Below are 72089 nucleotides of genomic sequence, written 5' to 3'. Positions count from 1 at the left end.
AAGTGGAGATTAAGAGGAGAAAAAGTGGAGAAAAAGTGGAGAAAAAGTGGAGCATAAGAGGAGAAAAAGTGGAGAAAAAAGTGGAGAAAACGTGGAGAAAACGTGGAGAAAAAGTGGAGAAAAAGTGGAGAAAAAGTGGAGAAAAAGTGGAGCATAAGAGGAGAAAAAGTGGAGAAAAAAGTGGAGAAAACGTGGAGAAAAAGTGGAGAAAAAGTGGAGCATAAGAGGAGAAAAAGTGGAGATTAAGAGGAGAAAAAGTGGAGAAAAAGTGGAGAAAAAGTGGAGAAAAAGTGGAGAAAAAGTGGAGAAAAAGTGGAGCATAAGAGGAGAAAAAGTGGAGAAAAAAGTGGAGAAAAAGTGGAGAAAAAGTGGAGAAAAAGTGGAGATTAAGAGGAGAAAAAGTGGAGCATAAGAGGAGAAAAAGTGGAGAAAAAAGTGGAGAAAAAGTGGAGAAAGTGGAGAAAAAAATGGAGAAAAAGTGGAGAATAAGTGGAGAAAAAGTGGAGAATAAGAGGAGAAAAAGTGGAGAAAAAGTGGAGAATAAGAGGAGAAAAAGTGGAGAATAAGTGGAGAAAAAAATGGAGAAAAAGTGGAGAAAAAGTGGAGAGAAAGTGGAGAAAAAAATGGAGAAAAAGTGGAACACCCTTTGGTACCTTTCATGTGGCACTAAGGGGTGCTTAGCTTTGTATTTAGCCAAAAAAATGAAAAAAAAATGACATAGGGTTCCCCCTAGTTTTGTAGCCAGCTAGGGTAAAGCAGACGGCTGCAGCCTGCAGACCACAGCTGGCAACCTCACCTTGGCTGGTAATCCAAAACTGAGGGCACCCCACGCTGTTATTTTAAATTAAATAAATAATTAAAAAAAAAAACACGTAGGGGTCCCCCAAAATTGGATCACCAGCCAAGGTAAAGCAGACAGCTGGGGCCTGATATTCTCAGACTAGGGAGGTCCATGGTTATTGGAATCTCCCCAGCCTAAAAATAGCAGGCCGCAGCCGCCCCAGAAGTGGCGCATCCATTAGATGCGCCAATCCTGGTGCTTCGCCCCAGCTCATCCCGCGCCCTGGTGCGGTGGCAAACGGGGTAATATTTGGGGTTAATACCAGATGTGTAATGTCACCTGGCATCAAGCCCTTGGGTTGGTGAGGTCAGGCGTCTATCAGATACCCGACATCACCAACCCAGTCAGTAATAAAAAAAAAATACACGACAAACACATTTTTATTTGAAAAAACACTCCCCAAAACATTCCCTCTTTAACCAATTTATTAGATTGAAAAACAAATCCAGGTCTGGTGTAATCCAAGGGGTTGCCATGACGATGCACACTGTCCCAGTCAATGAAGAGCAGGATGTTCCCCATTGGCTGGGAGAGCAGTGCAGTGACCTGAGCTAACATCAATGGGTCAGCCCAGGTCACTGCAGGGCATGACAAGTGCTGCTGTCAGCGAGGTACATTACCTGCGCTGATCTCCAGCACACTGACAGCCCCTGTCACTGAGGTCAATGACCGGCGCCTTCACATCAAGTATCGCGAGAGGTCCGTGACGTCACCGCTAGTCAGTCTCGGGTCGGAAGCGATAGGTGATGTGACAAGCGGCGGCCATGGAGGACAGTGACAGCGCTGAGGTCGGGATGGCGGGACTTCATCACCGCAGGTAAGCCGAGCGAGCGAGCGGGCGGGCGGGCGGGGGGGGGGGGGAGTGGATGTGTGTGTGTGTGTGTGTGTGTTTGTGTATGTGTATGTATGTGTACATGCCGCGGGCAGGAGGGGGTGGAGCGAGCTGAGCGGGAAAGTGTGGGCTTCCTGCACGTAACTAAGATAAACATCGGGTTACTAACCAAAGCGCTTTGCTTGGATACCCGATGTTTATCTTGGTTACCAGCTTGTGGCAGGCTGCCAGCGATGGCTCCTGCACACTGTAGCTGTAAAAAGCCCTGCTTTTTGCTGCTAGAACCGTTCTCGAACGTATCTAGAACTATCGAGCTTTTAGCAAAAAGCTCGAGTTCTAGTTCGATCTCGAACAGCCCAAAAATCACTCGAGCCGCGAACTGGAGAACCACGAACCACGAACCGCGCTCAACTCTACTAATGAGTCCCTATTAGTCCCTATTGTGAGATAAAGTAATTAACAATCTAGGATCAAATAACAGATGTACATACAGTATAACAGATGTAACAGCAGTTTTACAATTTGTACATTTTATCAGATTTACAGACAATGAAATAATAAATTTAGACTATAAATGCGATAATCTGGATGTGGGGGAGATCTGGCTGCGATATCTGTCACCCCAAGAATTGCTACAACCAATTTGGTTGACCTGATTGAACAATTTCTCCCTCACAGATCCAGGTTCAGCTCTCCAGAAGTTGGACACTTGGTTACAGGGGTTGTTCATTTCGGATAACCTCTAATTGGTTGAATATCCCTCCCAAGTTATCACCCATTAAAGGCATAGCCAGGAATTTCTAAATGTGAGCTGCTCTATGAAGAGGGTAACAGAAGGGGATCCTGTGCTGGGGACCCCCCTCTGTTACCTTCATATACCCTGGGGGTGTCTAAAGCAGACAACCCCTTTACCTACTAGAACCTCCAAATTACACCAAGGTGGGCACATTATGTGGGGTGGTCAAGCTCAACATCCTCAGGCGCATCAGTAATGGCACTGATCATGGCAGCACAACCTTCTTTTATGGAATCTTCTTTATGACATGTGTTTATGAGCTGATAACAGTTGTCATGGTTACTACAGGGGCCTACTACATGAAGGACCAAAACTTTAACCCTTTCACCATTGGCAATTCTTTTCACTTTAGAAGTCAATCATTGCACTTGTTATCAAGTAGGCGCCCTATTATTATGGCCTCCCATAAATACCAAAATAAATCAAGGTCGTGGATTAAATGTTGTGTTTTTCATGAATATTGTGCATTTCTTGCATGGAAAGATTGGGCTTATAAATATTAATTTGCACATAAAAAGTTAAGGGCAAATTACTTGTAAAACAATTGCATTTTAAGCAATTTCCTAAGATACATCCTACATAGTTACAGGATGAATAAAGATATGGGTCCATCAAGTTCAACCTATCTTCAAAGTTATATATTTTCTGTCTCTTGATTATTTATATCCCACATTGCCTTGTGTAGTGAGATATGCATCCAGCCATTTTTTAAATGTTATTACTATAGTGTCTGCCATTACTACCTCTTGTGCTAGAATATTTCACAGTCTGACTGCTCTAACTGTGAAGATCCCTTTCCTATTTAGTTGCCAATATAACCGTTCCTCTAAATTTGTTCCTGGTCTCTTTTGAAAGGTACTTAGAGGAAGGTGCAAGTCATTTGTATTAATCACACATGTTTTTTTTACATATACAGTGTGTGAAATATATTTATAAAGGTACTATTGACATGAATTTCTCACCAGATGTCAGTATAACCAATCCACACAGTCAAAAACCATAAAAACCATAGATGTCCACCAGATATCAAATTATGTGTAATTCTAAGGCTAGAGTTACCCTGGTATATGACTCGCACATGTGCACTGTGAGAAAATGTCGTATTGCACTCGGCTCCATGTAAGCTCAGATCTGCGAGTTTTTCCTCAACTCTAACCGGACTGAGGAAAGAGTGCAGCATGCTGCAATTGTCTATGAGTCTGTCATCACTCACACTCACACTCACACACTGGTAACCATGGTAAACATCGGGTAACCAAGACGTCCTTACTTTGGTTACCCGATATTTACCTTCGTTACCAGCATCCGTCGCTCTCACGCTGTCAGTGCCGGCTCCCTGCTCTCTGCACACGTAGCCACAGTACACATCGGGTAATTAACCCGATGTGTACTGTGGCTAGGAGTGCGGGGAACAGGGAGCCGCCGCTGGCAGTGTGAGAGCGGCGGACGCTGGTAACGAAGGTAAATATCGGGTAACCAAAGGAAGGGCTTCTTGGTTACCCGATGTTTACCGTGGTTACCAGCGTCCGCAGAAGCCGGCTCCCTGCTGCCTGCACACGTAGCAGAGTACACATTGGGTAATTAACCCGATGTGTACTGTGGCTAAGTGTGCAGGGAGCCAGCGCTAAGCGGTGTGCGCTGGTAACCAAGGTAAATATCGGGTTGGTTACCCGATATTTACCTTAGTTACCAAGCGCAGCATGCTTCCACGTGGAGCGACGCTCCAGTGATCCCTGCCAGGTCAGGTTGCTGGTGGGATCGCTGGAGCGTCGCTTAAGGTCCAGTCACACTAAGCAACTTACCAGCGATCCCAACAACGATAGGGATCGCTGGTAAGTTGCTAGGAGGTTGCTGTGAGATGTCACACTGCGACGCTCCAGCGATCCCACCAGCAACCTGACCTGGCAGGGATCGCTGGAGTGTCACTACACGAGTTGCTGGTGAGCTCACCAGCAACCAGTGACCAGCCCCCAGCGCCGCGTGGAAGATGCTGCGCTTGGTAACTAAGGTAAATATCGGGTAACCAACCCGATATTTACCTTGGTTACCAGCGCACGGAGCTACACGTGCAGAGAGCAGGGAGCAGCGCACACTGAGCGCTGGCTCCCTGCTCTCCTAGTTACAGCACACATCGGGTTAATTACCAGATGTGTACTGCAGCTTCATGTGCACAGAGCAGGGAGCAGCGCACACTGCTTAGCGCTGGCTCCCTGCTCTCCTAGTTACAGCACACATCGGGTTAATTACCCGATGTGTGCTGCAGCTAAATGTGCACAGAGCAGGGAGCAGCGCACAATGCTTAGCGCTGGCTCCTTGCTCTCCTAGCTACAGCACACATCGGGTTAATTAACCCGATGTGTCCTGCAGCTACATGTGCACAGAGCAGGAGCCGGCACTGACAGTGAGAGCGGCGGAGGCTGGTAACAAAGGTAAACATCGGGTAACCAAGGACAGGGCTTCTTGGTTACCCGATGTTTACTGTGGTTACCAGCCTCCGCAGAAGCCGGCTCCTGCTCCTGCACATTTAGTTGTTGCTGTCTCGCTGTCACACACAGCGATCTGTGCTTCACAGCGGGACCGCAACAACTAAAAAATGGCCCAGGACATTCAGCAACAACCAACGACCTCACAGCAGGGGCCAGGTTGTTGCTGGATGTCATACACAGCAACATCGCTAGCAACGTCACAAAAGTTGTTCGTTAGCAGCGATGTTGCTAGCGATGTTGCTTAGTGTGACGGGGACTTTAGTGTGACATCTCACCAGCAACCTCCTAGCAACTTACCAGCGATCTCTATCAGGTTGTATCGTTGTTGGGATTGCTGGTAAGTTGTTTAGTGTGACTGGGCCTTTTGTATGTTCTCCCTGTGTTTGTGTGGGTTTCCTTCTGGTTCTCCAGTTTACTCTCACACTCCAAAGACATACAGAAAGGGAATTTAGATTGTGTGCCGTAATGGGGACATGCTGTTGTATGTAAAGCACTGCAAAATATGTTAGCGCAATATAAAAATAAAGATTTATTATTTTTTTATCACAGTTGGATGATACTCGGCTGACGCTTGTAGTAGAGTGGGACCCGAGGGTCATTAGCATATCACATCCAATGCCATACACTAATATACTCCAGCCTAATAATCAGAAATGTCACAAGAAAAAAGTATTGAACACGCCTACTGAAATTTAACTAATACTCGTACAAAAGCCTTTGTTGGTGATGACAGCTTCAAGATGCCTCTTGTATAGAGAAACTAGTGGCATTCATTGCTCAAATCAATTGGCATGGGCATCTGAATGAGGCTTAGAATCCTATGGATCAGAAAGCTAAACTAAACAATCTATTAGCAGATATGTTTTTAAGGGTTCACACCCATCTGAGTGTGAAATCTAGCCCCATTGTTTCTTCTGAATGGTCTTGGAGTGGAGATGTGAGGGACATGCAAGTTTAATTCCGTATGTCATGCAAATGCTATGCAAGTGTGTTTTTCCCAATCGCCAGGTCTCCGTGTGATATTCGTGTGATATCTATGTGATATCCATGTGTCATTTGTGTGTCGTCCGTGTCATCCATGGGATGTCCGTGTGACATACATGTAAAGTCTGTATTTAACATGGACTTTTACGTACTGTCAAAAGCTAGATAGATAGATGAATGGATAGATATAGATAGATGTGCAACACAAAAATAATGTCCTACCCCCTGTATATTGTAAGTGCCTTTAATTTGGCACTATCAGGTGTTCAGCCTTGTCTTTAGCTCCAAATTCAATAATTAAAAAAAAAAAAACGTCGTAGGGTCCCCCTTATTTTTTGTAAAGCAGACAGCTGCAGCCTGCACACAGCAGCTGGCAGCTTCACCTTGACTGGTAAACCAAAACAGAGGTCACCCCACGCTGTAATTTTAAATTATTTATTTAAAATTAAATAAATAATAATTGAAAAACATGGGATCTCCCCAAAATTGGACCACCAGCCAAGGTGAAGCTGACAGCTGGGCTCTAGTATTCTAAGGCTGGGAAGGCCCATGGTTATTGGACCCTCCCCAGCCTAAAAATACCAGGCTGCAGCCACCCCAGAAGTGGCGAATCCATTAGATGCGCCAATCCTGGCACATTGCTTCTGCTCATCCCTTTCACCTCATGCAGTGGCAAGTGGGGTAATATATGGGGCTGATGCCAGTTGTGAATTTCCAGTCTCTTTTTATCTAAAATGTTCTCTTGTTATGTGCAGCTCTGACAATTATTATTTTCTCTTGTTATCTATAATACTGTCCCATTATTTTATATTATCATCTCTTTATATCACTGTCCCTCACATGGTGAGATCTTTTGCTATTTTTGTTATTCACAGTGCCCTTTCTTTATTACATCCAGTCATCTCTTATTAGATATAGAATAAAATGGCTATTGATAGAGCAGCATCTGACAAGAAGACCAGTCCATCAGCCTCCTCTAGTAAAAACAATACTTCTTTATTTCATGAAAGTTTCTTTTTCTTGTTGAATCCTGAATAAAAAAAGTCTGAAAGACAAGAAAAAAGTAACTCCAAAACATTTCAGACTTCAATAAATAACAAAGTCAGTTAGCTTGAAGCATACAAACTTTTGAAGTTTATCTTATATAAATGGTTTATTTTTTTTTGTTAAGCTGTTTTTACAAGATTTTCCCTCATAAACGGTACACAAACATTCAAAGCATGTGCAGAAGGCAGCATCGTAAGAATCCTAAAGTTCTAAAAACCTATAAAACTCTTTCAATTTTCTTCCTCAACACATTGTTTATTCCTCTGTCTCCATTTTTTTATTGCACAAAGTCACTTTGCTTCTGCTGACAGATTGATGCTGTTTCAAGCTCAATTTTTCATGAGAGATTTATTACTCTTGGAAACTTGCCATGGAGAAAGGGCATTATTTTTATTTTTTTGTTTTATCCCTCCCTTAATGGACAATATATAGGTAGAAGATCATTTTTCTTGTATTCATTGGTCACAATATACCAGACTAGCCTATAACACAGCATTTTCTTATAGTTTTTTTCTTGACTTTTCCATCAAAAGTTTCTGAAAATCAGCAATAAATGTCAACTGTAGCTTGCCTTTTGTTGATTTCTAAAATGGATCTGTCAAGTTGTAGTCATCATGAATATGGAGTATTCTGTTGGTCAAATTCTCTACATAAATTAAAGTAAAAATGTAAATAGTGAAAGTTCAAAGTGGGATCAAAGTTATATTCTGCAGTCAGCTTGTCACTACACATAGCAGGGTCTAGGGTCTCCCTGGTCTTCACACTTTAAACCTTGTTCAGGGCCTGGAATTCCCTACTGGGTCTCTTAGGCCTGCAACACACATCCGTGCCTCCGGTACGTGTTTGGTACATTTTTGCACGTACCGGAGATACGGATAGAGTTCAGCGATGTTCGAGGTTTGCCAATTTCATGTTCGAGTGATTTTGGGGGGTACTCGAGATCGAACTCGAACTCGAGCTTTTTGCTAAAAGCTCGACAGTTCGAGTTACGTTCGAGAACGGTTCGATCACCAAAAGCAGGGCTTTTTGCAGCTACCGTGGGCAGGGAGCCATCGCTGGCAGCCTGCATAAGCTGGTAACCAATGTAAATATCGGGTATCCAAGCAAAGCGCTTTGCTTGGTAACCCGATATTTACCCTGGTTAAGTTTGCAGGGAGCCAACATTTCCCCGCTCGGCTCCGCACCCTCCTGCACTCGGCATGTACACACACACACACACACACACACACTCACACTCACCTGTCCCCAGTCATGCAGTCCCCGGCACTGACGTCCTCAGCGCCACATGGCCCCGCTAGGCTCCACTCACCTCGCACTCCACCGCCTGCACACATGGCCCGCAAGGCTCCACCCACCTCGCACTCCGCACACATGGCCCCGCTTGGCTCCACCCACCTCGCACTCCGCACACATTACCCCGCTCGGCTTACCTGCGGTGATGAAGTCCTGCCCTCCCAACCTCAGCGCTGTCACTGTCCTCCATGGCCGCTACTTGTCACATCTCCTCTCGCTGCCGACCCGAGACTGTGACTAGCGGTAACGTCACAGGCTCCCGCGATACTTGGCTGAGAAGGCGGCGGTCAGTGAAGTAAGTGACAGCTCTGCTGTCAGCAGTGCAGGAGATCGTCACCACAGGTAATGTACCTCGCTCCTGACAGCAGCACTTGTCATGCCCTGCAGTGACCTGGGCTGACCTATTGATGTTAGCTCAGGTCACTGCATTGCTCTCCCAGCCAATGGGGAACAATCTGTTCTTCATTGACTGGGACAGTGACTATGGTATGGATCGTCATGGGAACCCCTTGGATTACAGCAGACGTGGATTTGTTTTTCTTTCTAATAAATGGGTGAAAGACTGAATGTTTAGGGAAGTGTTTTTTCAAGTAAAAATGTGTTTGTCGTATATTTATTTTTTATTACTGACCGGGTTGGGGATGTCAGGTATCTGATAGACGCCTGACCTCATGATCCCCAGGGCTTTATGCCAGGTGACATTACACATCTGGTTTTAACCCCATATATTACCCTGTTTGCCACCGCACCAGGGCAACGGGATGAGCTGGAGCGAAGCACCAGGATTGGCGCATCTAATGGATGCTCCACTTCTGGGGCGGCTGCGGCCTGCAATTTTTAGGCTGGGGAGAGTCCAATAACCATGGACCACCCTAGTCTGAGGATATCAGACCCCAGCTGTCCGCTTTAACTTGGCTGGTGATCCAATTTTGGGGGGGCCCCCACGTGTTTTTTTTTAATTATTTATTTAATTTAAAATAACAGCATGGGGTGCCCTCAGTTTTGGATTACCAGCCAAGGTGAAACTGCCAGCTGTGGTCTGCAGGCTGCAGCCGTCTGCTTTACCCTAGCTGGCTATCAAAAATAGGGGGAACCCTACATCATTTTTTTAATTTTTTTTTTTTTGGCTAAATACAAGGCTAAGCACCCCTTAGTGCCACATGAAAGGCACCAAAGGGTGCAAAATTACAAAATGCAGGAGAGTGGGACATGATGTTTCTTTCTGCCATTATAATGACAGAAAAGACTGATATGAAGTGTACAAGCACAAGAAAATCACCAGAGTGCTCTACGCTGTGAAAAGCAGTAGAAAAAGACCCTGGAGTGAACATGTAACCGCCTCATGTAGGTTGAAGCTATGGATCCTGGGTAAATTTATGTATTTTCCCTCCTTCAGTTTTTTTGCAGTACGCAAAAAAAACGTAAGGCACACGGATGACAAATAGATGACATATGGACTGTATACGGAATGGAAATGGATGCCACATGGATGCACCCGTGAAAAAAAGGACCGTTTTTTGCGGACTGCAAAAACGGATCGGTTGTGTGAATGTAGCCTTATTCTGATCTTCCCTTTATAAACAGCAGGCTGAAATAAGTGAATAGCGCCCCCCAGCGTCAGAAAATCTCCGGGGTTACAGGGGTAGCTGAGACCCTGGAGATCATGATTCAGGCCGGTTTTTCCGGTACCCGCTCACGTGATAACAGGAGATAATCTCCTCCCCGGTCCCCCGGTGTCGCCAAAGTGCCCCCCTCCTGACTTTTCCCGGAAATCCAAGATGGCCCCGCGCACAGCAGCGTGCTGGCCGCATTCACCCTACTCCTCTGATTTCTGTCGCATGTGTCATGACACATGTGACAGAAAACTCCTCCCCAGGCCCTGCCAGATCACCCTCTATAACCCCACCGGTGTTCCCCGGTGTCCCACGGTACCTGTGCAGCGTTGATCCCCCGCGGCTTCCTCCTTCTGCTGTTATCTCAGCTTCCTGTGTTCAGACACAGTGATTGACGGTAACCATGCATGTGTAAGCAACTGCAATGCCCTGCTCATGAGGTAAGGAACATAGTTGATCAGGAGAGTTATACTATTCCAAATGGAGGTATTTGATTTTATAGTTGCACTGCTGAACGACTACCAAACATGAGAGTCCGTTATACGCCACAAGAAAACACATCTAAATAGCGAGCTCTGTTGTTTAGTATTCATTCAGCTGGATAACTGGACTTAAAGGGGTATTCCATCTCCAAGATCCTATCCCCAATATATAGTAGGTGGAATAGCAATAATATCAGCAAATACCAATATTTGGAAATGTAGAATAGTTCTCCTGATTAGGCATGCCCTTACCTCATGAACAGGGCATTGCTGCTTTGGTAGCAACAGTTATGACATTGATTCTGCTGCTGTGGACCCGGGGAGAGTGGGTGCAGATTCATTGCACCCACACTCCTCACATGGAGGGTCTGCACTCCTAGAAAATGGGGGATATGTTCCCTGAGTGTGTCCCCCCATATTCTAGATGGTCCAGAGTCGTCGTGGGACCCCCTTATTGTTTTTTTTCCTTACAATAAATTGGTTAAAGAGGGAATGTTTTGGGAAGTGTTTTTTCAAATACATTTTTTTTGTCTATTTGTTTTGTTAGTACTGACAGTTTTTGATGTTGGGTATCTGATAGATGCCATGCCATCACAAACTGCTGGGGTTGATGTCAGGTGACTTTACAGCTAGTATCAACCCCATTTATTACCCTGTTTGCCACTGCACCAGGGCACGGGATGAGCTGGGGTGAAGCACCAGGATTGGCGCATCTAGTGGATGCGCCACTTCTGGGGTGCCTGCAGCCTGCTATTATAAGGCTGTGAAGGGCCAATAACTATGGACCTTCCCACCCTGAGAATACCAGACCACAGCTGTCCGCTTTACCTTGGCTGGTGATCCAATTTGGGGGGGACCTTACTTTTTTTTGTAATTATTATTTATAAAATAATTATAAAAAAAGAGCCTGGGGTGACCCCCACATTGGATCACCAACCACGGTAAAGCTGCCAGCCATGGTTTTCAGGCTACAGATGTCTGCTTTACCCTAGCTGGCTATCAAAAATGGAGGGACCCCACGTCATTTTTTTTTTTAAACTATTTTTTTAAATAAAAAAATTAATGGACTTCCCTGTATTTTGATTGCCAGCCAAGGTAACGCCAGGCAGATGGGGGTGGCAACCCGTAGCTGTCTGCTTTATCTGTGCTGAAAATCAAAAATACCGCAGAGCGCTACGCCATTTTTTTTTAATGTTTTATTTTTACAGTACTGTGATGTCAGGCAATCAAAATACAGGGAAGCCTTTTTTGTTTTAGTTATTTAAATAAATAATTAAAAAAAATATATATGGGCTCCCGCTGCATTTTTTGTATTGCTAGCTAAGGGTAATCCAAGCAGCTACTGGCTGCCAACCCCCATTGCTTAATGTTACCTTCACTGTCAATGGAAAAGGGAAGTATTTTTTATTTTTTTTCCTGATTTTTTTGTATGCTAGCCAGGTACAGCAGGCAGGCACGGGCTGCCCCCAACCCCCAGCTGCCTATTTGTACCCGGCTGGGAACTAAAAATATAGGGAAGCCCTTTTTTTAATTATTTAATGAATTTCATGAAATAATTAAAAAAACAAAAAACGACGTAGGCTTCACCCGATTTTTGTGTCCAGCCGGGTACAACTAGGCAGCTGAGGATTGGAATCCGCAACACAGGTTAGCCCGAGGTTTCTGGGCGCCTCTGCTGCGATCTGCAGTCCGCAGCCGCCCCAGAAAATGGCGCTCATCTGGTGCTGTATCCAACTCTTCCAACAGCCCTGGATCCAGGTGGCTTGTTGAGTAATCATGAGTTAATACTGGCTTTGTTTTACTAGCCAGTATTAAGCCAGAGATTCTTAATGTCAGGCACGTTTGACCCGGCCATTAAGAATCTCCAATAAAGGGTTAAAAAACACACCACACAGAGAAAAAACATTTTAATAGAAATAAATACACAGACACATTAGAGACTCCATCTTTATTTCCCCCTGTCAGCCCTCCACGATCCGGCTCTACTGTCTTCTTTCTCCGTCAACACATGCAGCTCTGTCTGCTCCATCAGACAGCACAGCTGCATGGGGGAAGACGCTGTGCTCCGTGCAGAAATCACTCTGTGAGAGTGACCAAAGGCTCCCGGCTGTAAGCGGTGGCACGGGTTGCCATAGCAACGCTGCTCCGATCACGTGATTCCAGTGCCGATGCGTGCTGGTGGCATGACGTCCCCGTCACCGCTACACAAGCACGTTGCTGTGTCAGCCGGTCAGGAGCCAGCTTCTGCGCACGCTGGTAACTACGGTAAACATCGGGTAACCCAGAAGCCCTTTCCTTGGTTACCCGATGTTTACCGTAGTTACCAGTGTCCGCCGCTCTCACGCTGCCAGTGCCAGCTCCCTGCACACATAGCCAGACTACACATAGGGTTAAATTAACCCGATGTGTACTCTGGCTAGGAGTGCAGGGAGCCAGCGGTGTGCGCTGTGTAAGCGGTGTGCGCTGGTAACCAAGGTAAATATCGGGTTGGTTACCCAATATTTACCTTAGTTACCAAGCGCAGCATCGCTTCCACGCGTGCTGCTGGCTGGGGGCTGTGGTCACTGGTTGCTGGTGAGATCTGCCTGCGTGACAGCTCACCAGCAACCCGTGTAGCGACGCTCCAGCGATCCCTGGCAGGTCAGGTTGCTGGTGGAATCGCTGGAGCGTCGCTTAGTGTGACGGTACCTTAAGGGAATGGGGAAGCAGAGCAAGGAGTCGAGCTAGAGCATGTCGCCGGTACACGGCGATACACAAACGTGCACCGTGTAACAGAGAGATGCAATGACAGTTCCTACATGACGCGTCATAGTCATGTGACCAGTCTGTAGCCAATGAGATAACAGGCACGTGACTGGTCACATGGCTATTTTTCATGTCACAATAGGTCCTGCATCACTGCTGGCAGTGCAGGTCACCGGGAGGATTCAGCGATCATCGGATGGAATAGCGGCAGGAGACAGAGTGCAGGAGGGATCGCGGGGACCGGTAAGTGTTATGGCAATGTTTATTAACTGTATGTGTACATTTATAATGTGTTTTTATGTGTTTGTGATTGCTTCCTATTGTTTCCTATGCGGTTTGAGTGGTTCGCCGAACCGGTTCGCCGAACCGAACTCGAACGAGACCTCCGTTCGGCGAAACGAACTCGAGCCGAACCACGGCCGGTTCGCTGATCTCTAATAATGACGCCTCCATTTTGCCCCACTCATGCAAAGACCACCACACTAGAGCTTATGCTGAGACACCCCCCCCACACACAGTACCCCACTCTTGATATTGACTCCTCTACATTGCTCCACTCCATACTGAGCCCACACATGCTGCCCCTTCTCCATAATGAGCTCCCAATGCTGCCACCCTCTGATTCTGAGTCCTTACACTTCCCCCACCCAATCGATTTTGTCATTGCACTATCCCTCAACCCTTGTCCCCTGTCTCTAGCATTAGCCCCTATCTCCCACTCCCCAGCAGCAGCCTCTCTCCCCCAGCCTTCAGCAGCGTCTCCCCAGCATCAGCCTCTCTCCCACCAGCCTCCCCCAGCCTCAGCCTCTCTTCCCTCAGCATCAGCTTCTCTCCCCCAGCTTCAGCCTCTCTCCCCCTAGCCTCCCCCAGCATCAGCCTCACTCCCCAGTCTCGGCCAACATCAGACTCACTCCCCAGTCTCCGCCAGAATCAGCCTCACCCCCCCATACTCCTCCCGCACCAGCCTCTCTCCAGCCAGATTCCCCCAGCATCAGCCTCTCTCCCCCCAGCCTCCGCCAGCATCAGCCTCTCTCCCCCCAGCCTCCGCCAGCATCAGCCTCTCTCCCCCCAGCCTCCGCCAGCATCAGCCTCTGCCTCCCCAAGCATCAGCCTCTGCCTCCCCCCAGACTCCGCCAGCATCAGCCTCTGCCTCCCCCCAGCCTCCGCCAGCATCAGCCTCTGCCTCCCCCCAGCCTCCCCCCAGTCTCAGCCTCTGCCTGCCCCCAGCCTCCTCCCAGTCTCAGCCTCTGCCTCCTACCCAGCCTCCCCCCAGTCTCAGCTTCCCTCCAGCCTCCCCCCAGTCTCAGCCTCTGCCTCCCCCCAGCTTCCCCCCAGTCTCAGCCTCCCCCCAGCCATCCCCCAGTCTCAGCCTCTGCCTCCCCCCAGCCTCCCCCCAGTCTCAGCCTCTGCCTCCCCTCAGCCTCTCCCCAGTCTCAGCCTCTGCCTCCCTCCAGCCTCCCCCCAGTCTCAGCCTCTGCCTCCCTCCAGCCTCCCCCCAGTCTCAGCCTCTGCCTCCCTCCAGCCTCCCCCCAGTCTCAACTTCTGCCTCCCTCCAGCCTCACCCCAGTCTCAGCCTCTGCCTCCCTCCAGCCTCCCCCCAGTCTCAGCCTCTGCCTCCCTCCAGCCTCCCCCCAGTCTCAGCCTCTGCCTGCCCTTCGTCCACTATCCTCATATTGCAGCCTCTGCCTTGTCCCTCATCCACTATCCTCACATTGCAGCCTCTGCCTGTCCCTCGTCCACTATACTCACATTGCAGCCTCTGCCTGTCCCTCGTCCACTATACTCACATTGTAGCCTCTGCCTGTCATTCGTCCACTATACTCACATTGTAGCCTCTGCCTGTCCCTCGTCCACTATACTCACATTGTAGCCTGCCTGCCCCTCTCCCAGAATCCTCACTTCACAGCACTGGAACTCTGCCAGCGGTTACCTGCTCTTGTGCCTCCCGCCTCTTCTCGCTGCTGCTGCTCCTCCTACGGTGTCCGTCATCCTCCTGCTGCTGCTGGCTCCGGTGAGTATTCTGTCTTGCGCGGCATCTGCAGCATTGGATGCCACAGCACGGAGCTGATTGGCGCGCCTCTGACCCCGGAAGTGCAGGCACTTCCAGGGTCAATCAGTTCTCTGTGCCCGGCGGCGCCCACAGTTTATTTGTATTCGCATCTTAAAGACGCAGATACAGATAAAAGGAAGTGCGTCTCTCACCCCCGCCCCCCTCTCCCCCAGGCCCCCTTCCCCTCCCCCTCCGAAAACACAGCAGATTTAATAGACTGCCCGGAGGGGGAGAAGATGTAAAAAAAAATAAAAATTAATTTATTTTTTTTTGCAGCCAGAAAGTGCCGCCCCCCCGAAGCGTGGCGCCCCAGGCATGGGACCACGGGTGCCTAATGGTAAATACGGCCCTGACTGGCACCTCCTCTTTCGGCCATCTTTGTCCTTCTTCTTCTGAAGCGTGGCTGCATGACGTGTTCTACGTCATCCACACTAGCCAACATTGAGGTCCTGCACAGGTGCACTACAATGCATTCAGGGCAGATCAAAGTGCGACTGCACAGGACCATAATGCCGGCAAGTGTGGATGACGTAGGACGCGTCATGCACCCAGGCTTTGCTTTGGTACACCGTTGGGGTGGTCTTTGTGTCGGTGCACCATTGGGGTGGTCTTTGTGTTGGTGCACCGTTGGGGTGAACTTTGCTTTGGTGCACCGTTGGGGTGGGCTTTGTCTCGGTGCACCGTTACGCTCCCATATTTGTATTTTAAAGTCTTTTGTATTTATTGACAGCGCTCCAATAGTAAAAGTGAGTGCTGTCTAATATCAGCTTGTATGTCTGATTTTTATTGCTCTTACTAAGTGAGCGCTGTCAATCAACACAAGGGACTGGCTTTCATATGCAAATATAAGAGTGCACCAAGGCATAGTCCACGCCAAGGGTGCACCGAAGCCCCTCATTTGCATTTTAAAAAATAGATTTTGAAGCAAATATTAAAAGGGTTGTCCAGTCTAGAATGACAAGTCTGCAGTCCCTCTGTGTGTCACTCTGTATGACTGCAGATTTGTGAGTCCTCCGAGTGCACTCACTGTGCACTATGAGGATTCTCCAGTGTCTGCGACGAGAACGAAAGTCAAGTATGCGATATGCAGAGTCCCAGCTAGAATCCGTCTAGGGGACACCACCTCGCTCAATACAAGTGCATTATGCGAGGCCGTACCCACTAGACGAGTTCTCTCTAGGAGTATGCATATCGCATACTTGACCATCGTGAGTGCGCTGGAGGATTCACAAGTCTGCAGTCATAGAGTAACACATAGACGCACTGCAGACTTATCATTCTAGATCGGACAACCCCTTTTAAGCTAAACTGTGTGTGGTTCTTGTAGAGGAATCGTCCCTTATATCAATCTTTATTTATGTAAATGGGTAAATCACTTCACCAAACAAACCTTTTGCTTGTGCATCGGGTGATCTGACAGCCGGTTTAGATACATCAATCGGTTTCTGATAATTGGCAGCAGTGTAAATGCACCTCAAAGAGTAACTGAACTTTTTGGTTTTTTTATATTTTATGCCCAATAATTCTGAGCAGATTGGTGAGAAATCTGGTCCGGAGACTCTCAACTACAACTGAAAAGCTCTTTTAGAAGAGGACACACAGCACAGAGCGGATCCTGTAGCAAATCATTGTCCTGTCTCCTGAGCTGTGCACTTCTAAGGGGTCTTTTGAACAATTTACGGGGGTCTCCGGACCCAGACCCACACCAATGTGCTCAGAATTAATGGACCTAAAACATAGAAGATATCTCCCAAAAAATAAGGTATTTTTTAAATGTTTAATATCCGCAGGTACAAAGTCCCGTGGGCACATAGCCTAAAAGACCCGTTACACACTACAATATATTTAACGATATGTCGTCGGGGTCACGTCGTTAGTGACGCACATCCGGCACCGTTTGACATATCGTAGAGTGTGATACCTACGAACGACTGTGATCGTGCAAAAATACCTTATCGTTGCTCGTTGACACGTCGTTCATTTTCTAAAAATCGAACGTCCTTCTGCGCGCTGTTTGTTCATTGTTCCTGAGGCAGCACACATCTCTCCGTGTGACATCCCGGGGACGATGAACTGCAGCTTACCTGCGTCTCGCCGGCAATGTGTAAAGAAGGAGTTGGGCGGGAGGTTACGTCCCGCTCATCTCCGCCCCTCCGCTTCTATTGGGCGGCCGCTCTGTGACGTCGCGGTGACGCAGAATGTCCCTCCCCCTTCAGAAAGTGGATGTTCGCCACCCACAGCAAGGTGATTTGGGAGTTAACTACGTGTGACGGGGGTTATCGACTTTGTGCGACACGGGCAACAAATTGCCCGTGCCGCACAAACGATGGGGGCAGGTACGATCGCACATGTGATCCCACGAGAAATCGTAGCATGTAAAGCAGCCTTTAGTGTCTTTGAAAATCTGAAGCTGTTACAATAAGCTAAATAAAACTGAACATGTGTGCAGCAATTGCAGATCTTCATTCTTATAGTGTTTAGCACTTTTTCAAGTGTGTTACAGAGCAGATCCACCTTAAATTGATGTTGTGTGCCCAAAATCATACTTTTACATTGTCGGTAAGGGGTGCGACCAGTTCAAGTGCCTAGGGCAGCACGAAGGCCAAATACAACCCTGACGACATTAGAAATCCATCACACAGGCCGCAATATATAACTCTCACACAAGAAAAGACTCAGACCAAGTAAAGAAAGTTAAACTAAGTGATATTTATTATAGTTTAGTATGTGCTATATGTATATGTTTGCTACCTCTCATCACTCACGAAGAGCGTACACCGACACTCAGGTCAGGAAAAACCCCCAGTGGAGGAAACCTGCAGGGAATCCATGGCCGCTGTACTGCCCTTCCTCCGGGCATACTAAGGGAGGTTAACACTATAAATCATTCAGTGTGTGTTTGTATGTATGTGCGGTATGTTAGTATTTGTGTATGTATTATGATGTATTATGTGTGTTTTTTATGTGCATGCGTGCATTATACATTACCCACTCCTTTTGTTGGTCATCTATCATGGTCTTTAACTCTCGGGCAGCAGTATCTCCTAGTGAGAAATTAATGTACAAAAGATTTAAGAACCATAACTGTATTTTGTATTTACCTGACATACAGAATACTATTTCACAGTTTAGTTATATCTTTGATTTCCTACTTCTCTATGGCATTAATGATTACTTACCATTGGTGATATTAGTCAAGGATCTCAAGTGATGTCCCAGGGTCCACTGTTGTGTCTTTCCGGCTAATGATGTTTCCATTCACTTCCCACTTGCATGGATGCAAAATGATGTTTCTGCAACGGGCACAGGACGGCGGCCTCCTCCATGGGCCATGGACTTCGAGCTCCCATGCATGCCTCTTCTCGTACCCAATAGCCCAGCTGTGATGGATTCGCCGGTTTCTCATCCACACCCAATGGGAAGGGTCTTGTGCCATGATCTGGAATGACATCTTATATAATGAAACTTGTCTTCACTTGACAGATATATATATATATATATATATATATATATACATACTGTATTTTTCAGATTATAATACGCACTTTTCCTCCAAAAATTTGGGAGGAAAATGAGAGTGGGTGCTGTGCTGGCTGCTGGGCGCTGTTCTGGCTGCAGCGGGGACTGTGCTGGCTGCAGCGGGGACTGTGCTGGCTGCGGTGAGTGCTGTGCTGGCTGCGGTGAGCACTCTGCTGGCTGCTGTGGGGGCTGTGTGGAGCAGGGCGGTGTGGTGGGTGAGATGCTCTGTCAGCGGCGCGGGCTTTAAATAATGGCACCCGTAGTCGGCGCGTGCACATATGGAGCTCTTGGCTCAGATCTGATCTGCACATGCGCGTCTTCAGTCCATTGATCTCTCAGCAGTGGACTTAAGGAAAATAGTGCACGGAGGTGGCGCATGCACAGATGAGATCTGGGCTTGTCATTGAGCCGAGAGCTCAATCTGTGCACGAGAAAATGCTGGGCGCCATTTCTTGGAAACCCTCCAACAGAGCATCTGTGACATCCACCGCACTGTCCTGCTCCACACAGCCAGAACACCCTCCGCAGCCAGCCCAGCCCCCACCGCAGCCAGCACTGTGCTCACCGCAGCCAGCACAGCCCCCACCACAGCCAGCACAGTCTCCACCGCAGCGCCTGCAGCATCGCCCTACTCCAGCACCACCCCTGCCTCCTGTGACACTGCTGCGGCCCCCCGTCCGGTATGACACCACTGGAGTATAAGACAGATCCCATTTTTTATTACCTTTTTTATTTTTAAATTTGGGGTTTGTCTTATAATCTGGTGCGTCTTATAAAACAAAAAATACGGTATACTTACCAGATCACATGTGGCCCGGTCCACCCATGCTCTGAAGTCCATCCGGAGGAGCAGCTGGTTGCGTTGGTAATGCAGCTCTTCTTTCCGCTGTTCCCAGGTTCTTCCTAACGCCCACGCGTAGATTTCTTCACGGAAGTCAACGTCCTCTTCAAATTGGTTGGCTAAGAAGCTGAAAAAAAGACAAACGTTATGACCCATATATATTGTAAGTGCAAAAGGAAGGGGTGAATATAAATGATACAATGATATAGGCTTTCTATTTTCTCTTTGCAGATACAATGATAAAATATTTTTTACTTTCCAATCAGATAATGACCATAATTGCGTTTCCGTCTATAATTGATAAATCTAATATAAAATACCGGATCCACAATTATTGAGAGTTTTGCTAAAAATATGTTTTCATGAAAACACTTACAGGGATGGAAAGAAGTTCTCTCTATATTCCTCGGTGCTCAGTCCGGCTCTCTTGAAGTACACGAGGACCATGGCCAGGAGATACTAGAGGAAGAAGACAAAAAGTTATATTTTGGAAATGTTTTTACACAGTAGATAACTGTATGTCGCTGTATTTTATGATGAATAATGAACAGAAAAGTCACAGATTATTGTGCACCTGTAATACCGCTCTACAAGTATGTGGATGTAAAATGTAAATTCCGGTAAAGGGAACCCGTCATCAGGAAACTAGACCTTAGAAAAGGCCTTTCACTGATGATTGCATCAATACTTTGCTTGTAGTGTTTCCTCACTCTTCTCTCAGTGACCGGCCTTCCCTAGCTGAGATTCTGCACCAGGTGCCATCATTGCCCACAGCTGTCTCCTCAGAGGCGGTGGCGCATGCGCAGTAAGCTCCTGATGACGTTAGCTAATCTACACATGCGTCTCCCCATCGGATGAGATGACCGTGGGCAATGATGGCACCTAAGGGGTATAACATCTTGATGACAGGTTCCATGTAAAGACATTGCCTGGCTTATTGTTCTTGTATTTATACAGGTACCTTGTCAGAAATCCTTAAACAGATGTCTTTTGCCAAAAATAGCTGGATATCCTCATCTCCTGGGAGAAAAGTTAAAATAAGATTATTTAGATTTAAAATATTTAATAAATTACACGTCATTAAATCTGATTTCTGTAATGTTAACCCCTTCCTGATATACAATGCAATAGTATGTCAGGTCCCAGTTTGTGATACATTGTTGTGAATAAATACGGCTCTTCTGCTCAAGTAGGATCCAGTCCCGTAAGTAGCAAAGAGCAAATACTTGGCACTCAAATAGGTGGATAAACTGGTATTTTATTGAGTGATCTTGACCAGATACAGCACAGACGTTTCGGTATAACACAGACCTTCATGAGTGTACGGTGCAGACGATCTGCTCCGCTGGTGAGTGATAGTAGCGCTGGTGTAGATTACGGTGTCCACCGCTGTGTGGCAAAATCGCCTGTGCTGTATCTGGTCAAGATTACTCAATACAATACCAGTTTCTTCAACTATTTGAGAGCCAAATATTTGCTCTTTTCCAGTTTGTGATACAAAAGTAAAGAGAAAAAAGTAATGTTATTTGTATCACTGTGTCCGATCTATCAAAGTATAACGTTAATTAAACTTATCAGCAAATGTCCAAAGGAGAAAATATCCAAATGCCAGAATTGTGTATTTCAGTCACTGTAACACCACAAAAAGGGATCAAAATGTTGCATCTATCCCAAATCTTATCTACAAAAATGTCATCTTGCTAAATGGCGACATAGGCAGTTTTTTTTTATTTTTTTTTTATGAATTTCCAATGTTTTTTATTAGATAAAAGAAACCTGTCATGTGACTCATGGTGTCCAATCCGTGGGCAGAATGAATCAGAGCCCGGCTACACAAATGCAGCTAAGTATGTTATTCTCTAAAATGACGTTTCAGAAGGGATAAAGTTAGAGGATTCGGCTGAGGACTATAACTGGACTAGTCTCGTCTCCAGCTATGGTCTCTGGCCGGATGAGGAAACTTTACTGTCTCTGAAATGTTGCGTTTCAGACAACATAACTGGAGCAAACGTATAGTCAGCCCTGATTCCTGCTGCCCGTAGTTTGGTATCGCGGTAATTTTACTGACCTGGCAAATCATACTTTTACAATGCAAAGAATAAAAAAGAATAAAACACCCAAAAAAAACTCAAAAAGCAAAAAACCAATATCAGAATTACGTGTTATTGTGTAATTTCACCTCACTTGGAATTTTGATCCTGTTTTCCAGTACATTTAATGATAAAGTGAATGGTGTTATTCAAAAGTACAATCCATCCCTCAAAAAATCAAGTCCTCATATGGCTATGGGGATGGAAAAATTACAAAGTTATGGCTGTTGGAAGAAGGAAACATGAAAAGCCCAAAAACATAAAATAAATCACCATGTTATGAAGAGGTTAATGTTGATGGACTATCCATAGCAGCGTCCACTTCAATGGTTACCCAGACAGAACACTACATATACAGGTGTGGCCATATCCGTCCTGTACTGCTGCTCACTCCTATTCACTTCAATGGGACTCAGATGTAGTGACATGCAATATCAGCCACGGCACAACCGTATGGTGCAAAACCAAGGTAATCAGCGAAGAGGATATTCCTCTCACTAGATTACTGAATTATCAGCACCAAGCTGATAGATGGGGCTGCAGAAGTCAGATCCCTACTAAACACGATAACCCAACAGTCAGGAAATGTTACCGAGCAGATTAAAGAAAGCAGCCCGTTCTTCTGGACGCAGGTTAAGCTCCTTCATCTTCTTTTGGCAATTTTCTATAATGGTGGTCTGTGAACTGTGATATTACAGTAGATATTTCAATCAGATATTCCATTGTTATAATATACAAATACAGATCGGTACTAATTAATACATTTACAATTAACCCCTTCATGACATCTGCCATATACACATGAGGGGCATGTTGGGTCCATAAGGGGAGTTAAAAATTATATAAAATTATTAAATAAAGAGAGCATTCGAATCACTCCCATTTATGCTATTAACTAAAATTATATATATATATAGTAGGTGAAATAAGTATTGAACGCACCAAAAAATTTCAGTGTTTGTGTGAAAGAATTGGCCAAAATCACACTTGAGCAGTGCATGTTACTAGTTTCATCATGCAGGAGGCATTTTGAAGCTGCTTTAGTATTAAATTTCAATGAGCGTGTTCAATACTTTTTCCCTGTGTGACTTCCCATTATTACACATTACTAAGTTTATGGACATCTATCGTCTCTTTGCCTGTGTGGGTTGGATGGCTTGTTACCTACATCTGGTGACAAATTTTATTTTTACAAAAAAATATTTTTTCTGTATGGACTTCAGGTCTATTGCTTAGTGCAGTGTGAGTCACACGGCTTTGACACATGAGGAGCTGCTGTTCAGGTGTGATTTGAAAATCTACTTATACCATTGCATTGAGACTGATGTAGCTATTCTACTCTGACATTTGGTCACTTCTGGTTATCTCTTATCGTTTTTGACACCTTAATGTACAGTATAAACCCAAGCTGTAGCCTTGTAAATATACTGCCAATTGTTGTATGCAAATTGTATATCATTATTGCATGGCATTATATATTTTACCCTCGATGGCCATTATTGATGGTGATTTACGTATTTTTTTGAGTAGTGCAATTCATATTGTCTCTGTTGGTATCATTGAATTTTTTGTATTTTTCAAGTGGAATAATTTCCTGTTTCTATGTATCAGCAGCTATTTGTAAAAATGCTTTTTATCCTGAATTTAAAATATTTGTAATAAAAATATATTTTCAGGCTCAATATACTCAATGTTTTTTTGCTTCTTCTATGGATTTATACATATTAGAAAAATAGAAATCTGAAAATGGTGGCGTGCATTTGTAGTTCACTCCCATGTCACTACCTTGTAAGACCACCTTTCACAACAATTATTGCTGTGAGGATTTTGGGGTATGTCTCTTCCACTTTTACAAATCTAGAGGCTGACATTTTTGCCCATTCTTCTTTTGTAAACTAGCTCTTGCTCAGTGAGATTGGATGGAGAGTGTCTGTGAACACAATTTTTTAAGTCTTGCCACAGATTCTCAGTGGGATTTAGGTTTGGTGTTTAGGATCATTTTCCTGCTGGAAGGTGAACTCTTCTCCCCAGTCTCAAGTATTTTTCAACCTGCAAAAGGTTTTCCTGTATTTAGCTCCATCCATCTTTCCATCAACTCTGACTAGCTTCCCTGTGCCTACTGAAGTTGCTGAAGATGATGCTGCCTTCACCATGTTTGACGGTGAGGATGGTGTTTTCAGGATGATATGCAGTTTCAGTTTTCCACCACACATAGCATTTAGCATTTATCCCAAAAGGTTCTACTTTGGTGTCATCTGACCAGAGCATCCACTTCCACATAATGAGGCCAAGAAGCAAGAAGAAAGGGCAATAGTTTCAGCCTCTAGATGTGCAAAGCTGGCAGAGACATACCTCACAAGACTGGCAGCAGTAATTGCAGTGATAGGTGGTCCTGCAAAGTATCAAACCACAAGGGGCTGAATACAAATGCACCTCACAATTTTCAGATTCCTAATTTTAAAATATTTAGAAAAACATATTTCATTTCCTTTACATGTCACAAATACTTGGTAGATTGTGTTGGTAAATCACAAAAAATCCCAATAAATCACATTAGTGTAACGTGAAAAAAATGTGGAAAGGTTCAAAGGGTATGAATAGTTTTTAAAGGCACTGTAGATATAAAAATAAATATGTGGTATTGCTGCATCCTTAAAAGTTAAATTCATCAAAATATAAAATATGTCATATATAAAGTGAAATCATTAAATCAAAAAATTTAAACATTGGAAATGTCATTTTAGGTTGTTGCATCTCTGCAAAAAAATGCAATAAAAACTGATCAAAATATCATAAATAAACAAAACTAGTGTAATTAAAAAATCCATCAGCTCGGATGCAAATAAGGAAAGAAACAAAACAGACCTCACAAGGCTCCATCCATGGAAAAATGGCAAAGAAAATGGCAGCAGAAAAAAAAATGTTTACAACTTATTGAAAAATTTTTCACCAATTAAATAATAAAAAAATAATTGACCCTATTCTCTGTAATTGTGCTAAACTGGAGACTCATGTTGCCAGGACATTTTCACTATACAGATAACCATAACACAAACCCATAAATAATAGCAGAACTGTGATTACTTGTGTAATTTCCCCGCACTTGGATTTTGATTATACTGATTCTCCAGTACGTTGTAGGGTAAAATGAACAAGGTCAATAAAATTATCTATGTTCCTGGAAAAAAATACCGGACAGCGTATTTTCACCTATGTGGATGGACGGGGAGAAAAACAAAAATGGCTGAATAAAAATTGTCTGCAGTGTGAAAGGGTTTATAAGAAATGACACATTGCAATGTAAGTAAGCTACATGACTCGACCTTAGCGCTGTCATCTTGGAAGAACGGGAAACGGCAATAAAACTTTTGAGTGTTGTGCCATAAATATCAGATAACCTGGAATGAATAGGTTTGGACTCTATATGGGGGGATTATAACATTAATAAATCTCACGTCTCTTCTTCATAAAGAGCGATCAGCTCTCTCTTCCTCTTCTTGCTCATCTTTTCTTCCTGGGAGTCTTAGAGAGAAAAGAATATGACCATGAACATCTTCCAGAGACTTTACAGAGACCTATATTACCATGAGCTTGTAATATAAGAGCTGGACTTCTATTATATCATGGGCACACCTATAGGCAATACACAGGGTTGGTCTCACACCCCGCCCCGATGTCGGAGGGAGCCCAATAGCCACATGAAATGGCTAATGGTGTATGAGGGCCCTGCTACACTTGGTATTGAGGCCCTTGGGCTTCATACCTCAGCATTATAAAGGTATACATTATATTGGCTCATGGTGTATGAGGGCCCTGTTACACATGGTATTGAGGCCCATGGGCTTCATACCTTAGCATTATATAGGCATATATCGGTCTTTTTTGTGGCCTAGTCACTAAGACTGACATTGTGTTCTTAATTCCAGTGTACAGTCGTAGTGAAGGGATCCCTGAATGTTGCCCTAAAATCAATAATCATTACACCTGATGTATTCGGCGCATTTCCTAAGTTGTGCACTCCTCCCTAAAAATGCTCCTCCAATCAGAAACGGGAGTAGCATTCCTGGAGTATGAAACGCAATTTTGCTTAATTTGATAAGCGGGCACTGCATGCCCAGTTTTGCCCTGCCTTCTACCAGCTCTTCCCAGTTTGGCAGAGCTTCTTTAAATGTGCATAAAAATGCGTAAATTCACAACATTATTGTGTGACTTTGTGTTTTTAATGATTTACGCCTGATTTCTGGTGAACACACTAATAAATCTTATCCTTTGTGTTTCCCTATTAAGTATAAATACATATTCAGTAATTACATGATATAATAAAAGTGCTATAATTGTATTTGTTCTGGAAGATCACAGTTCGGCCACGCTGGACCCTGTCATTTCACATAACCTCTATATATGTTCTGCCTTTCTCTAGTCCAATCCCCCCCCAAAATGCTAATAACCATGAAATAATAATGAAGACTAACACCAAATTACTGGGTGATTCCCTATTGTCCTACATCTTGGATCCATTCATCAGACAAAATTGGGGAATGTTAATAACCAAAGGGGCGTACATCTTTGAACCTTTTTACATGATCAGCTGTGGTTGGTTTTCTGAAAATAGTTGCAATATGGGCACATGCACTTTATGGATTAATGAGATATAGGAGAGAAATGTTTACATTTAACCAACACCCCGCCATCACAGTTCTGATAACCCCACTTTACGCCCATCCCTATCCCAGCAGTTGATACATCCGTGCCTTGAAATAGGATATATGTATCCATTGTTTTCCTATCCAGTGTTGTTATTATTATTTTTTTGGGGGGGATAGGGATATTTAATCCTTACCACTTGGAGATATATTTAACATAAACATTCCTTTTGCATGTTATACTCCTTGTTACTTTGCTTTTAGAATTGGGGAATGGAAGTGATAAGTCTTGGGTATTTCTCAGGTCACCACCATTTATCTACTTTCTGGAGAATTTAGGTGAAAATCTTTGAGTTTATTAATAAAGTCCTTTCTCCTTCTTTGGTAAACAGCTAACTGACATTGGCTCTGGATGACATGGAGCGGTAATTCAAGGTAATAAATGATGGTAATTTACCACTGATGACTTGAAGACAGTTGGTGTTATCTTCCAGAAGATGTTGATGTGCAGTAGGGTGTCTTCCTCCTCCAAAAATGTAACAATGTTCGCTAAATCACTTCTGAGAACAAAGTGAAGCCTGTGCTATCTCTATAAAAGCAATAGCAGACTGGCACCAACTGACGTTTTTTTGTAGTCTTTTAAAGAAATTCTGTGATTTTATTGGTTGAAGCTTGTGGCACCTGCCATGATGGTTTATTCTCTAGCAAATTTAAAGAGAAAGTACGCTCAGATAATGTACAGTAATGTTGGATTTGAAATATGAGGTGTCCAATTACGTAAATAAAGAATCTGAAGTTATCTTTATATTTTCAATCCTTCTTTTCATTGCCATTGGTGAGTGCCATGTTGTTATACAGTGGAAACCAGAAGTTTACATACACGATCTAAAAAGACACATCGGCATGTTTATCTCACTATCTGACATGAAATCAGAATAAACCTTTCCTGCTTTAGGTGAATTGGGAACAAAAATTATTGATATTTAGTAAATGCCAGAATAATGAGAGAAAGTGGTAATGTTACAATTTCATTAGTATTTGGTACCATTACCCTACAACAGTATGACTTGGGTCAAACGTTTTGGATCTCCTTCCACAAGCTTCTTATTCCACAAGCTTCTTCTTCTTACCAACAATAGTTGGTAGGAATTTGGGCCCATTCCTTCTGACAGAACTGGTGTAACTGAGCCATGTTTGTAGGTCGCCTTGCTCGCGTCTGCCTTTTCAGCTTTGTCCATACATTTTAATACGATTGAGATCAGGGCTTAATGATTGTAACTCTAAAACATTGACTTTATTATCCTTAGCCACTCTGTAATCAGTTTGACAGTATGCTTTGGGTCATTGTCCATTTGGAAAACCCATTTCCACCCAAGTGTTAAGTTCCTGGCTGATGTCATGAGATGTTGCTTCAGTATTGCCACATAATCTTTTTCCTTCATGATGCCATTTATTTTGTGAAGTGTACTTGTCCATCTTGCAGCAAAACAACCCCACAACATGATGCTGCCACTCCTGTGTTTCACAGTTGGGATGGTGTTTTTAGGCTTCAAAGCTTCTCTGTTTTTCCTCCAAATGTAACTATGGTCATTATGGCCAATCAGTTAATTTTAGTTTTGTCAGACCACAGGACATGTCTCAAAAAGGTCTTTCTTCCTGTGTGCTTTTGCCAATATTAATCTAACTTTTTTATGTTTATTGGGGAGTAATGGCTTCTTCCTGGCAGAGTGGCCTTTCAGCCCATGTTGATAAAGTACATGCTTCACTGTGGATAATGATGACACAATCTTACCAGCTTCCACCAGCATCTTCACAAGGTCTTTTGCTTTTGTTCTTGAGTTGATATGCACATGTCTGACCAAAGCACGTTCATCTCTGGTACACAGAGCCAGTCTCCTCTCTGAGCGTTATGATGGCTCAACATTCACATCTTGTTTGTACTTGCATACAATTGTTTGTACAGATCAGCGACACTCCTTAAAGTATCTGGAAATTGCCCCCCAAGGATGAACCAGACTTGTGCAGGTCAAAAGCCTCTAAAGACATGACATCATTTTATGGGGTTTCCCATATTTATTTTTTTTAGTGTATGTAAACTTTCTACTTATACGTTTGGCAAACATAAATAACTTTGGCAATCCAAATTGACCTAAATTGGGAAAGATTAATACTGATTTAATTTCAGATAGTGAGAAACATGCAGATATGTCTTTTCAGATAGTGTATGTAAACTTCTGGTTTCAACTGTATGTCATTTCTTTGGCTAATGTTCAATCAGCATTTTTATTAAAAGTGTTTGTGCCAAGTTTACCTAATTTGTGCCAGATTCTCAAAGTTGATGTAAGGAAATATTTAACTTGGTATGAATTAGTTTAGGAGGCCTTACCTGACGTTTGGAGTTCGATTACCAATCCTACATTTTCCACTTATGTGGCTGATAATTTGTTTGCAACCTCTGTGTTTTTCCACCTCCTCTTAGAATATTTTTTTTTAAACAACCTCTATGAGCGGTATGTCACATTGACTGACAATGAGCAGGGTCTGAAGAGAAGAGCACTCAAGCATGAACGACTGTATGCAGAAAGCCTGAAAGAGAGACGGCTAATGAGCAGAGTCTGATGAGCATCCCAGTATGGACGACTGTATACAAAAAGCCTGAAAAAAGTGATGGCTAATGAGCAGGGTCTGAAGAAAAAACCCCAGTATGGACGACTGTATGCAGAGAGCCTGAGAAAAATGACGGCCAAAAAACAGGGTCTGAAAAGAGCACTCCACCATGGATGACTGTATACAGAGCGCCTGAGAAGAATGACGGCCAATAGAGCAGGGTCTGAAGAGAAGAGCACTCCAGTATGGACGACTGTATGCAGAGAGCCAGAAAAGAATGACGGACATTGAGAAGGATCTGTAGAAAAAAGCACCCCAGTATGGACAACTGTATGCAGAGAGCCTGAGAAAAATGACGACCAAATAGCAGTGTCTGAAAAGAACAGCACTCCAGCATGGATGACTGTATGCAGAGAGCCTGAGAAAAATGACGGCCAAGGAGCTGGGTCTGAAGAGAAGAGCACTCCAGTATGGACGACTGTATGCAGAGAGCCAGAGAAGAATGACGGACAATGAGCAGGATCTGAAAAGAAGAGTACCCTAGTATGGACGACTGTATGGAGAGAGCCTGAGAAAAAATAGTTTGGCTGGCTTTGCTTTTATAAAACATATTTTGTTAAAGTATATCTGTTTTATTAAACACTTGTAGTCCATACTAAACTCCTCAACATTGAAATTGCAGCACAAAGAAGAAAAAGTAATTGAATTATGGACATCTCTGGATTTATAGACATGTTGGTGATATGGAAATAGAAAAAATAGAAACAAAATATTGAAAATATTTTGTCTCACTATCGAGTATGAGCACCATACGCAAAAACAAATGCACTTGCACACCTTACCATGCTGTCAATGAGAGTTTTAATGGTCATCTAAGAATGGTTCTACCATGCTGAATGCTCTAGGGCACACAATTCATCAAGATCTGCTGCTGAAACGCCCTTTGCAATTGCTGGCCAATGATATCTCAGATGTGCTTGAAAATAGACATATCCAGAGATGCTACAGGCCATGGTAGCACGTTTAAGCCATGCAAGTATGATGCCCCTGGACTATCAGGTCGTCACAGGGTATTGTGCAATCTGCCCTTCTGTGCAATATCCACCTCCTCCTTGGTTATGGGTCCCCAACTACATGGTGTTGCCTACATCAACCAATTAAAGTCCTAAGTACACTCTGGTACACATCCAACAGGCACACCAGTGGACGGCCTGAGTGGAATAGGGTCGCCTACTTGGGGGGGTTAGTAAGGGGAGGTCAGGAGTGTCAGGAGCAGGAGAGTGAAGTGTTGGAAGTCAAGGAGAGAGGAGGTAAGGAGCCGGGCTCCTTGGAAGCAACTAGGTAGCAGACGGTGGTCTGGGCCTAGTAGGAGCTGGATCCCCGGTCGCAGGGTATCGCAACAAGGGGCACGGAACTGTCGAGGAGGACAGCTGGCGGTCTTGTACCATGACCGATCAAGAAATAACGTCTGGAACACCATTCTGAGTCTAAACTGGGTGCAAAACCTAAAAAATCTACACTATATGGAGAGAAGGTATGCACACCAGTGACTATGTAAGGGGAATATATGAAAAGCAGAAACTGCTGTGTGAATACTGACATGAAAAATCCAATAGCTATATGTAAGAGTGAAAGTATGAAAAATGGAATCTGCATTACTGCCATGAACATATGAATAAAGAAAAATTTAGCTATTGAATTGATCAATGCAACAGAGCCCCAACACTACGCCAAAGTATTTCTCTATGTTGGGGTCCCTAGCTAGTGTGTGTCCTCTCATGCAGATAAAAAACTTACCGTGTATGGGAAGCTGAGACCCAGGCTATATATGCATATAATGTGGACTGGCAATAGGTGGTTTTCATATATTCCCCTTACATAGTCACTGGTGTGCATACCTTCTCTCCATATAGTGTAGATTTTTTAGGTTTTGCACCCAATTCAGACTCAGAATGGTGTTCCAGACGGTATTTCTTGATTGATTTGTAGTCTTTCGTTTGTGAACCCGGCCCCACCCACACCTATTGCCAGTCCACATTATACGATAGATTTTTTTAGGTTTTGCACCCAGTAAGTTTTTTAACTGCATGAGAGGACACACACTAGCTAGGGACTCCAACGTAGAGAAATACTTTGGCGTAGTGTTGGGGCTCTTTAGCTATTGGATTTTTCATGTCATTATTCACACAGCAGTTTCTGCTTTTCATATATTCCCCTTACATAGTCACTGGTGTGCATACCTTCTCTCCATATATTGTACCATGACCGGGCTGGGACCAGGACACGACAGGGTACATGGACACTAGGTCAGGGAGTAGCTTCAGGCAACCTGACAATTTACTCGATGAGAACGGAGCCTTTAAGATCCTCTCTCCACCCACTCCAAAATCGGGGTACGAGCGCAACGAGGGGGATAGGACTTTCCACCAAAACGGTCCAAAAAATCCCAAGCGTGAGCTCTGAGAGCAAGCTCCCACAGTTAGCCACACTGGGGAGCGGGACCCGACTAGTTTTATGCTACCGGGACCAACAAAGAAGTGAACTAAGTGCCAGGAGGAAGGTCACAGATCACCAGGCAGCACCATCGGGGACGGGACCCAAAACTAGCTCCTCTCAGCGGCAGCAGTGTCCAGAACTTTGGTTTATCCGGTTGTCGGTGTCAGCTTTTTGGACTGAGTGAGTACAAAAGTGACCCCCTTCACTCCCCACGACACTCCCGGAACTCCACCCCCGAGTCACGGGGCATCCCCCCTACCCATGGAGGGTTCCAACACCTTGCTGCCCCACTCCATCACCCTTGGGTACTTTCAACTGCAGCGGTGGTACTCCACATTACCACACACCACGGGTGGCGTCACGAACTCTAAACATAATCCCCTGTAAATACCCCCTTCATTTGAGTGGCCGCACGACCCCCGGGTCCGGACGGCCCTCGAGCCACCGCTGATCCGGATCCGAGCAGCTGACACGGGGGCGGCACACAAGATGCTCATATGCTCTTAGTAGAATGAAGAACATGTAGCCTTACGTTGTCATGTTGAAAAACACTTTGGATAAATGGCCGTTCCACCGGTTCCACAACCAGATTTATGTAATGACGAGCCGTTAGTTACCTGGAATGAAGACTAGACAAAGTGACAATCCTAATGTTCAGAAGAATGTAGAACAATTCTGGAGCGTCTACTGTTAAAACTCCATGTTGTGCTGTTTCTCTGTTATTAATCATAGAAATGTATAAATGAATTGGGAACTTGGTGTTACCAATTAGAGGGGGGAAGGGGGGGATGTTCATGCATAGTCCAGCACTTTAGTGTCAGTAATATTGATGTAGCTGCCCAAAGTCTGAATTCATTTAGGTGGAAGCTACAAATCCTAAGCAAGCACATTCTCCAGAAGAGACAGCCGCACGTGTGTGCCGACCTCTCCATTCTTGGGAATGTAGAAAGGGGTCTTAGTCTAATACTAAGTGTGAGGCCCTGGTGGCTAGAGTTGAGCGCGGTTCGCGGTTCGTGGTTCTCCAGTTCGCGGCTCGAGTGATTTTGGGGGCTGTTCTAGATCGAACTAGAACTCGAGCTTTTTTGCAAAAGCTCGATAGTTCTAGATACGTTCGAGAACGGTTCTAGCAGCAAAAAGCAGGGCTTTTTACAGCTACAGTGTGCAGGAGCCATCGCTGGCAGCCTGCCAGAAGCTGGTAACCAAGATAAACATCGGGTATCCAACCAAAGCGCTTTGGTTAGTAACCCGATGTTTATCCTAGTTACGTGCAGGAAGCCCACACTTCCCCGCTCAGCTCGCTCCACCCCCTCCTGCCCGCGGCATGTACACACACACACACACACACACACACACTCTGCACACATGGCCCCGCTCGGCTTACCTGCGGTGATAAAGTCCCGCCATCCCGACCTCAGCGCTGTCACTGTCCTCCATGGCCGCCGCTTGTCACATCACCTTCTCTCGCTTCCGACCCGAGACTGACTAGCGGTGACGTCACGGGCCTCTCGCGATACTTGGCTGTGAAGGCGGCGGTCATTGAACTCAGTGACAGGTGCTGTCGGCAGTGCAGGAGATCAGCGCAGGTAATGTACCTTGCTGACAGAAGCACTTGTCATGCCCTGCAGTGACCTGGGTTGACCTATTGATGTTAGCTCAGGTCACTGCACTGCTCTCCCAGCCAATGGGGAACATTCTGCTCTTCATTGACTGGGACAGTGTGGATCGTCATGGCAACCCCTTGGATTACACCAGACCTGGATTTGTTTTTCTTTCTAATAAATTGGTTAAAGAGGGAATGTTTTGGGGAGTGTTTTTTCAAATAAAAATGTGTTTGTCGTCTATTTTTTTTATTACTGACTGGGTTGGTGATGTCGGGTATCTGATAGACGCCTGACCTCACCAACCCCAGGGCTTGATGCCAGGTGACATTACACATCTGGTATTAACCCCATATATTACCCCGTTTGCCACCGCACCAGGGCGCGGGATGAGCTGGGGCGAAGCACCAGGATTGGCGCATCTAATGGATGCGTCACTTCTGGGGCGGCTGCGGCCTGCTATTTTTAGGCTGGGGAGAGTCCAATAACCATGAACCTCCCTAGTCTGAGAATATCAGGCCCCAGCTGTCTGCTTTACCTTGGCTGGTGATCCAATTTTGGGGGGACCCCTACGTGTTTTTTTTAATTATTTATTTAATTTAAAATAACAGCGTGGGGTGCCCTCAGTTTTGGATTACCAGCCAAGGTGAGGTTGCCAGCTGTGGTCTGTAGGCTGCAGCCGTCTGCTTTACCCTAGCTGGCTACAAAACTAGGGGGAACCCTACGTCATTTTTTTTTTTCATTTTTTTGGCTAAATACAAAGCTAAGCACCCCTTAGTGCCACATGAAAGGCACCAAAGGGTGCAAAATTACAAAATGCAGGAGAGTGGGACATTATGTGTCTTTCTGCCATTATAATGACAGAAAAGACTGATATGAAGTGCACAAGCACAGGAAAATCACCAGAGCGCTCTACGCTGTGAAAACCAGTAGAAAATGGCACTGGAGGGAACATGTGACCGCCTCATGTAGGATGAAGCTATGGATCCTGGGTAAATTTATGCATTTACCCTCCTTTAGTTTTTTTGCAGTACACAAAAAAAAAACGGAAGGCACACGGATGACAAACAGATGACATACGGACCGTCTACGGAACGGAAACGGATGCCACGCGGATGCACCCGTGAAAAAAAACGGACTGTTTTTTGCAGACCGCAAAAATGGATCGGTCAGGTTAATGTAGCCTTATTCTGATCTGCCGTTTATAAACAGCAGGCAGAAATAAGTGAATAACACCCCCCAGCGTCAGAAAATCTCAGGGGTTTCAGGGCTAGCTGAGACCCTGGAGATCATGATTCAGGACGGTTTTTCCGGTCCCCGCTCACGTGATCAGAGGTATACACCGTACACCGATGATCACGTTACAGTAAATGACAGCGCCGGTAAAAAATTATTTATCTCCCATCTGGCATGAACAAACACTTCTTCTCCACTTCTTCTCCACTTCTCCACTTCTTCTCCACTTCTTCTCCACTTCTCCACTTCTTCTCCACTTTTTCTCCACTTTTTCTCCACTTTTTCTCCACTTCTCCAATTCTTCTCCATTTTTTCTCCACTTATTCTCCACTTTTTCCTCCACTTTTTCTCCACTTTTTCTCCACTTTTTCCTCCACTTTTTCTCCACTTTTTCTCCACTTTTTTTCAACTTTTTCTCCATTTTTTCTCCACTTTTTCTCCACTTTTTCTCCACTTTTTCTCCACTTCTCCATTTTTTCTCCACTTTTTCTCCACGTTTTCTCCACTTTTTCTCCACTTCTTCTCCATTTTTTCTCCATTTTTTTCTCCACTTTTTCTCCACTTTTTCTCCACTTCTTCACTTCTTCTCCACTTTTTCTCCTCCTTTTCTCCACTTTTTCTACATTTTTTCTCCACTTTTTCTACATTTTTTTCTCCACTTTTTCTCCACTTTTTCTCCACTTCTTCTCCACTTTTTCTCCACCTTTTCTCCACTTTTTCTACTTTTTTTTCTCCACTTTTTCTCCACTCTTTCTCCACTTTTTCTCCACTTTTTCTCCATTTTTTCTCCACTTTTTCTCCATTTTTTTTCCACTTTTTCTCCACTTTTTCTCCACTTTTTCTCCACTTCTTCTCCATTTTTTCTCCACTTTTTCTTCACTTTTTCTCCACTTTTTCTCCACTTTTTTCTGATTTTTTTCTCCATTTTTTTCTCCACTTTTTCTCCACTTTTTCTCCACTTCTTCTACACTTTTTCTCCACCTTTTCTCCATTTTTTCTACATTTTTTCTCCACTTTTTCTACATTTTTTTCTCCACTTTTTCTCCACTTTTTCTCCACTTCTCCACTTTTTCTCCACCTTTTCTCCACTTTTTCTCCATTTTTTCTCCACTTTTTCTCCACGTTTTCTCCACTTTTTCTCCACTTTTTCTCCACTTTTTCTCCACTTTTTCTCCACTTTTTCTCCATTTTTTCTCCACTTTTTCTCCACTTTTTCTCCACTTTTTCTCCACTTCTTCTCCATTTTTTTCTACACTTTTTCTCCACCTTTTCTCCACTTCTTCTCCACTTTTTTTCCACCTTTTCTCCACTTTTTCTACATTTTTTCTCCACTGTTTCTACATTTTTTTCTCAACTTTTTCTCCATTTTTTTCTCCACTTTTTCTTAATTTTTTCTCCACTTTTTCTACATTTTTTCTACATTTTTCTTCACTTTTTCTCCACTTTTTTTTCTACTTTTTCTACATTTTTTCTCCACTTTTTCTCCACTTTTTCTCCACTTTTTTCTCCACTTCTCCATTTTTTCTCCACTTTTTCTCCACGTTTTCTCCACTTTTTCTCCACTTTTTCTCCATTTTTTCTCCATTTTTTTCTCCACTTTTTCTCCACTTTTTCTCCACTTCTTCTTCACTTCTTCTCCACTTTTTCTCCTCCTTTTCTCCACTTTTTCTACATTTTTTCTCCACTTTTTCTACATTTTTTTCTCCACTTTTTCTCCACTTTTTCTCCACTTCTTCTCCACTTTTTCTCCACCTTTTCTCCACTTTTTCTACTTTTTTTCTCCACTTTTTCTCCACTCTTTCTCAATTTTTTTCCCACTTTTTCTCCATTTTTTCTCCACTTTTTCTACATTTTTTCTCCACTTTTTCTCCACTTTTTCTCCACTTCTTCTCCATTTTTTCTCCACCTTTTCTCCACTTCTTCTCCACTTCTTCTCCACTTTTTTTCCACCTTTTCTCCACTTTTTCTACATTTTTTTCTCCACTGTTTCTACATTTTTTTTCTCAACTTTTTCTCCACTTTTTCTCCACTTCATCTCCATTTTTTCTCCATTTTTTCTCCACTTTTTCTCCACGTTTTCTCCACTTTTTCTCCACTTTTTCTCCACTTTTTCTCCACTTTTTCTCCATTTTTTCTCCACTTTTTCTCCACTTTTTCTCCACTTTTTCTCCACTTCTTCTCCATTTTTTTCTCCATTTTTTTCTACACTTTTTCTCCACCTTTTCTCCACTTCTTCTCCACTTTTTTTCCACCTTTTCTCCACTTTTTCTACATTTTTTCTCCACTGTTTCTACATTTTTTTCTCAACTTTTTCTCCATTTTTTTCTCCACTTTTTCTTAATTTTTTCTCCACTTTTTCTACATTTTTTCTACATTTTTCTTCACTTTTTCTCCACTTTTTTTTCTACTTTTTCTACATTTTTTCTCCACTTTTTCTCCACTTTTTCTCCACTTTTTTCTCCACTTCTCCATTTTTTCTCCACTTTTTCTCCACGTTTTCTCCACTTTTTCTCCACTTTTTCTCCATTTTTTCTCCATTTTTTTCTCCACTTTTTCTCCACTTTTTCTCCACTTCTTCTTCACTTCTTCTCCACTTTTTCTCCTCCTTTTCTCCACTTTTTCTACATTTTTTCTCCACTTTTTCTACATTTTTTTCTCCACTTTTTCTCCACTTTTTCTCCACTTCTTCTCCACTTTTTCTCCACCTTTTCTCCACTTTTTCTACTTTTTTTCTCCACTTTTTCTCCACTCTTTCTCAATTTTTTTTCCCACTTTTTCTCCATTTTTTCTCCACTTTTTCTACATTTTTTCTCCACTTTTTCTCCACTTTTTCTCCACTTCTTCTCCATTTTTTCTCCACCTTTTCTCCACTTCTTCTCCACTTCTTCTCCACTTTTTTTCCACCTTTTCTCCACTTTTTCTACATTTTTTTCTCCACTGTTTCTACATTTTTTTTCTCAACTTTTTCTCCACTTTTTCTCCACTTCATCTCCACTTTTTCTCCATTTTTTCTCCACTTTTTCTCCACTTTTTCTCCACTTTTACTCCATTTTTTCTCCACTTTTTCTCCACTTTTTCTCCATTTTTTCTCCACTTTTTCTCCACTTCTCCACTTCTTCTCCACTTTTTCTCCACCTTTTCTCTACTTTTTCTCCTTTTTTTCTCCACTTTTTCTACATTTTTTTCTCCACTTTTTCTCCACTTTTTCTCCACTTCTTCTCCACCTTTTCTCCACTTTTTCTACATTTTTTCTCCACTTTTTCTACATTTTTTTCTCCACTTTTTCTCCACTTTTTCTCCACTTTTTTTCAACTTTTTCTCCATTTTTTCTCCATTTTTTCTCCATTTTTTCTCCACTTTTTCTCCACTTTTTTTCCACTTTTTCTCCACTTCTCCACTTCTTCTCCACTTTTTCTCCACCTTTTCTCCACTTTTTCTCCATTTTTTCTCCACTTTTTCTACATTTTTTTCTCCACTTTTTCTCCACTTTTTCTCCACTTTTTCTCCACTTTTTCTCCATTTTTTTCTCCATTTTTTTCTCCACGTTTTCTCCACTTTTTCTCCACTTCTTCTCCACTTCTTCTCTACTTTTTCTCCACCTTTTCTCCACTTTTTCTACATTTTTTCTCAACTTTTTCTACATTTTTTTCTCCACTTTTTCTCCACTTTTTCTCCACTTTTTCTCCATTTTTTTCTCCATTTTTTTCTACATTTTTTCTCCACTTTTTCACCGTTCTTTTTCTATGGTCGGTCTACCCATTAGCTCTGCCATGCATAGTGTAGCTCTACACCTACTGCACATGTTACTTTATGATTGACATCTCTTTCGTACCAGAGCTGTCTAAGCCTACTCTGACCCCATATTTGCATTACTATATTGTCCTTGTACTGTATTATGACATTTGTATCATGTGTTTCATTTCTTGCTGTGTTGCAATTTTTTTGCTGCATCCCAATTGTACCTCTACATTGTTCGAGTTTATGTTATTGTTCTCTCACTCTTATGTGACACTGATTATTGTCATTTTTCATGATTACATGCAGATAAGTCCAATCTGACGAAGGCTCAGGCTGAAACATCATTTGTAACTTGTTTTGGACAAAAACATATATGCTTATAAAAATTTTTTTTTTCTTAATACGGACCAATAAAGAGTGATTTTGCATTACTATCTGTTGTGACTTATTGACTTAGTCTGGGAGATTTAGAGTGCCGAGGTTACTCACTAATTTTATCTATTATTACCTCTGAGCACCTATATAACAGTGAGCAGAGCTTCCTCTACAGTAGTTCTCCTGATTAGGCATGCCCTTACCTCATGAGCAGGGCATTGCAGCTTTGGTAGCAACCATTACGACATGGACTCTACTGCTGTGGACCCGGGGAGAGTGAGTGCAGATTCATTGCACCCACACTCCTCACATGAAGGGTCCGCACTCCTAGAAAATGGGGGATACATTCCCTGAGTGTCTCCCCCCATATTCTAGACGGTCCAGAGTCGTCGTGGGACCCCTTTATTTTTTTCTTACAATAAATTGGTGAAAGAGGAAATGTTTTGGGGACTGTTTTTTCAAATAAATTTCTTTTGTTGATTTTTTTTTTTGTTAGTACTGACAGTTTATGATGTTGGGTATCTAGTGGATGCGCCACGTCTGGGGTGCCTGCGGTCTGCTATTTTTAGCCTGTGAAGGCCCAATAACTATGGACCTTCCCACCCTGAGAATACCAGACCACAGCTGTCCGCTTTACCTTGGCTGGTAATCCAATTTGGGGGGGACCCTACTTTTATTATGTAATTATTAATATTTATAAAATAATTATAAAAAAGAGCCTGAGGGGACCTCCACATTGGATCCCCAACCACGGTAAAGCTGCCAGCTGTGGTTTTCAGGCTACAGCCGTCTGCTTTACCCTAGCTGGCTATCAAAAATGGGGGGACCCAACGTCATTTTTTTTTTAACTATTTTTTAAATAGAAAAAATTACCGTAATGGGCTTCCCTGTATTTTGATTGCCAACCAAGGTAACGGCAGGCAGATGGGGGTGGCAACCCATATCTGTCTGCTTTATCTGCGCTGAGAATCAAAAATACCGCGGAGCGCTACGTCATTTTTTTAAAGATTTATTTTTACAGCACTGTGATGTCCAGCAATCAAAATACAGGGAAGCCCATTTTGTTTTTAGTTATTTAAATCAATAATTAAAAAAAATATATATGGGCTCCCGCTGCATTTTTTGTATTGCTAGCTAAGGGTAATCCAAGCAGCTACTGGCTGCTAACCCCCACTGCTTGGTGTTACCTTCACTGGCAATGGAAAATCCAGGGAAGCATTTTTTATTTTTTTTGCCAAAAAACTACAAAAAAAGGACGTGAGCTTCGCCATATTTTTGTATGCTTGCCAGGTACAGCAGGCAGTTGCTGGAAGAGTTGGATACAGCGCTAGAAGATTGCGCTTCTATGAAAATGCCATTTTCTGAGGCGGCTGCAGACTGCAATTCGCAGCAGTGGAGCCCAAAAAGCTCAGGCCAACCTGTGCTGCGGATTCCAATCCCCCAGCTGCCTAGTTGTACCTGGCTGGACACAAAAAAGGGGCGAAGCCTACGTCATTTGTTTTCTAATTATTTCATGAAATTCATGAAATAATAAAAAAAGGTCTTCCCTTTATTTTTGGTTCCCAGACAGGTACAAATAGGCAACTAGGGAGTTGGGGGCAGCCGTACCTGCCTGCTGTACCTGGCTAGCATACAAGAATATGGCGAAGCCCACATCATTTTTTCAGGGGGAAAAAAACTTCTGCATACAGTCCTGGATGGAGTATGCTGAGCCTTGTAGTTCTGCAGCTGCTGTCTGTCTGTATGGAGAAGAGCAGACAGCAGCTGCAGAACTACAAGGCTCAGCATACTCCATCCAGGACTGTATGCAGACGTTTTTTGCCCACCAAAAAAATGACGTGGGCTTCGCCATATTTTTGTATGCTAGCCAGGTACAGCAGGCAGCCACGGGCTGCCTCCAACCCCCAGTTGCCTATTTGTACCCGGCTGGGAACCAAAAATATAGGGAAGCCCGTTTTTTTTAATTATTTCACTTATTTCATGAAATAATTAAAAAACAAATGACGTGGGCTTCGCCCCATTTTTGTGTCCAGCCATGTACAACTAGGCAGCTGGGGATTGGAATCCGCAGCACAGGTTAGCCCGAGGTTTCTGGGCGCCTCTGCTGCGAATTGCAGTCCGCAGCCGTCCCAGAAAATGGCGCTCTCATAGAAGCGCCATCATCTGGCGCTGTATATAACTCTTCCAACAGCCCTGGAGCCGCGTGGCTTGTTGGGTAATCATGAGTTAATACTGGCTTTGTTTTACTAGCCAGTATTAAGCCAGAGATTCTTAATGTCAGGCACGTTTGACCCGGCCATTAAGAATCTCCAATAAAGGGTTAAAAAAAAGACACCACACAGAGAAAAAATACTTTAATAGAAATAAATACACAGACACATTAGAGACTCCATCTTTATTACCCCCTGTCAGCCCTCCACGATCCATGGTCTTCTGTCTTTCTCGTTCAACAAATGCAGCTCTGCTACATCACTGCTGCATGGGGGAAGACGCTGCTTCCCGTGCAGCCTTCACTCCGTGAGTGATCAGTGCTGCTAGCGGTAACAGCGGTAACGCTGACAGACGCTTTACCATAGCAACGGTGCTCCCGGAGCCGCGGTTAGCGGTGATGTCACTGCTAACTGCGTTGCTATGGCAACGGTGATCTCCGTTAATGACCGGCTGTGTCAGCCGGTCCCTAACGGAGCGGGGAGTCGACCGTGTGCTAGAGCATGTCGCCGGTACACGGCGATACACAAATGTGCACTGTGTACCGGAGAGATGCACTTGCAGGTCCTACATGACGCGTCATAGTCATGTGACCAGTCTGTAGCCAATGAGATAATAGCCACGTGACTGGTCACTTGGCTATTTTGACGTCATGATAGGTCCTGCATCTCTGCTGGCAGTGCCGGTCACCGGGAGGATTCAGCGATCATCGGATGGAATAGCGGCAGGAGACAGAGTGCAGGAGGGATCGCGGGGACCGGTAAGTGTTATGGTAATGTTTATTAACTATATGTGTACATTTATAATGCATTTTTATGTGTTTGTGATTGCCTCCCATTATAGCCTATTGGTTCGAGTTCGGTTCGTCGAACGTTCGAACTCACCAACGCGGCAGGCATGGGACCATGGGGGACTGGGATCAACAAGGGCGCATGGTAGCAGGCGAAATGTTGAGGAAGGTGCAAGAGAACATGAAGAAATGGAGGACGAACTGTCCATGGACATGGAAAACTCAGCGGATGAGGGAGACCTTGGTCAAATTTCAGTTGAAAGAGGTTGGGGGGAGATGTCAGAGGAAGAAAGAACGGTTAGCACCTCTATGCCACAAACACAGCGTGGACTTGGTCCGCATGGCTGCGCAAGACACATGAGTGCCTTCTTCCTGCACTACCTCCAACATGACCCTCGTATTGTCAAAATTAGAATGATGATGACTACTGGGATGCCACACTATTAGATCCCCGGTACAAGTCCAAATTTTGTGACATAATTCCTTCCATAGAAAGGGACACACGCATGCAGGAGTATCAGCAGAAGCTGTTACTCGATCTTTGCTTGGCTTTTCCACCAAACAACCGTGCAGGTGCAGGGAGTGAATCTCCCAGTTGTAACTTGACAAATATGGGACGGTCTCGTCATCTTCAACAGTCAACCCATACCAGTAGCACCGTAACTGGTGCTGGTAACAGCAATTTCATTGAATCTTTTCATAATTTTTTTAGACCCTCCTTTGCAAGGCCACCAGAGGCAACAAGTCTGACACATAGTCAACGGCTGGAGAGGATGATACAGGATTATCTCCAAATGAACATCGATGCCATGACTTTGTGTCGCGGGCGGAGGAGGGGACGCTGCGCTCTCCCACTGCTCGGGTCCGGCTGCCGCTGCGGCTGCGGCCTCTGCTCGCTGGCTCGAGCGATGTGCCGGATCCCGGGGACTCGAGCAGCGCTCCTCGCCCGTGAGTGAAAAGGGTATTGGTTTTGGGGATTTATTGTCCGTGACGCCACCCACGGTTGTGGTGATTGTGTGGACACCACCGCTTCTCTGTATGGGGATCCCAGGAGCGGTGACAGGGAGCAGCTGTGTTGTTATTTCTCCCCTCCGTGGGTAGGGGGTTGGTTGTCCCGGGGCCCCGGTGATGGGGTAGGGATGGATGGCAGGCCAGGTGTGGGGCCTGGTGAGGTGCAGGGTCGCGGGGGCAGCGCTGTGACGCACGGCACGGTGGTACTCACTCAGCCTGAGACGTTGACACAGTTCTCGGTAAAACACACGGCTGGAAAGACGGTTCCCACGGACGGCTGCTGTTGCTTTTCCCCGGTAGTTGACGGTGACGGTCTCTGTCCCTGCACCTAGTGTAATGTTGGTAGCGATGGGTTCCCACCGGTAACCCGCTCCCCGGCTTGGATATGGGCCGGAGGAGCCCCTCTTTGCCCGCAGGCGCTGGCCCTGAGAAACTGGTGCCTTGGCGGTGGCGGTGTCTCTCTCCTACGGTTGGACTGTTGCCTTCAATCGGGACTTAGTTGTTGGGAGACCCGGAGGTCCCCTTCACTGACGGATTTGGCAAATTCACGGTGACTCCTAGCCTTGCCAGGATCCGAAAGGCCCCTGCCAATAGTGCTGGCTTCTCTTCGTATACCGCTCCGGTACCGCCGGGCCACCACCCGTCCACGGTCCTTTCGGCAACCTCCGATCAGCCTCTCCTGCAGACGGTCACCGCCGTCTGCTAACCTTGCTGTTCTCAGTCTGGGGCACACACCCGGACCAACTTCAGGCTTTCTCAACTGTCACTTTCTCTTCCACCTTAACTCCTCTCTCTTGCTCCTCTACCACTTCACTCCTACTTCACACTCTGACTACTCTGAACTCTCTCTGCCCGTGTTTTCCCGCCTCCAGGACTGTGAACTCCTCGGTGGGTGGAGCCAACCACCTGGCCCACCCCCTGGTGTGGACACCAGCCCCTGGAGGAAGGCAACAAGGATTTCTGGTGTAGCTTCGGTGTACCTATCCGGGGTGTAGGGTGTGGTGGTGTTATGACCTGTGACCCCTGGCTTGCCCAGGGCATCACATTCCCCCTTAGCAAAAAGGAAGACCGTCCGCGGGCTGCCCGTCCAACACCGGTTTTATTTTTCTGAAAAAGATGAAAACGGTAACATATCCAAGTAGAAGAACATCATCCCACAACGGGAGGCACTTTGCTTAAACGTTACGGTAACGGTTGTGGCTGCCGCTCTCTCCCACCCAAGGAACCTGGCCCTGATGCTGCCCCTAAGAAACAGTCAGCACCCCTTGACCCCAGTCCTGAACCAAGTCACCCGAGCGGGATCTGTCCTTCCCCTCCAGAGGGTAGCCACCGGTTCCGGTGGTGGCTGGGCCCAGCCTGCTCCACTGCGGGCCCTCCCTCCAACCTGCCTCTCCGGAGGCGGTAACGTTTAGCTGCAACACAACATTTTTATTTGCCACTAACGTTTGTGGTTGCCCTGCCAGTTCACGGGCTTGTCCGTAAGGAGTCCTTTACGCAACTTTTCAATCAGTCCCCTCGGGGACAACGGTGCCGGCAACGGCCGGTTTCAAATCACGGTTGCAGACAATCAGATGAGACTTCGGTGTTCATTTTCATCTTTCTCATAACTTTCAGAACTTTAAAACACACACATATACTGGTGGTCCCAACGGGGACAACTTTTAGGCGGAGGACCGCCGGCTTAATAGTCCATCCTCAATCACGGGGCTCTAGTGCCACCTTCACATGGTGCACCGCTGTGGACCCCGATGGTAGCTCGCTGCGGGTGATCTTCCGCCATATTCATGCGGACATGCACATCCAATCTACACCCCTCTCGGGCATCGATCTCTCTGCGCAGCTGCCGTTGCCGCCGCTCCCAGCCGGGAGCACTTTCTGTTTGCTCCGGTTCAGCATGTGCGGGGGACGGACCCAGCCAGAGTCCCTCCGTGTCGGCTACGACCGGCACCTTCAGTAATGAGGGACCCTGCTGTGACATGGCCTGCTCTGCCTCCTGGCAGCTGCATCCCCGCCGTGCCTCCGGTGCATCTTTGCTGACGGCCTCAGCCTTCGGCTTCTTCCATGGAAGCTGATCAGGGCGGTCATGAGCTTCTGCTACAGGTCGGTCCGCCGGGGCGGATTTGCAGGGTCTCGCTACCCGTGGTGGTGGTAGCGGGCCTAGTGGCGGGGCAGCAGCAGCCAACACGGGTAGCAGGGGAGGTAGCAGGGCGAGCGGGTATGGACCGGGTCCCTCAGCCGCGATGACCGACCCACTAGGGGTACAGGGGCGTGGGTCACTTACCCTCCCTTCCAAGACTCCATCCACCTCGCGTCTCCATATGGCCGCCACCACTTCCGCCATGTCGGCCTCCCACTCCTCCAGGAGGAGCTGCGTGCGGACCTGCAGACGGCTGCTTAGCTGGACGGTCCGGACTTCCACCCACGCTGAGGGGCCAGGCGCGGGGACCACGGTGTTGTCGGTCGGACTCAGCATCTTTAGCAGCAGCCTCTTCCAGGAACCAGTCAATGGCTGCAGGGTCCTGGCGTCCCTGCTTCTATAGCCACGGCTACATGCGACCAGTCGCCATTTCGTCCCCCTTAGCCTCTTTCCAGCCCCTCCTCTATCGGGGCGGGGTCTTGGCCTTCGTGCCTCCGCTACTCGAGAAGACGCTCGAGCGGGAACTTTTCGCGCCAAAGATGGCGACTTCCAAAATTTTTCGGCCGGACACCTCCGGCGGTAACAAGGCACACCTCTACCCAACGGCAGAGCGGTAAGATCCTGTTCGTGACGCCAAGTTGTCGCGGGCGGAGTAGGGGACGCTGCGCTCTCCCACTGCTCGGGTCCGGCTGCCGCTGCGACTGCGGTCTCTGCTGCTCGGTGGCTCGAGCGATGTACCGGATCCCGGGAACTCGAGCGGCACTCCTCGCCCGTGAGTGAAAAGGGGATTGGTTTTGGGGATTTATTGTCCGTGACGCCACCCACGGTTGTGGTGATTGTGTGGACACCACCGCTGCTCTGTATGGGGATCCCGAGAGCGGTGACAGGGAGCAGCTGTGTTGTTATTTCTCCCCTCCGTGGGTAGAAGGTTGGTTGTCCCGGGGCCCCGGTGATGGGGTAGGGATGGATGGCAGGCCAGGTGCGGGGCCTGGTGAGATGCAGGGTCGCGGGGGCAGCGCTGTGCCGCACGGCACAGTGGTACTCACTCAGCCTGAGACGTTGACACAGTTCTCGGTAAAACACACGGCTGGAAAGACGGTTCCCACAGACGGCTGCTGTTGCTTTTCCCTGGTAGTTGACGGTGACGGTCTCTGTCCATGCACCTAGTGTAATGTTGGTAGCGATGGGTTCCCACCGGTAACCCGCTCCCCGGCTTGGATATGGGCCGGAGGAGCCCCTCTTTGCCCGCAGGCGCTGGCCCTGAGAAACTGGTGCCTTGGCGGTGGCGGTGTCTCTCTCCTACGGTTGGACTGTTGCCTTCAATCGGGACTTAGTTGTTGGGAGACCCGGAGGTCCCCTTCACTGACGGATTTGGCAAATTCACGGCGACTCCTAGCCTTGCCGGGATCCGAAAGGCCCCTGCCAATAGTGCTGGCTTCTCTTCGTATACCGCTTCGGTACCGCCGGGCCACCACCCGTCCACGGTCCTTTCGGCAACCTCCGATCAGCCTCTCCTGCAGATGGTCACCGCCGTCTGCTAACCCTGCTGTCTCAGTCTGGGGCACACACCCGGAGCAACTTCAGGCTTTCTCAACTGTCAGTTTCTCTTCCACCTTAACTCCTCTCTCTTGCTCCTCTACCACTTCACTCCTACTTCACACTCTGACTATTCTGAACTCTCTCTGCCCGTGTTTTCCCGCCTCCAGGACTGTGAACTCCTCGGTGGGTGGAGCCAACTGCCTGGCCCACCCCCTGGTGTGGACACCAGCCCCTGGAGGAAGGCAACAAGGATTTCTGGTGTAGCTTCGGTGTACCTATCCGGGGTGTAGGGTGTGGTGGTGTTATGACCTGTGACCCCTGGCTTGCCCAGGGTGTCACATATGCAAATGGAGCCTTGCTCATTTTGGGCTTCAAATCTTGAAAAATGGCCAGAGCTCTCCACTTACGCCTTGGAGATTTTGTCATGTCCAGCTGCCAGCGTTGTCTCTGAACGTGTCTTCAGTGCTGCTGAGTGTGTGCTGACAGATAAGCGCACGCGTCTGTCCAGTGACAATGTGGACAGACTAACATTCATCAAAATGAACAAGTCATGGATCCACAAGGAATTTACTACCCCTGTGTCATCCTGGGGAGAGTAAATGCTTGTGGATTTGGAATGTGCTTAATGCAAATCTAAACAGCCTGTTTGCAACTAGGGCATAAGTGCTGCCACTGAAGGGGTGAGTGTGTGGCCCAATTTTTGGAAAAAAGGGAGACTCTGCTTGGAGTAACCCTTGCTTGCTGTGTTTTTTAAAAGGAGCCAAGATGAACAAGTCATGGTTCAGCAAAGACTTTGCTACCTACCCCGGGTTCATCCTGGGAACGGTTAAGTATGGCGTATTTTTGAATGTGCTTGATGCAAATCTAGCTGTGAAGTGTACAACTGGGGCACAAGTGCTGCCACTGAATGGATGGGTGTGTGTGGGGCCCAATTTTTGGAAAAAAAGGGAGACTCCGCTTGGAGTAACCCTTGCTTACATTGTTTTTAAAAATGATCCAAGATGAACAGAGCTGGGATCAGGAAAGACTTTGCTACCTACCCTGGTGTCATCCTGGGGACGGTTAAGTATGTTGTATTTTTGAATGTGCTTGATGCAAATCTAGCTGTGAAGTGTACAACTGGGGCACAAGTGCTGCCACTGAAGGGGTGAGTGTCTGTGTGGCCCAATTTTTGGAAAAAAGGGAGACTCCGCTTGGAGTAACTCTTGTTTACATTGTTTTTAAAAATGATCCAAGATGAACAGAGCTGGGATCAGGAAAGACTTTGCTACCTACCCCGGTGTCATCCTGGGGACGGTTAAGTATGGCATATTTTTGAATGTGCTTGATGCAAATCTAGCTGTGAAGTGTACAACTGGGGCACAAGTGCTGCCACTGAATGGGTGGGTGTGTGTGGGGCCCAATGTTTTGAAAAAAGGGAGACTCCGCTTGGAGTCACCTTGCGGTTGTTTACATGATTTTAGAAGGGCGTGCCATTCCATCTGTGTCTCGTCCTCTTTTTCCTTGTCCAGCTCTTTTGTTTTCGCATGAGTATATGTCCTTGTCACTTTCCCATGTGTTTGTGTTGTGTTGTGAGTTGTTTGTCACCTTTTGGACACCTTTGTGGGTGTTTTCTAGGTGTTTTTATGTGTTTGTGATTGCCTGCCATTGTTTCTAATGCGGTTCGAGTGGTTCGTCGAACGTTCACCGAACCGAACTCGAACGAGACCTCCGTTCGGCGAACCGAACTCGAGCCGAACCGCGGCTGGTTCGCTCATCTCTACTCAGGAGTCCTGTTAGAATCAATAGGCAGAGAGGAGTCGGCTAGTCAAAACGCAAACCAGTGAGGAAATTGAGAGATTAATCAGGAAAATGGTCATAAATAGAGATGAGCGAACCCCAACTGTAAAGTTTGTGTTTTGTACCGGACACCAGATGTTCAGATCTCAGACTCAAACATGGACTTTAAAAACCAAAAAAATAGGCTGTGACCGAGTTTGGAAATTGGGTATTTTCGGTATGGTAAAAATGTTTGTTGAAAGGCTGGAGCACAGCCAATGCACAAGCTTTATTGCATGTGGAAGTTGCCTATACGCTGCTGTGAACAATAAAGAACAAAAATTACATAGGTACTGCTTATTTTTGATAACCAGCTCAGGTAAAACAGGCAGTGACGAGCTCCAACCCTCAGCGGTATGCCTTACTTTGGCTGGTTATCAAAAATAAAGGAAATTCTTCCACCCCTTTTCTTTTACACATACAGTAAAATAACGTGAAGGTTCAAAGATGTTTTTGGCTTGGTTTTCTGCCTCTGGCACTGGGTGCCTTGACTGTGTGCAAGGAATCATGAAATCTGAAGATTACCAAAGGATTTTGGTTCGCAATGTAGTCATGGGCCTTTCAACAGGGCCATGACCACAAATATACTTTAAGAAGCCCCCAGAAATGGATGGAAACAAAGCCCTGGATAGTTCTGAAGTGGCCAGCAATTAAGGCCGCTTTTCACGCTGCGATATCGTGACTGATATCACTAGCGTGGGTACCCGCCCCCATCGGTTGTGCGACATGGGCAAATCGCTGCCCGTGGCGCACAACATCGCCCAGACCCGTCACACTACTTACCTGCCCTGCGACGTCGCTGTGACCGGCGAAACGCCTCCTTTCTAAGGGGGCGGTTCATTCAGCGTCACAGCGATTTCACAGCTGCATCACTGAACCGCTGCCCAATAGAAGTAGAGGGGCGGAGATTTAGCGGGATGAACATCCCGCCCGTCTTCTTCCTTTTGCATTGTGGGCGGGAGGCAGGTAAGGAGAGGTTCCTCATTCCTGCTGTGTCACACGGAGCGATGTGTGTGTGGCGCCCTGGACTAGATAGGTCGTCACAGGTACTACAACACGACACCCCCACCCCGAGATAGGCACATCAGTCAGACACAAAATCCTTGTTGCCTCCCTCCAGGGGTTGATGTCCACACCAGGTGGGGTGGAGCCAGGTGGTTGGCCCTACCCACTGCGAAGTTCACAGTCCTGGAGGCGGGAAAAGGAAGTCAGTTACAGTGACAGTTAGAGTTGAATTGTGAGAGTTGAAGGAGGAAAGTGAAGGAGTAGCGGAGGAGAAAACTGACAGTGTCCGGGTACATGGCCCGGGCACTTAGAGCAAGGTTGGCAGACGGTGGTGGCCGTCTGCAGGAGAGGCAGATCAACGCGGAACCGTAGGATCGGGGACGGGCGGTGGCCCGCCGGTACCGAACCGGGAAGCGAAGAGAAGCCAGCACAAACCAGCAGGGCCTGCGGACCCCGACCAGGCTTGGAGTCACCGTTAATAAGATCAAATCCGTCAGTGACCGGAACCCCAGGGGTTTCCTAGCAGCCAAGACCCGAGTGAAGGCAACCGTCCAACCACCAAAAGGAAATACAGCTACCGCCATAGCTAGAGTTCCAAGAGCCAGAGCCTGCTGGCAAAAGGGCTCCTCCAGCACATACACACGCTGGGGTGCGGGTTACCGGTGGGAAGCCATCGGGACCGAACATCCACAAAAGGTGCAGGGAAAGGCAGCCACCACCAACCGTCCGGGAGAAGCCACAGCAGCCGGCTGCGGGACCCGTCCATCCAGCCGTTTGGTTTACCAGAGACTTTGCGTACATTTGTGGCTGAGTGAGTACAACCATGCCTTCTGGCACCACGCTGCGCAGTCACCGCGACCCTGCACCTTGCCAGCTCTGCCTTCTCGTCACCTCACCGGGCCCCGGGACCACCAACCCCTACCCACGGAGGGGGGAAACAACATCCCAGCTGCTCCCTACCATCGCTCCCGGGATCCCCGTCAATAGCAGCGGTGGTGCCCAACCTCACCACAACCCGTGGGTGGCGTCACGGACCAAATCCCCTAACCAAACTACCCCCTTTCACTCATGGGCGAGGAGTGCTGCTCGAATCCCCGGATCTGGCCCACCGCTCGAGCCACCGAGCAGCAGCATCAGCAGCGCCGGACCCGAGCGTGGTGAGCGCAGCGCCCCACCGCCCTCGACATTTGCTGCCGCAGGAACGAGGAACAACTTCGTTACTGCTGCAGCAACGATATTAGAGAATGGACCCCCATGTTACCGATGAGTGATTTTGTACGTTTTTGCAACGATGCAAAATCGCTCAAAGGTGTCACACGCAATGGCATCGCTAAAACGACTGGATGTGCGTTTCTAATTCCGTGACCCCAACGAGATCGCTTGAGCAATGTCGCAGCGTGTAAAGTGGCCTTTAGTCTGGATATAAATCCCTCTTGCGCACAGATCAGGAGAGAACCAAAAACAAGGAGAAATTAGAGAATAGAACTTGCCAGCTGCATCAATTAACTCTAAGGCTGTGTTCACATAGGGCGTTTTTGCAGTGTATTTTTCCTGACCAAAACCTGATCTTGTGGCAGGATGTCTCCTAGGAGTAATTTGCGGTTTTGGTGCAGTTTTTGGTCCAGTTTTAAAGGATTTTTTGTGGCATTTTACTGTGTTTTTTTGCACTTCTGTGATGTCCAGACCAGCAGAGGTTCAAAACTACCCGAGTGCTGGAGAGGGCCAGGATTGACCTTGATCCGGCACTCGGGTAGTTAAAAAAAGAAGTAAAGCAAGCGCCCTATACCAGTCTCCGGCGTCGCTGTTTCTGCGCGTTAGATGCTGGAGTGTTTGTGCTCCTTCCAGGTATGAAGTCATTCAACAGGCCCCTATCACATGGGGGGAGGGGAGGCAAAGCATGATTGTAGTGGAAGGGAGAAAACATCGCCAAGCTCACTAACCAAGGCGGTCATGCCCACTAACCCAGCTGGTAACACCCACTAACCTGGAAGGAGCCCATACACAATACATTCTAGGCTCAACCGTACCTACTCCCGCGGCCCCTCCTACTTCTCTTGTCGCTAATTAGCCTCACTGCTTCCCCCCACTGGAGTCTGTGAATGATTGCAGTCAGACGCACCCCCAGCCTGTGTGACAGCGTCCGACTGCAACCATATTATGATACCCAGCACAAATAAAGCTCACAGCAACAGGCTGCATCCCCCAGCTATGTGCTTATCTTGGCTCTGTATCAAAATAAGAGGGATCTATGCTGTTTTTTAATTATTGAAATAAATAATAAAAATAATAATAATAATAATAAAAAACAGCTTGCGGTCCCCCCAAATTTGATACCCAGCCATGATAAATCCCACATCTGGGGGCTGGTATTCTCTCTTAAAACAACAACCTGCAGCCACCCAGGATTGTCGCATCATATTAGATGCAACAATCCCAGCACTTTACCTGGCTCTTTCTAATTGCCCTGGTGTAGTGGCAATCGTGATAATATCAGGGGTTAATAAATCCAAAACCGGAAATAGAGATCCATATTATATCCATAAATGCAAATCCACCAAACTAGACTTATTAACCTACATTAAACTTGCATCTTAGTATTTATTAATCAAAGAGACAGAGAAAAATTCAAAAATATACATTTTTATTAGCATAATACAAGAAAAAATATATTTAATACATGATTGAGATGGGAGTCAAAACACACAGTCTGAAAATTACCCTTTAAAAACAGATAAAAAACCTGGAGCAGTGTGGTTAATAGAATGTTACATAGGAGTGGTGTCACAAACCACCGGGGGGGTCACTCAGAAATCCCCCGCGCTGGCTACCAGTACGTCACAATCGGGGGGTAACAAGTGGGGGGTCACCCCTCCTTTATACCTCCCGACCGACAGACAGAGCACGTGACGCGCTCTCTAGCGCCCCTTTTATAGTCAGGCCAATTATGGAATTGCCCGACAATAAGCAAGGAGGCCGCTATACTACTTATGCCGATTATTGAAGGGTCCCCGGTGAGAGTAGGGTATATATTCCCCCGACCTCCGCGGGCGGAATATATAAAATCTCCCCGAATCTCACTGGCCTCCCCACAATAATCCTTGGCACAATTCGCTGCCACCAACCGATTTACGGTAACTATTAGCCGAACACACAGACGTGGGATTCAAGATCGAGATAACAGAACAGCCCAAGATTAATTATATAATTTAATCAGCCTAAAGCACACTAGAAACTACAATATATACAATAGGGAATCTACAGAATATACATATGTCAGAGTACAGTTACAATCAAAGCATGGGTTACAAACAGGCATACACAGTTCCAGCAGTTACCTTGTTGCGTCTGGCCACAGGGGGGCGCTGTAGACCAGGTTTCCAGGAACTCCCACAGATGTTTCCTACACGTGACCCCCAGCGAAAGAACCCTGGAAAATGGCCGAAGTAGGGTTATCAACCTGGGCAATCCAGGTCCCCTCCTACCTTAGTGACCTCACAGGGAGCACTGCTCCACCCCTGGCTGGAGTTATGGACAAAATCCACAACATGGAATATGGCCATAACTTGGCCTGGGAGCGTCGTAGGCGGACGCCAATGCTCTCATTGTGACAGTTATGAATTTAGCTACAGAACGAGGGGACTCATGACCTGCCTGCCAGTTCCCCATTGGCTGATATCACGCCTGGGGCATTTCCCAATGTCCTGCTCCCATAAAAAGGGTGTGCCGGCATCGTCCGCATGCGGAGACACCATTTTTATGGTTGCCATATTTATCGGAAATATGGCTTGCGAGATATGAACCATTTTTTACTGGAGTCGTTCTGTCTGGCTATTTCCATAGCCTTGCTAACTAGCTAGCAGCTCCTACTACAGGGTGACGGCAGGGAGTCATCCTGTGTCCATTGTTCCTAAGCCACCTAATTTCCATATCACAGGACATGGCCATGGAGGTGTAAGTGGAACACTGAGAACAAGAAGGGAGGGGGCACTGCCAGGGAGTGATGAGGGACTATGACTGGAGTCATAATTCATCTTCATATCCCGGGATTTGCCTCACACCTCCCCCCTTTTGAGGGCGCTAGGGGGCAGCACACTCCGGTGTTCCCCCGTGCGCCCGTCCGCGACCTCTCCTTGTCGGGACAGCCCGTCTGCGTTACCGTGGTCACGGCCCCTTTTGTGGCGAATGGTGAAGTTGTATTGCTGGAGCGCAAGGCTCCATCGCAACAATCGCCCATTCGTCCCAGAGACGGTGTGCAACCAGCTGAGGGGATTGTGGTCCGTCTCCACGATGAAGTGGCGCCCGTATAGATAGGGTTGCAGACGCTGCAGGGCCCACACTATGGCCAGGCACTTCTTCTCCATCGTGGAATAGGCAACTTCCCTTGGTAACAGCTTCCTGCTCAGGTACAAGACTGGGTGCTCTTGGCTCGCAGAGTCCACCTGGCTGAGCACCGCACCGAGGCCGAAGTCACTGGCGTCGGTCTGTACTACAAACGGCCGCGTGAAGTCGGCTGCCTGTAGCACGGGCGGGCTGGACAGGGCGTCCTTTAGGGCCCGGAAGGCTGTCTCGCAGTCCATTGTCCAATCGACTGCAGAGGGCAGCTTCTTCTTGGTGAGGTCCGTCAAGGGCTTTGCCAGGCTACTATAGCATGGAACAAACCTCCTATAGTACCCAGCGGTCCCCAAGAAGGACATCACCTGCTTCTTGGTCCTGGGGGTGGGCCAGGATGCGATGGCTTCCACTTTCTCAGGCTCGGGCTTCAGTGTTCTCCCACCTACCCGGTGACCGAGGTACTGGACCTCGCTCATGGCCAGCTGACACTTTCCCGGCTTGATGGTCAAACCTGCCCGGTGGATCCGCCTGAGCACCTGTGCTAGATGCTCTAGGTGGTCCTCCCAGGTGGGACTGAAGACGGCAATGTCATCCAGGTACGCGGCCGCGTACCCTTCAAGTCCCTTGAGCAGGGTGTTGACCATCCGCTGGAAAGTGGCAGGGGCATTCCTCATCCCGAATGGCATCACCGTGGACTCGTACAGTCCAAATGGGGTAATAAAGGCAGAGCGTTCCCTGGCCTTGCGAGTCAGGGGGATCTGCCAATATCCCCGGCTCAGATCCATGATGGTCAGGTACTGAGCCCCGGCCAACTGATCGAGCAGGTCATCGATGCGTGGCATTGGGTACGCATCGGCGACCGTGACCGCATTGAGCCCCCTGTAGTCCACGCAGAACCGAGTGGTTCGGTCCTTCTTAGGGACGAGGACTACAGGCGAGGCCCAAGCGCTGTTGGATGCCTGGATCACCCCCAGCTTCAGCATCTCGTCAATCTCCTGGCGCATGTGTTGCTGCACCTCCAGGGAGACCCGATATGCTGAACGCCGGATCGGGGGATGATCCCCAGTGTCCACGTGATGGACAGCCAAGTCAGTCCTTCCGGGCTGGTTGGTAAACAACCCCCGGAAGGGGAGGAGGGTGGCCCACAGCTGGGACCGTTGGTCTTCCAAGAGCTGGTGGCCAACCTCCACATCCTCAATGGATCCGCCTGCCCTAACCTGGGCTAGCATATCCAAGAGGGTTTCCGCTTCTCCCTCCTCGGGCAGGTTGCACACGGGGAGCGCACATGCCTCCCGCTCATGATGTGCCTTCATCATGTTCACATGGAAGGGCTTCCGCCTTCCACGGGCAGGGTCCAGGGTGACCAGGTACGTTACAGGGTTGAGCTGCTGGTACACGAGGTATGGGCCTTCCCAGGCTGCCTGAAGCTTGTCCTGTGGTACGGGGACCAGTACCCACACCTCTTGACCCACTTGGTAGGTCCTCTCACAAGCGTTCTGGTCGTACCAACGCTTCTGATCGGCCTGGGCTTGAGCCATATTGTCGTGTACCAGTTGCGTCAAGGCCTGCATTTTGTCCCGGAAGCGCATGACATACTCGATAACCGACACTCCAGGGGTGGCCAAATCCCCTTCCCAAGCCTCTTTCACCAGAGCCAGGGGGCCCCGCACACGTCGCCCGTACAGGAGCTCAAACGGTGAGAATCCTGTTGAGGCCTGTGGAACCTCCCGGTAAGCAAATAACAGGTGTGGGAGATACCGCTCCCAGTCACGCCCATGGGAGTCGACCAACATCTTAAGCATCTGCTTTAAGGTGCCATTGAACCGCTCGCACAGGCCATTAGTCTGTGGATGGTACGGGCTGGCCACCAGATGTCGCACCTGGACTTGCTTACAGAGGGCCTCCATCAGCTGGGACATGAATTGGGTCCCCCGGTCAGTGAGCATTTCCTGGGGAAAACCCACTCGGGAGAAAATCTCCAGCAATGCGGTGGCCACCTTGTCAGCCCGAATGGACGACAAGGCCACTGCTTCTGGGTACCGGGTGGCATAGTCCACTACCGTCAGTATGAAGCGTTTCCCGGAGCTGCTGGGGATGGCCAGCGGGCCGACCAGATCCACAGCCACCCTCCTGAAAGGCTCATCGATGATTGGCAGAGATACCAGTGGGGCTTTGGGGCGTGGCCCCGCCTTCCCCACTCTCTGACAGGTTTCACACGAACGGCAGTAGGCAGCCACATCGGCCCCCATTTTTGGCCAGTAGAAATGCTGGTTTAACCTGGCCTTGGTCTTAGCGATCCCTAGGTGTCCGGCCATCGGAATCTCATGTGCGATCCGCAACAACTCCGTCCGGAACGGATAGGGTACCACCAACTGTCGGTCCCTGGGCCACGCCTCCGGTGAACCCTGCTGGACCGTGGCCCGGTACAGCCGTCCTTGGTCCCAGACCACTCGCTCCGGGTCCGAGTCCGAGGGAGGCTGTGCCGCCTGCTCCTTAAGAGCTTTCAGGCTGTCGTCAGCTTCTAACGCTGCCTGAAACCCCTGACTAGATGTGGCCAGAATCGACGAGACTGTCACATCTTCAGTCAGTACCCCGGGACCTGTGTCCTGGCCTCCACCTGACTCGGCTGCCACTTGGTCAGAAGGGGAAGAGCTATCGGACCTCCGGGAGGCCCCTTGGCTTCCAGCACTCCCACTGCGGGTGACAGCGGCCACAGCCGCTGTGACCGTGGGTCGTGCCTGCTCCTCCTCCGTTCCTGACCAAGTCGCCGGTTCAGGCAGACCTACCTGGCTTCCTGACACCCCGGTTGTGGGGGAACCATGCACCGAGATCTTACCTGGGAGCACTTCCGCTCCTGGACCGGCCCCAATCTCACCTGCCTGTTCCCCTCCTGCAGCAACAGAACCCCGCTGTGAAATCTCTGGGGACCCCACATTTGCTGTGGTAGCCCCCACCCCACACACTGGTCCTCCCCCTGCAGCACCCTGCTCTCTGCTTATCCCTGCAGAGGGCAACAGATCCCAGCTCACAGGCTGATTACTTGTAGAGGCATTGTCACACCTTTCTCTGACCCCCTCCCCTGTCACAGCTGCAGCTGAGTGTGTGTCTATGGTGTCTATGCAAGCAGAAAAATCAGAGTTCACTCCCTCCTCCCTTACATCATTCATAGATAACACATTAACATGGTTAGGAGTCATGTCAGTACGGGCTGAAGGTTCAGCCCTTGGGGGGGGCCCAAACTGGGAGGTTATCTGCCCCAAATCTGTCCCAAGGAGCACGTTTGCAGGGATCCGATCAGTTACCCCCACCTCCCTCACCCCCCGCCCTGCGCCCCAGTCCACATAAATGTCAGCAACAGGCAGCGCCGGGTCAGTGCCTCCAATCCCGGAGACAGCGAGGGTTTTTCCAGGGATCAAGTCTTGGGGGGACACCATCTCAGGCCGCACCAGAGTCACCTCCGAGGCGCTGTCTCGCAGTCCTATGGTCACAGACCGGCCGACGGTGACAGGTTGGAAGCTGTCCAGGGACCTACCACCACCCCCACCCACACAATACACCTTGGGCGGCCCTTGGGACGGGGACGGAGCCGGGGCCTTGGGACGCTGAGGGCACATGGCCTTGAAGTGTCCAGGTAGGTTGCACTGGTGGCACCGTCTTGGCTCTGCCACGGGCCTGGAGAGGGGAGTTGAGGGGGACACCCCCTGCAGTCTAGGGGCAGGTGGGGCAGTCGCAGAATTCATCTTACCCCCTCTCCAGGTGCTGCTGGTGGCCGCTCTCCTGGCCTCAGGGGCCCGGTTGTTGGTGTAGTCATCGGCAAGGGCAGCTGTAGCCGTGGACCCCTTTGGCTTCTGGTCTCGGATGAACTGGCGGAGATCCTCAGGGCAGTTCCACAAGAGTTGCTCCGTGATGACCAAGTCCAGGATCTCTGGTCCGGTGGAAAGCTGCAGGCCTTGGGTCCAGTGGTCGGCAGCTCGGGCAAGTGCCCGCCGGTGGTCAGCCCAGGAGTCCTTTGGTCCCTTCTGCAGGGTCCGGAACTTCTTGCGGTAGGACTCCGGAGTGAGGTTGTACTGTTGGATCAGGGCCCGCTTGATGGTGTCGTAGCCCTGATCTGCCTCAGCAGGCAAGTCCCCAAGGATTTCCAGGGCCTTACCCCTTAAACGGGGGGTCAGGTATTTGGCCCACTGGTCCTTGTTCAGATGGTGCTGCAAGCAAGTCCGTTCAAACGCAGTCAAGAAAGAGTCCAAGTCTCCATCCTTCTCCAGCACTGGGAAGTCCTCAACACGGACCTTTGGAAGTTTGGTGTCTTGAAGGTCACGTGTGGCTGATGAGGGCCGGAGCTGAGCTAGCTGCAGCTGGTAGTCACGCTCTGCCTGGCGCTCTTCACGCGCTGCCTGCCGCTCCGCAGCCTCAGCCTCACGCGCTGCTTGCCGCTCTGCCCTGCGCTCTGCCAGGAGTCCCTTGTAGCCCTCCTGGTCTCCAGCCTGGAGAAGGGCCATAGCCATTTGAAGAAGGCTATCCGAGCCTCCCAGGCTCGGTGGAATGGCACGTGGTGATCTGCGGCCCGCTGCGGAGCCTGGTGATTCACTGTCCCTTGCAGAGCGGAGGGCTGGCATCTGGCTCGTTGAGGAACCTTGGGTGAGCTCCTCCTCATCTTGTCCAGCAGTGCCAGGTTGCGCAATGTCCTCGGCAGAACGGTTTTCTGGCGTCGAGCTCCTGGAGGACTCGTGGGCAACCTCCTCATTACTGCCCACAGCACCGTCCTCCCTCTCTTCGGCTCCTGCTTTAGCATTGGCCAGTTGCATAGCTCTGCTCCTGGTGCCATCAGCCATTCTTGCAGACTTTTGGTCACTGACACAGAACTGACACCTGATGCCTCCACACACCTTACAGTATCTGCACTCTGACACTCTAGTGTTGAGCTAGTCTGAAGACCCCAGCAGCCACAGCTGCTGCAGGCAGTCTTTAGTGTCTGGGAGTATGGGTCTCACACTCACACACACTATTATCTCGATCCCACCGCTATGCCACCAATATGTCACAAACCACCGGGGGGGTCACTCAGAAATCCCCCGCGCTGGCTACCAGTACGTCACAATCGGGGGGTAACAAGTGGGGGGTCACCCCTCCTTTATACCTCCCGACCGACAGACAGAGCACGTGACGCGCTCTCTAGCGCCCCTTTTATAGTCAGGCCAATTATGGAATTGCCCGACAATAAGCAAGGAGGCCGCTATACTACTTATGCCGATTATTGAAGGGTCCCCGGTGAGAGTAGGGTATATATTCCCCCGACCTCCGCGGGCGGAATATATAAAATCTCCCCGAATCTCACTGGCCTCCCCACAATAATCCTTGGCACAATTCGCTGCCACCAACCGATTTACGGTAACTATTAGCCGAACACACAGACGTGGGATTCAAGATCGAGATAACAGAACAGCCCAAGATTAATTATATAATTTAATCAGCCTAAAGCACACTAGAAACTACAATATATACAATAGGGAATCTACAGAATATACATATGTCAGAGTACAGTTACAATCAAAGCATGGGTTACAAACAGGCATACACAGTTCCAGCAGTTACCTTGTTGCGTCTGGCCACAGGGGGGCGCTGTAGACCAGGTTTCCAGGAACTCCCACAGATGTTTCCTACACGTGACCCCCAGCGAAAGAACCCTGGAAAATGGCCGAAGTAGGGTTATCAACCTGGGCAATCCAGGTCCCCTCCTACCTTAGTGACCTCACAGGGAGCACTGCTCCACCCCTGGCTGGAGTTATGGACAAAATCCACAACATGGAATATGGCCATAACTTGGCCTGGGAGCGTCGTAGGCGGACGCCAATGCTCTCATTGTGACAGTTATGAATTTAGCTACAGAACGAGGGGACTCATGACCTGCCTGCCAGTTCCCCATTGGCTGATATCACGCCTGGGGCATTTCCCAATGTCCTGCTCCCATAAAAAGGGTGTGCCGGCATCGTCCGCATGCGGAGACACCATTTTTATGGTTGCCATATTTATCGGAAATATGGCTTGCGAGATATGAACCATTTTTTACTGGAGTCGTTCTGTCTGGCTATTTCCATAGCCTTGCTAACTAGCTAGCAGCTCCTACTACAGGGTGACGGCAGGGAGTCATCCTGTGTCCATTGTTCCTAAGCCACCTAATTTCCATATCACAGGACATGGCCATGGAGGTGTAAGTGGAACACTGAGAACAAGAAGGGAGGGGGCACTGCCAGGGAGTGATGAGGGACTATGACTGGAGTCATAATTCATCTTCATATCCCGGGATTTGCCTCACAAGTGGTCAAAAGAAAAGGACATTTACAATCCATAAATATATAGTACAAAAATTCTCAAAAACAGTAAGCAAAATCACAGTCTCCAAAAAGGCCTTTATGAAAACAATGGGGTTTCAAGTTTAAAGTGACAGTGCCATTAAAGTGCACATATACCATGAAAGGTGACATTGAATTGCTCAAATTCTTTAAAAGTCATATAAAGGAGCATCACTGCAACCTAACACGTAGTCACACAAGGTAACACCAAAACATGGCACAGTATTGTACAAAGATCCCCATGTATTACAATTAAAAACAATTCAACCCCAATCGCCAATAGTGTTACCATGCTGAAGGGAGAGGGAAGAGGGGGAAACCAAGGGCACCAGACTACCAGGAGACAGAGACAGGATAATAATAATGACTACTACCTGTGGAACCACATTGCCCAGCATGTCAACGCTTGTTTCACACTCGCTTCGTCAGGAGGTGCTGTGGCAGAGGGGTGGTCATTATTTTATAGTACCAGACCCACCTGAGGCCTATTAACGACGCGCACTGCATGGCGCCGGCCATGCCTCCCACTCCGGCTTGCGTCCCGGAAGATACGATGCGCATACGCGCTAATCGCTTCACTCATTGGACGCCGAGCCAAAGGGGAGGGACAGACACCAACACACAGAGCGTGCATAGGCGTCAGAGCGTCCAGAGCCATATCAGGTGAGGGCAAAAGTGTTGGCAGCCTGCTGTAATCAAAGACATGTTGAATACATTGTACATGTCAAAAGTATGCAATGCCAACAATTTAGGACAGTATCATAATCGTATGTGCATAAAAGTGCACCCAATATATATTCAAGCCTATTATTCTTATTATATAGTTAGATCGTTACAAAGGGACTGGATAACATAAGGCAATATAACACATAAGGATGGGAATCCAAAAGCATACGCCAATCAACCATATATGTACATTGTAACCGAAAGAGTCATTGATTATCCTTAAATATGATTATGTGTTATATGCCAATAAATGTGCCTCACATATAACCCGAATTCATGTGCATTGCCATACATAAAGCATATTACAACAAAACAACACTTTAAATAATGAATGATTCAGGAGTAATTCCCGCCCGGATATAAATCACGTTTATCCTTATACAGCAGAATCCTCCAAGAGAATTGTTCTCACCATAATCTGTACAAAGAAATACAAAACAAAAAAATATAACAAATTAAAAAATGACCATTAAAATCAGACAGAGGGCAAGGAATTGGTGGGGGATGGTCAGGTCAAGAGTTTTGAGCGACAAATATCGTGCAGATCACAAGTCAATCCAATAACGCACTAATGCATGGGGACATGAGAGGAGGGCAGAATAAGTGCAATGAGGAGGGCAGGGGGTAGAGCCGAATGGGAAAAAGGGAAGATTATCACAGGAAAGGCTTGAACAACACCAAGTAATTCAAGCCCTTTGGCTTCTCAGTTTCCAGCATGGTGATCCACTTTACCTCCTTCTGGGCCAAAGTTTTCCTGTGATCACCTCCCCTCGTACCAAAGTAGACTCTATCTATCCCTTTGAAATTGACCAGGTGCCAGTTACAGCCATGTTTCTACCTAAAGTGTTTTGGTATATTATTTAGGGCTTTAAAGTTCTCCGGTTTCTCAGCTTTCACCGCTTTCTTAATATTTCTAATATGTTCCAGGACTCAGACCTTAAATTCTCGGGAAGTCAATCCTACATATATAAGCCCACATGAGCTATTCGCCCAGTAGACCACAAAAGTTGTCCTACAATTAATATTGTGCACAATTTTATTTTATTTGGTATTTGAGGACTAATGAAAGATGATTGACCTCTCCATTTGGGAGCAGGCTCCACAGTCTCCACAAGAATATGAACCCCACCTAGGTCCTCTTGACAAACCCAAGAATGTAGAGAGGGGTGGGACATAATGGCTTCTTACTATCATGTCCCTAAGAGTCCTTGATCTACGTGGCGTTATTGATGGTTTCTCCAAGATTACTTTTGACAAGTCACCATCAGACAGAAGTATTAGCCAGTAGCGTGCAATCATTCATTTCCCTCCACTGAGAGTGATAGGCCATAATAAATCTGACTTTATTTTCTGGCTTCCTAGTACTAGGTTTGAGTAGATTATATCTCTTGGAGTGTTTCTTGCTATTCCATAGCCAGATTGAATCGACCTATCACTATAGTTGTGGGATTTAAACCGTGTCTTGAGTTCCCCTGCCTGCCCCTCAAATCAATCAATGTTTGAACATACTCTACGAGCTCTTAGGAACTGACCTGTTAGTATAGAATTGATGACTTGGGATTGATGAGATGATTTTGCACTGAGAAGGGAGTTTACCACTATTCCTTTTCTAAAGATATCCTTCACAACAGAGCCATACACTCGCTTCGTTATTCTGACATCCAAAACCTCTATTGAGTCAGGGCTGTCTAATGGGTGTGACCTTGTTTATTTCATTTGTATTTTGCAAGGCTGCATCCACTAGTTGAGTTCTGACCAGGAACATGCATATTGCACAATTATGTTCATGTGAATGCCGTTCCTAGCTCAAAAACTGGCAATTCTTCATAGTGCACAGTGCGTGCATTGGGAGGATTCATAAATCTGCAGTCACATAGAGTGACTGTAGACCTATCATTTTAGACTGGACAACCACTTTCATCTCTATTATTGATCCTATTAATTCACTGGGGTCTTGGGTTCGAATCCCACCAAGGACACTATCTGCGATCTATTTGTAAAGTATGCTCTCCCCGTGTTTGTGTGGGTTTCCTCCGGGTACTACAGTTTCCTCCCACACTCCAAAGGCATACAGATAGGGACTTTAGATTATGAGCCCCAATGGGGACAGTGATGCTGATGTATGTAAAGCGCTGCGGAATATGTTAACACTATATAAAAATAAACATTTATTATTTTATTCCCTAAGAGCTGTCTCTTCAGTAATTAAAGACTTCATTATGGTTTCTAAGTATAGGATAAGTGTTAAGAAGTCAAATATTTAAGGCCCCGTCACACACAGAGATAAATTTGCGGCAGATCTGTGGCAGATCTGTGGTTGCAGTGAAATTGTGGACAATCAGTGCCAGGTTTGTGGCTGTGTACAAATGGAACAGTATGTCCATGATTTCACTGCAACCACAGATCTGCCAAAGATTTATCTCTGTGTTTAGTCTTCTTAGATCCCCAATTAAGACATCTTCTGGGAAATGAATTTCCTTATGCAATGGAAAATTCTAATATTTTGTACTTGGAATTAAAATCACAAATCCAACATGCAAAATTTTAGAGGAGAATTTACCGTACACATCAGTTTAAAAGAGATTCAAAACATCATTGACATTTTTAACAAAGTTATTTCTTATTGATTAGGCAGAATTATTTTATATATTTTTGATGATCCTGCTTAAATTACAATATATTTTTAAGACAATCCCTATCCAGATTCTACATTTATGAATCAGGAAGCTGTACAAACAACTCACAACTTTATTTCGCAATCAAAACCTGCAAGAATTACAAAAACACTTTTATTTGAAAATAAGGGAAAAAGGAGTAACAAGCCTTTTGGTAGGCTTACAGAACTTGGAATACCGATGTAAGTGTGCTGACATCAGTGGAGAGTATGTGGAATAAATGTAAAGTTTCATCATCCTGTCTCATTTTTTTCTGTGTAAAGACAAAGACTTATCAGCAGCCCCTCGTATTATGATCCAAAGCAAAAATTGTTTTTTATAAGGAGTAAAGCCTGGCTGAGTAATCTTAGGGAAATCTTTAAACAAAAATTTTCCTTTATCTTCACTCATTCTTTCATACTTGATTGATCCATTTCTTCCGTTACCTGATCATGCACTAATACGATCGACTATTTTACTCTGGAGGAAATTACAAAAGATGACAAAAACACCAAAACAACTACAGTTAGGTCCAGAAATATTTGGACAGTGACACAAGTTTTGTTATTTTAGCTGTTTACAAAAGCATGTTCAGAAATACAATTATATATATAATATGGGCTGAAAGTGCACACTCCCAGCTGCAATATGAGAGTTTTCACATCCAAATCGGAGAAAGGGTTTAGGAATCATAGCTCTGTAATGCATAGCCTCCTCTTTTTCAAGGGACCAAAAGTAATTGGACAAGGGACTCTAAGAGCTGCAATTAACTCTGAAGGCGTCTCCCTCGTTAACCTGTAATCAATGAAGTAGTTAAAAGGTCTGGGGTTGATTACAGGTGTGTGGTTTTGCATTTGGAAGCTGTTGCTGTGACCAGACAACATGCGGTCTAAGGAACTCTCAATTGAGGTGAAGCAGAACATCCTAAGGCTGAAAAAAAAGAAAAAATCCATCAGAGAGATAGCAGACATGCTTGGAGTAGTAAAATCAACAGTCGGGTACATTCTGAGAAAAAAGGAATTGACTGGTGAGCTTGGGAACTCAAAAAGGCCTGGGTGTCCACGGATGACAACAGTGGTGGATGATCGCCGCATACTTTCTTTGGTGAAGAAGAACCCGTTCACAACATCAACTGAAGTCCAGAACACTCTCAGTGAAGTAGGTGTATCTGTCTCTAAGTCAACAGTAAAGAGAAGACTCCATGAAAGTAAATACAAAGGGTTCACATCTAGATGCAAACCATTCATCAATTCCAAAAATAGGCAGGCCAGAGTTAAATTTGCTGAAAAACACCTCATGAAGCCAGCTCAGTTCTGGAAAAGTATTCTATGGACAGATGAGACCAAGATCAACCTGTACCAGAATGATGGGAATAAAAAAGTTTGGAGAAGAAAGGGAACGCCACATGATCCAAGGCACACCACATCCTCTGTAAAACATGGTGGAGGCAACGTGATGGCATGGGCATGCATGGCTTTCAATGGCACTGGGTCACTTGTGTTTATTGATGACATAACAGCAGACAAGAGTAGCCGGATGAATTCTGAAGTGTACCGGGATATACTTTCAGCTCAGATTTAGCCAAATGCCGCAAGGTTGATTGGATGGCGCTTCATAGTACAGATGGACAATGACCCCAAGCATACAGCCAAAGCTACCCAGGAGTTCATGAGTGCAAAAAAGTGGAACATTCTGCAATGGCCAAGTCAGTCACCAGATCTTAACCAAATTGAGCATGCATTTCACTTGCTCAAATCCAGACTTAAGACGGAAAGACCCACAAACAAGCAAGACCTGAAGGCTGCGGCTGTAAAGGCCTGGCAAAGCATTAAGAAGGAGGAAACCCAGCGTTTGGTGATGTCCATGGGTTCCAGACTTAAGGCAGTGATTGCCTCCAAAGGATTCGCAACAAAATATTGAAAATACATTTTTTTTTTTGGGGTTTGGTTTATTTGTCCAATTACTTTTGACCTCCTAAAATGTGGAGTGTTTGTAAAGAAATGTGTACAATTCCTACAATTTCTATCAGATATTTTTTTTTCAAACCTTCAAATTAAACGTTACAATCTGCACTTGAATTCTGTTGTAGAGGTTTCATTTCAAATCCAATGTGGTGGCATGCAGAGCCCAACTCGCGAAAATTGTGTCACTGTCCAAATATTTCTGGACCTAACTGTATACTCTGGATAAAATCAAAATAACCATATTCCAGACAGCCCTTTTCAATTTTCTTTTTCACAAATTAAAATGTTTTATTGGATTTCATTTACCATTTTTTTCCCCAGTTTTTCTGCTCAATTTCATGTTTTGCATAAATGACTTCATTGTTATATGTTTATTAGATTGCACTTATTTTATTCTTATTTTATACCCCACTTTCCTTTATATTGTAAAAGTTCCCTAATAAAAAATTTTGGAAAGTAAAAAAAAAATGCAATAGGTAGCTCCTATATAGAGGAGAGGCAAAAAGGAAAAATCCTCAAAGTAAAGCTACATAAAACACAAGTATTTATTAAATACTTAAGAAAGCTCTCAATATGTAGAGTTTGTAAAAAGGAAATATTTTTCTGCATCAAAATTTGTCAAGGTTAAGTTGAGGGCAATTATCTATGCTTCATGATTGTCCGGAAATAAGATAATGTGTGCATATAAATAACACTGTGCAATGTTATTAATATCACTCATGGGCTCAGTGATTATCATCTCTGTTCAAACTGAAATTAATAAGACTTCACAGGGATCATGCATAGCAAGTATTCAAAACTTAAATCATGGGAACACAAAGACGTTGCAAAAAGTAATTGTAAAGTGCAATTAAGGAGACTCTATTCCATCTAAATGTTATGTCCTATGTAAAGAAATAAAGTTGCTGAAACAGAAAAACTAAAATCTTGCCAAAAGTCTGAACAGTGCCTAAGCTGTGGAAATCTTTGGTTGACTCTGAATCTAATAACCCTAAAGGGTGCTTTACACGCTGCGACATCGCTAACAATATATCGTCAGGGTCACGTCGTTAGTGACACACATCCGGCGTCGTTAGCGACATCGCAGCGTGTGACACCTAGGAGCGACCAGCAACGATCGCAAAAATGGCAAAAATTGTTGATCGTTGACACGTCGCTCCTTTTCATAATATCGCTGGTAGTGCATGCCGCTAGTTGTTCGTCGGTCCTGCGGCATCACACATCGATGTGTGTGATATTGCAGGAACGACGAACATCTCCTTACCTGCGTCAACTGGCAATGAGGAAGGAAGAAGGTGGGCAGGATATTCCGCCCACTCATCTCCGCCCCTCCGCTTCAATTGGACAGCTGCCATGTGACATCACTGTGACGCCGCACAAACCGCCCCCTTAGAAAGGAGGCGGTTCACCGGCAACAGCGACATTGCAGGGAAGGTAAGTCTGTGTGACGGGTGTAAGCGATGTTGTGCGCCACAGGCAGCGATTTGCCTGTGATGCACAACTGATGGGGGCGGGTACGCTCGCTAGTGATATCGATAGCGATATCGCAGCGTGTGAAGTGCCCTTAAGTAACAGCATGGTTGAGCTCATTAGATTGATTCATTAGACAAACAGATGGGCTACGATCCGGCCATTATATAGGTGCTAAAATAAGAAACGCTAGGTAGATACACAACTTAAAAACAGCACCTTCAACTGAGGGATTTATTGCTTTGGTCTATATGGATGTAAAATGTGGCTAGTAAAATAGATATGCAAAAATCAAACTGTTTTTGACACATATTTTATAAGGGAAACAGTCGCAGTTAAGTGTCTAAATTTTACACATTTTTCATTTATAATTTTAAGTAAATAATTATTCCCCTTTCACAAAAATGATTGCATAAGAAATTCAACAATTCGGTACAGAGGCTTGTGACAAGCAAACATGCTGTCTGACACCTATTTCAGACTTTTTTTTCCTACAAAAACACTTATGTTGTCTTTCTTATGCTTTTTAGTGCATTAAGAAGAAAAATTTATAATTATCATAAAAATGTGTGAAGACAGATGTCAGCTACACCATATCACTGATCAATTACACGGACACTGCTGTTGGCACTTCCCTATCTCCATCCCCATATGATTTGAATTTCTGTGTTATTCCCATACTACTACTCTCATTTTCTTCAATGCTGCAGTTCTATTACATTTAACAATCTGGACTATTTGACCAATGTTTTAGGACTTTCGCTCTTCTATTGCTGAGCTATGAGCTCAGCTATGTACCATCTTTATCCTAATTTCAACTTACAATGACTACTGCATTTCTTGCCTGTTCTTTTTTACAGGCTATAATAGTTCCCCCTAATTGGCTTTGCTATACGATTTGATATAATAGCTACAAGGCTAAATCAACTGTATGAGTCAGATACGAGAATTAGTTGTAAGAAACAGATATGCTCCGTGTCCTCCTTTCCAACACTCTTGCACCCCTCCAATCTATCGTACACTCCGCGGTCGATTAATCCACCTCTCTCTTCGCTATTCCCTGGTCTCACCACTCTGCCAATCCCTTCACTGGTTCCCCATTACCGAAAGACTCCAGTTCAAAACACTAACCATGACATACAAAGCTATCCACAACCTGTCTCCTCCTTACATCTGTGATCTAGTCTCCTGGACGCAAGCTCAGATTCTCACAAGATCTTCTTCTCTAATCTCCTCTTATCTCCTCTTCCCACAATCACACACAAGATTTCTCCCGCACCTCCCCCATACTCTGGATCTCTCTACCCCAATATATCAGACTCTTAGCTACCGTGGAAAGCTTCAAAAGGAACCTGAAGACCCATATCTTCCGACAAGCCTACAACCTAAAATAACCCTCAGACCAACACACCACTGCACAACCAGCTCTCTCCTCCCTTCTGTATCCTCACCCATCCCCTGTAGACTATAAGCCCTCGCAGGCAGGGCTCTCTCTACTCCTGTATCAGTCTGTTTTTGTAATGTTTATGATTGTTGCGCTTGTTTTTTATGTATCTCCTTTCTACTTGTAAAGCGCCATGGAATAATTTCCATGCGCTATAATTTTTAATAATAATAATAATAATATTAAGAATAATTATAATAACATCAGATTCAGGTGTCAAAGTTGGATAACCGTGTCAGTTGTTACATTCAGTTTTCAGAGAAAAATGGCAAAATAAAGTCTCAAAATCAGATGTAAGAGTCAGAAATCAGAGAAAAGCGTCAGAGTCAGAATCCAAAGTCAAGTGACAGAGTAAGATGTTAGAGTCAAATCCGAAACAAGTCAGGGTTATGTCAGATCCGGCACATGACATGAAGAAGTTGTAATATGGACACTTTACATCATACAGGAAGCAGATAAGAAGCATATTAATGTAAATCAAATAGGCCAATACATGTATGTTTCTAGATACAAATAAGCAATCAGTTACAAATATTTTCTTACATATTCCTGTCTTAACATGTGCATAAACACAAAAATAGAATTATACTTAACCTCTAAAATTGAACATTGGGCCTTGACCCATCAGCTAACTTTATTTTCTTGTCTTTATAATAATTGTGAAACTCCTCAAGTATCATACATTCTTCTTTCCCGTAACAATCCAATACTTTTTATTTTTTTCTCCAGGAATGAATCTTGACCTCTGAATAATTGCTATGGATAACAAGGACACTTTCTTATGAGACTGCTTTCATACAGAAAGTCCAATCAATGTTATGTCTCATCCTCATGATATTTACTGGGCCTGTATATGTTACATGGAGTTCCAGAGACCCATATTATAGAACCATGGGCCTAGAAGACCCAGACTACAATTTAATGTAGCACCATATTTTCCTCAAAACAAGGATCATAAGTGGAAAATACATCTTGGTGCAAAGTATTTTAGTGTATCATTCATAGTTCCTCAATGGTTCTAAAGGTAGGTGCATATATCTTGTTCTGAGCTATGTATCCACATATATACTGTATATTAATTATTATTATTTATTATTATTATAGTGCCATTTATTCCAAGGTGCTTTACATGTTAAAAAGGGTGTACATAGCATGGACAACTACAATAATTATAAAAAAAGCACAAACAGGTACAGGAAGAGAGAGGACCCTGCCCGCGAGGGCTCACAGTCTACGAGGGATGGGTGAGGATACAGTAGGTGAGGACAGAGATGTCGTGTGGTGCCATAACGAACTGAAGGTTATGGCAGGTTGTAGATGTAGACTTGTCAGAAGAGGTGGGTCTTCAGGTCCTTTTGAAGCTTGTCAAGGTGGGTGAGAGCCTGATATATTGTGGCAGAGAATTCCAGAGTATGGGGAAGGCATGGGAGATAAACAGTATATTGTTACTACATAGGTATTAAAGGCTGCGTCCCAACCGTTTTCATGCATCCTGGCTGGGGGATGTGTTCTCTTGAAGATTGCAAGTTGGGCCAGTGGCATGGTTGTCCTACTCGCCTGAGCTACCAGCACACCAACACTGCAAGCAGAAGCAGCTTTGTTTTTGCAGAATTAGAGGAGCACAGGGGCAATTAAGCTAGCTGGACTTGGAAAACAGCATTTCTTGGCTAGGACACTGGCTGGTACGATTAAACTGCAGAGGTGGCAGATAACCTAGGCAGAGAGATTAAATTATACAATAAGAAAACCCTCTGTTCTTGAGAAAAAATATTTTTAATAAGAGCAATGTTGCTTTTTTTACATGGATTTTGCATATTTTTTCATTTAGAAGGTGAGACAACCTCTTAAAAAAAGTAAAAAAATGAGTCTAGAAATTAGTATTTTGTAATGAATTGGTCGGTCCAGGCAAAAGAACACACATAAGATGAATATTTACTGTAAATAGTATAGGAATACTAAAAATCTGCACGGAAAATATTCTCTACTGATACATTTTCTAACTTATCAGCCAAATATGGAGTGATTCAAACCACATGGTCAAATTATTCGAACAACCGTTTTAACATCAATGTTTCTAATTATGTCTTCAATTTTCTCAGTTCAGTGTCGAACGGCTGCTGTGTTCAATATTGTACAATAGCTTCATTATTTCTTTTAGTCTTATCTCCTTTGAAAAATGTACAGATTGATATTGCGCGCACGCCCACCTTTTTCTTCGCTTTTGACCTCTCTGTAGCCGTATTTTGCTTTATAACTCAAGAATTTTCAGTTAAAGCCGAAAAAATAAAATACCAGTTTTCATATATTTATAAGAGATCCAGCCATAACCAGGAGGAAATATTGTTGCAATAAAAGAAAAATGTTGCAGCAAGAAATTCTACTTTCAGACAGGAAGATAAATAATGAGTAAGGAAAACACAAGAATGGGATAAGCTTGTAGCAAAGCTCCTGAAGTATGTTCTGGTAATAGGATCAATCATGTCAAAACTAATGGTCAAACACCTAAAAAAAGAAAGAAGTTCCTCCTTGCTCTCATACTGTTCCCTTCTCGTTATTACTGTATCACTGGCTGTAATTAGGTATTCATCTCATTAATTTATGCATTTGTGTAAATCTCCTCTTTACTAAATGTAAATCCCTTATGAATCAGACTTTTAAATCCTATGATTTACATGGGATTTACATTTAGAAATGTCAGGAGATAATTTGAATAATTATACAGAAATATACTCTAACAATATATTTTGATGGTCTGTATATCTATTTATCTACAGCACATTTGGCATAATTTATTCAAGTGGAATTGAATGTATCTCAAATTTTAGAAAAATCCGTTCTCCCAGAAATAGAATGTTTTGTAACATACAGCAAAACGGTGGTGGGCTGGCTGGAATGTTGCTGAACCAAAGAGAAGGCTGTCAAAAGGTTTAATATATGTATATTGCATGTATATATATATATGAGGACCGTGAAGAAGGCACATAGTGCTGAAACATGTAGTCCCTTGCTGGAGTGCTATTAATTGATTGAAGTTCCTCATACTTTTATATGACTCAATGGATTAATAAAGAAGAAGTTTTTAAAATTCTGGTGAAATTTCATGCTTTTGCTGGATCCTAATTCTCCTACATTTCTATTTGTTTGGGCACACTCCCTGCCTGGATCCCTGCAGAATATAAGGTGAACACTGACCACTGCATCAGGAGGAACTCCTTTATGGTGAGCTGGCTATATGTTTTCTACATTGTTTGATTATATATATATATATATATATATATATATATATAATATATATATATATATATATATATATATATATAGGTGAGTGTGACTCACCCACCCCAGGGCCTTAGGTGACTAGGGGTAGTCAGTGGTGGCGGGGCCAGACCCTGTGACCCTGGTGGAGTCAGTTAATGTGGCAGTATGGGGGAGATGATGATAATGTTTATATGAATATTCGTGACGCCACCTGTGGTAATTTGCGGCTATGGCGCCGCAGCTGGTGGGAGGGACCTACAGTTGACCGGTTACCCACGGAATGACAGGATCATTAAGGGTCCACCGCCGATCACGGATAGGTCAAGGGTCAGTCACGGTGTACCCCTTCTGTGTGTATCCTTTTCTGACTGGCTTCCTAGCCTTCGACTGGTTTAGCTGGTCTCAGGCCTCCACCACTGGGCCTATACAAAGGGGGCTGACCGCAGTCGTCTCTTTCCCTCTTCACCGGGAATCTGTGGCGGAAAGTGGCCCTGTGCACATGCAACGATCTCCCAGGCCTTCGGTTTTACTTGTGAGGAATTGTCTTTCTTCCCTCTGTCTAGGGACCATCCCTGAATGCAGCCAGATCCCTCCACCCGATGTTGTCAGTGGAACAGGTCACGGGACAATTGCCCTTCCGTGGCCCTGGAATCCTTTCCTCCTTTCTTTCGGTGTCACCTGGGCCTATCAAGACCCCAGGATCTCCACCAGGAACCTCCTTCTGTCTCTGCCTTCTCTATCTGCTGTTCTCTCCTGACAGCCCACCTCCTCACTCCCCGTCTCTATGTCTAACAGACTGTCTAAACTTGAACTTCCTAGTTCCCTTTTTCTACTCACTCTTTCCTATTCCTCCCACACACCCCCTGGCTAGGCCCCACCCACACCATTGGGGCGCCACAAGTGTGTGTATGTATGTATATATGTATGTATGTTTTTTTTATTTATTCAGTAATAAACTTTAATATTACATATTTTGTTTGGGCTATTCTTTTTGGTTTGTAGGGGTATGTATGTATTTACTGTATGTCCGCTAAAGGAATCTGCATTGTAGCATTTTTAATCATGACATTTTGC

General features: G+C 45.9%; 1 protein-coding gene across 1 annotated transcript; it reads right to left on the bottom strand.

Annotated features, from left to right (window-relative positions):
• Positions 1-18359: 18359 nt before the first annotated feature.
• On the bottom strand, positions 18360-23899 carry LOC142287318 (speedy protein 1-A-like). The gene is made up of 5 exons (XM_075333435.1): positions 23740-23899; positions 20491-20549; positions 19906-19988; positions 19488-19656; positions 18360-18608 (listed from the first exon to the last, which is right to left on the bottom strand). The coding sequence occupies exons 1-5, from the start codon at positions 23897-23899 to the stop codon at positions 18360-18362; spliced, it is 720 nt and encodes a 239-aa protein (XP_075189550.1).
• Between the last annotated feature and the right edge of the window lie 48190 nt (positions 23900-72089).

The sequence above is a fragment of the Anomaloglossus baeobatrachus genome, chromosome 2 (genome assembly GCF_048569485.1).
Source record: "Anomaloglossus baeobatrachus isolate aAnoBae1 chromosome 2, aAnoBae1.hap1, whole genome shotgun sequence".
NCBI lineage: Eukaryota > Metazoa > Chordata > Amphibia > Anura > Aromobatidae > Anomaloglossus > Anomaloglossus baeobatrachus.
Note: the sequence above shows the minus strand (reverse complement) of the source record. Positions and strands in the feature narration are given on the sequence as shown.

Bases quoted from the DNA above. Each gene is read 5' to 3' on its own strand.
- LOC142287318 (XM_075333435.1), bottom strand. From the start codon at position 23,899: ATGTGGAAGTGGATGCTCTGGTCAGATGACACCAAAGTAGAACCTTTT. The intron at 19,989-20,490 runs GTACCTGTATAA...TTCTTCCTCTAG, and splicing joins GTTTAAGGATTTCTGACAAG to TATCTCCTGGCCATGGTCCT. The intron at 19,657-19,905 runs GTAAGTGTTTTC...TCTTTTTTTCAG, and splicing joins GAGAACTTCTTTCCATCCCT to CTTCTTAGCCAACCAATTTG.